The sequence below is a fragment of the Cyprinodon tularosa genome, unplaced genomic scaffold, assembly GCF_016077235.1.
Source record: "Cyprinodon tularosa strain WSP-4 unplaced genomic scaffold, ASM1607723v1 ctg385, whole genome shotgun sequence".
NCBI classification, from domain to species: Eukaryota; Metazoa; Chordata; class Actinopteri; order Cyprinodontiformes; family Cyprinodontidae; genus Cyprinodon; species Cyprinodon tularosa.
Genome location: NW_024039102.1, coordinates 1,347,156 through 1,418,955, shown reverse-complemented (window position 1 = coordinate 1,418,955; position 71,800 = coordinate 1,347,156). Strand labels below are relative to the sequence as shown.

The 71,800-nt window shown below is 39.5% G+C and overlaps 4 protein-coding genes across 6 annotated transcripts in view; 2 read left to right on the top strand and 2 right to left on the bottom strand.

Moving 5' to 3' along the window:
* The window catches only part of LOC119791224 (ELAV-like protein 1), a 9,018-nt gene extending 5,631 nt beyond the window's left edge, over positions 1-3,387 (bottom strand). Inside the window, exons 1-4 of one of the 2 annotated variants that reach the window (XM_038297207.1) lie at positions 3,216-3,387; positions 2,719-2,782; positions 573-638; positions 283-472 (exon numbers count right to left, since the gene is read on the bottom strand). In XM_038297207.1, the coding sequence (XP_038153135.1) occupies positions 283-472; positions 573-638; positions 2,719-2,754 (292 nt within the window). In that variant the 5' untranslated portion in view covers positions 2,755-2,782; positions 3,216-3,387. The remainder of the gene's footprint in view (positions 1-282; positions 473-572; positions 639-2,718; positions 2,783-3,215) is intronic. The other variant, XM_038297208.1, reaches the window with a different exon arrangement.
* A 4,457-nt stretch (positions 3,388-7,844) lies between these two features.
* On the top strand, positions 7,845-13,662 carry stx6 (syntaxin 6). Its single transcript, XM_038297237.1, has 8 exons — positions 7,845-8,029; positions 10,094-10,263; positions 10,346-10,440; positions 10,531-10,587; positions 10,767-10,889; positions 10,961-11,067; positions 12,078-12,172; positions 12,641-13,662. Exons 1-8 carry the CDS (start codon positions 7,995-7,997, stop codon positions 12,715-12,717), a joined length of 759 nt encoding a protein of 252 aa, XP_038153165.1. The 5' UTR covers positions 7,845-7,994; the 3' UTR covers positions 12,718-13,662.
* Positions 13,663-21,554: 7,892 nt separating this feature from the next.
* Positions 21,555-35,445, bottom strand: LOC119791223. Of its 2 annotated transcripts, none has more exons than XM_038297205.1 (7): positions 35,307-35,445; positions 28,483-29,354; positions 27,022-27,112; positions 25,227-25,416; positions 25,049-25,143; positions 24,791-24,963; positions 21,555-21,985 (listed from the first exon to the last, which is right to left on the bottom strand). In XM_038297205.1, exons 1-7 carry the CDS (start codon positions 35,369-35,371, stop codon positions 21,783-21,785), a joined length of 1,689 nt encoding a protein of 562 aa, XP_038153133.1. In that variant the 5' UTR covers positions 35,372-35,445; the 3' UTR covers positions 21,555-21,782. The 2 variants fall into 2 exon arrangements, with proteins under 2 accessions (XP_038153133.1, XP_038153134.1); XM_038297206.1 differs by having other exon boundaries at positions 21,555-21,979.
* Positions 35,446-36,523: 1,078 nt separating this feature from the next.
* Positions 36,524-61,876, top strand: wdr18 (WD repeat domain 18). The gene is made up of 10 exons (XM_038297300.1): positions 36,524-36,769; positions 38,972-39,082; positions 39,167-39,300; positions 41,017-41,158; positions 46,113-46,256; positions 52,486-52,550; positions 53,089-53,213; positions 58,033-58,196; positions 61,436-61,504; positions 61,645-61,876. The coding sequence occupies exons 1-10, from the start codon at positions 36,560-36,562 to the stop codon at positions 61,771-61,773; spliced, it is 1,293 nt and encodes a 430-aa protein (XP_038153228.1). The 5' UTR covers positions 36,524-36,559; the 3' UTR covers positions 61,774-61,876.
* Positions 61,877-71,800: the final 9,924 nt, after the last annotated feature.

Below are 71,800 nucleotides of genomic sequence, written 5' to 3'. Positions count from 1 at the left end.
GGTACTAAACAGAACCCGGCGTCACACCGAGGAGCCAATTCAGCAGTTTGATTCAGGTGTGGAAGCAGAAACACGTCTTAAAAGTTATAGGACACCTGACCTGGAGAGTTGGAGTTTGACACTCCGACATAAAGCCGGGTTCCTTTATAAAATTAAAAAATCTAAAATTTTGAAATTTATATCTAACATCATTAAGATTATATTAATGAATCAGATGTTTTAATTTGATCGCAATGAAACATTTAAACATTTACCCCAAGAGTACCCCAGCCCTATGAGTACCTGCGTCGCCGTGGTTACCTGCCGATTTGTCGCGGATCAGTTTGGCCGACTCCACCTCTCCCACGCTGCTAAAGAGGCTGCGCAGCTCGTCCTGACTCATGCTCTGCGGCAGGTAGTTCACGATCAGGTTGGTCCGAGAGTCGTCGTCCTCCTCCATCATTGCTTCGGTGAAGCCGTTATCGTACAGCTCCTGATCCCGCCACAGGTGAGAAACAGTCGGGTAACGATAACGAACAGCCGATAAAAAAGGCAGTCTAAGAACAAAGCATCCGATCAAAAAGCAGCATTACCTTTGCAGCTGCTCCTTTGGAGGAAGCGTCTCTGCCTTCACCCTGCGTCGGCTGGACCTCACACACCTGAACACACAAAAACATACACAGGGGTTGGTTTTATCAGGATGAGGAAGTGGTTCATGATGACCCGTACTCAGCTCATTAGTATTGGAGCTACAAACATTGTTAAAGCAAACTTTTACGCATCAAAGGATTATTTAAAATCTAGAAGCGTCTCAATGGAAGTTTAAATCACATGCAGTTCACTAAGGCAGCTGCAGAGGGCAGTATAGCCGGAGTGCACTGATTAGCGATGCAAGCAACTCAACATGTGTGTTAAACCCAATTTACACTACCCTCTGAAAACCGATCCATGCCGAGTTCGGACCGAGCTTAACTGATCTTGGTTACTCAACCGTTTACACACACCACATTACCAAGGCTCATCGCCTCCTAGTGACGATCTACGGTACTACACTTCTAGAGCAAATCAACATGGCTGCGCCTCTGACATTCAGGAAGTTTGGTTATATGTATGATATTTCGTTGTTTGCGGAGAGTCAGGTGCAGAAGGCAGCCTTTGGTGAATTTCCTTGACAGTCGGCTTTTGGGAAGTGGATACGACAAACGATAGTCTAATCAGGGCTTACAGACGCAGAAAAAGACGACAGACGTTTAGGTTCATCACATTGCTATGCAGAGTCATTCATGGAAATTGTATGGCGAGGTAAAAAAGCTAGTATTTTTATGAATGTTTGAAATTTCAATATTATGGATCAACCTTTCCCATTCTTTAATACTCAGCCTCCTGGCCACTTAAAGTCCCAATAAGTATTAAAACATTAAGACTTATACTTAGAAAGGTGTCAAAGTTTTTATTAATAAAATTATTTAAACATTGAGATCATAAAAAAGAATGTCTAGACGGGTCGACGGTTAAAATAACCGTCAGCCCTTACTTGTATATTGGTGACACATATATATTTCAGGCTGAATAATGCACTGATGCGTTTCCTAAAAATATTTTGCTTATTAAACTGAACCAGACTTGTTGGCCTTCAAGAACAACGCGGTCAAAGGAGCTGAGATACGGTGGCGGACAGGTGCAAACGCGCATCTAATGATGAAATGAGTTGCAAAAAACATGTGTGATGCAAACACCAAAACACACAATCGCAAAACAACAAATATAAAATAAAAACTGCAAAAAAAAAAAAAAAAAAAAAAAAAAACCTGCAACCACCGAAAGAAAATGACGAGACAGTAAAGAAAAAAAACCCCCAGCAAACTTGCTCCACAAAAGGCAAGTGCTCCAGACCACTAGAGGGAGTCGGAAAAAAGAACAAACCATATCAAACCAGAGTCCTGATATTACTATTCAAAACTATGCTTTTATTCAGTAATACCGTCAGTCCAAATGTTTGAAAAGGGAAGATAATAAACCTCTCCTTCCTTCGTCTACTTTATTTTTCCTGCACTAAAGCTTGAATTTCTATTTGCATGGTGAGTTGGGTCAGATATGGCAGGTATTTTTTTCTCCCTCTACCGGTCTGAAACAATTCAGTAGAGCTTATGGCTTCTTTTTTTTTTTTTTTAAACCATTTGCAGATTTTATTTCTGTGATTACAGCATTTTGTTTGTGATTAAAGGTTCTGTTTTTTAGCGAAAGTATGTTTTTTTTTGTTTGTTTGTTTTTTTGCATTTTTAGGTGTTTTTTCAATTCATTTAACATTAACCTGCAGGTTTGCATCTCATTTCTGCAACATGCAGCATTTTTCTTTTGGCGTTTACATCACACATATTTCTGCAGCTTTTTAGTCGTTTACGGTTTGTATATTCATAACAGCAGCAGCAAACTGTGCTTCATAGGGAGTCAATGCATCCCCTGGACATCCTGCATGGAGCTGCTACCAACCAGTGGGAGACTGATGGATATTGACCCAGTCCTTCATCAACAAACATTAAAGGTTTGCTCTTTGCCACTGAGAGATGATGACTTAGTTAATTGTCCATCTTTGCACTAAATAACAATGAGGGCCTAACTTGGGATGGAAAAGCTAGAGAGGATTTTGGTATCTGCACCCCTGGATTTAGAAATACACCTGAAGGAACATTTCCTTTCACCAAGGAAACGTTAAAGAGATACCATCAGCTGAGACCTCACCTTCAGGTACCTGATGTGTCCTCGTCTCACTGCCATGGAAACAGGTCCGGGCGATTAATAGGGTCTGAAAAGGGAAGCTGATTGGTTAGTGACGGGATCAAAGGGTTTCAGAACACTTTGATCTTATGCCATTAATAGACCTCCGCAACAAGAATAAAAAGACGTTTTGTGTTCATTAATTTGACCAATTGATCTAATTAGATTTACCTCATCATTAAGTTACCCACAGTTACCCTCCCCCTCCCTACTGATTTTAAGCGGGCCACCGTCTGACATAAAACGGTGTCATCGGGCTCTAAACAGCATCAGTTCCAGTTAGAAGACAGGTGTTGATACAATCCCCGCGCTACTGATCGTGATTTCCGAACCAAACCAAAACGGACCGGGACGAATCTGGCGCAAGCAGGTTATAGGACTCCAATGGAGCATGCGGAGCTAGCATGCTGCTAACATGCTAACGGCGGGAGCTAACGGCTAATATGATTGACAGATCTCACCTGAATAGGAGGCACAGGTGGAGTAGAAAATGTCCACAGCAGTGGACTGGTTCGGTTTAGGTACGACCGATAGCTCGGATGGTTTATAAGCGGAGTTTATTGCCTGGAGCTTCACTGGAGACGGTCGTCTCAACACAAAGGACCAAAGTACCGCGAGATTACAGCTTCCTCTCTCGGCGTTTTGGAGGTATCACGGACAAACTGTTGCCCCCTGCTGGATTGACAGGGAATCTATAGTTATTGTGAATAAACAGAAATTACAGTTTTTTTCGACACTGCCTTGCAAAATATTAAAAAAAAAACAGGTTTTAAATGTTCAGTTTCATATGAAGGAAATTGTAAATTATCTTAATATTCCTAAAGCGTAACTCTTACTGAAGAAATCTCCTTTCTTAAATGAGTCCTCATTTACAAAGTATAAGCACAATAAAACTTGTAGTACAATATCTTAAACCAACATTGGCATGTCCATAAACTTTCCTTGGAAGGTGCCCTGATCATTGTTAAAAAAATTGAACCCGATGCACAGAATAAAGAGCAATATTTGGACTTTATATCCAGTTTAAAATAAAATAATGCATGTCTTTCCAAAGACATGGATTTAAATTTTTATTTCTGAGCAGACATCTCAGTTTCTCTGATTTTATGCAAAGTTAGAAGCGGTATGAGTAGCAATCAAAGAACCGAGAGGAGATGGCAGCAAACATGTCAATTTCACCTTTTAGGTTGTAGATATTTACATGATGTACGGAAAAAGTCCCCTCCTTTACATCCTTAAAGTAGGCTATAGTGTAAATTAATGTACTTAATCTTCTGTGTATGTATGTATATATATTTTACATGGATAGTCCCAAGTCTTTAAAAATGTTTATCATTAAGAGTTTATCATTTTACAGTCTGCAATACTTTTACAAATCTTACATAATGTTTGTACCTTTTTGTAATTATAATTCAATATTTTTTATTTTATGAAAACTAGAAATTAATATTCCAAACTACATTTTAATTTTCTTCTCCAAGACTGTTCAATTGGTAAATCAATTAAAATGATAAAATAAATATTTTTTCATTAAATCTTTAAAGCTTTTCAGCAAAAAGTGACCCAATTTTATAGATTTTTAAATGTCAACACATAATCTGTTCTGCACTACTTGAAATTCTGAAAGTAAATTTATTTATTAAAAAGTTTTTGATGGGGAAGGCATAAAAAAAATACAGCAATTTTCTCGTTCTGTCACACAATACGCAGTCTTGTGTGACTGCGTATTGTTCACCAGTTTAAATAAAATGAAAACAGTTTGGATAATCTACAAGGAATTACATTTATGAGTCAATATTTTGCTAATGATACTAACAACTTCTGCAAAAAATCGAAAAATGCTTAAATTCTGGTTTGATATGAAATATTACTTAATATGGAAAAAACTAAATTTGTGGAATTTTGAAACAAAAAGCAAAAATGATACTGATATAAATACTAGCATTTGTGATGTTGAAAGCAAAAGAGTTTGGGAGAAAATATTCCTGGAAGTAGTAAATGAGCATAAACTCTTGGAAACAGGATACAGAATATTTAAAAGGGAAAAAACTAAAGTCATTAGTAATTTAAGATAAAACAAAGGACATGCAAAATTTTAATGGTTTACATTTACCGTAATACCCTTATTTAATATACTGTGTAGAACTATTGGGAACAACCTACAAAAGAAAAGAGCCATACTTATTATAAATAAATCAGGATTTGGTAACCACACTTTTCCACTATTATAAATTCAAATATATTGGAATTTGAAGATCTTGTAAATGATAAAATACCGAAATTGATGTACAAAACAAAACAAAAAAATGACTAGATGGCTGTATCCAGAAGTTCTTTTCTATTCCAGAAATTTAATATAATGTTAGAGATAAATATAAATTCACCTTGAAAAAAGTCACAAAGGAAATCAAAGTGATTCTGTTTCTGCTGCTGGAGTTAGAGTGTAGAATGCTGCTAATTCAGTTAAATTATTTGTAAACCGAAGCTTAGCTTAATTTTTTTGTAAGAAGGCAGACATAAGTTTATGCTTCAGCCTAAGCTTTTCAGCCGCAATATTGTTTATTTAAATACAATGTTTTATTGGAAGTCATGGTTGCTCAGTGGTGCAGTGGGTTGTGCTGCTGCCTTGCAGCAAGAAGATTCAGGTTTGATTCCTTCTCTTTCTGCATGGAGTTTGCATGTTCTCCCTGAGCATGTGTGGGTTCTCTCCGGGTACTCCGGCTTCCTCCCACAGTCCAAAAACATGACTGTTAAGTTAATTTGGTGTGAGTGTGTGTGAATTATTTTTTCTCTCTCTGCCGCCTCTCACTTGTAGAGAGTTGGAGATAGGCACCAGCAACCCTTGCAACCCCAGTAGGGATAAGCAAGACAGAAGATGGATGGATGGATGGATTTTTTTTTTGTCTGAATAAATAAATTGAAAGAATTAAGGCCTGTATTAAAAATTAAAAAAGCATTTATATAATAAAGTCATATTTTCAAGTTTTACATGATTTAACATGAACATTTTTACATTTTACATCTTTAGTTGTCTTGGACAGAAAAAAAAATGTAGTTTAGATTATTTATTCTATATTTTATTTTTAAGTCAAAAATGCAGCTTTATTCTGAAAAGAAGCAGCATTTCCAGTGATCAGTTTTGCTTAGATAATTGTGAGAAATGTGCTTTCATTGAAAGCTTCCTTTCTCTGTTTTGTTCACTAAAATATATTTTTAATGCCATACCACATTAAAAGTGTTGTTTATACAACGCAGTCTCCCTGGTTATTGATCTATATTTGATCCCCTCATGGTGTTTGGAGCTGTGACTCTCACTTGATCTGTTCTGTTTGTTTCCAACTGGCTTTACAGAGGTGGATAGAAACTAGTTGCATTTACTTGAATAACTTTCTGAAAAACATCTACCATCAGGAGTAGTTTTACCACATTCGACTTTTTACTCTTACCTACTTTTTTTCTGGCTACTCTACCCATAATTAGTTACTTCACTCATTCAACAACAAGCTTGTTAAAAGATGCACCAAAGACACAAACACTGAGCTGGATTAGAAAAAAAAGGTTTAATTTAAACAATTAAACCTTTTTTTTCTAATCCAGCTCCATTTTTAAAAGTCAGTTTCCATCTTCTGATTTTGTCATATTATTTTTTTTATGAAACCAGATGTTATGCTCATGAGTAGAAAATAAATACTTGAGTTCAATTAAGAACAAAACCAACCACTGCGTCCATCTCAAATGATCAGTGAATTAAAACTGAGATCAGTGAGAGCTAAAATATCTTGTTCTTTATTAATTTAAAGGAGAAGTTCGGTTTTTTACACTTTAAGCCCATTTTCTGTAGTGTCCAGGATGAAATCGAATGATCGACACCAAAAGTTTGACAATTGCTCCTGTCTCTGCTTTTTGGCTCATTTAGAATCACCCCCTGGCTGCTTTAGAATGGCTTCCATAGTGCATGTCCGATAATGTCCTTAAAACAACCTTAAACGTTCTTTTTTTTAAATATGCTACTCACCGGGTCGTCAGCGCTGTTCAATGACGTTCCAAAAAAAGTTTCGTAAAGAAAAAACGTTCCTGTAGTGTTTTATTTAGCATTTTGTAAATCCCATTGAGTTCTGTAGGAATAGTCAATATTCCCCTGCCACCGGAAACGGAAATGGGGCCTGTTTACACAGTTGTACTCTTTTCGCTTCACTCTGTGTACTCCGACGTTGAGAATCAAGAATCCACCTTTCGTATTCCATTTTCAGAGTTTTTTAAAGTGTTTAACAGAGACGTTAGCACCTCGACGTCGGAGTACACAGAGTGAAGCGAAAAGACTACAACTGTGTAAACAGGCCCCATTTCCGTTTCCGGTGGCAGCGGAATATTGACTATTCCTACAGAACTCAATGGGATTTACAAAATGCTAAATAAAACACTACAGGAACGTTTTTTCTTTACGAAACTTTTTTTGGAACGTCATTGAACAGCGCTGACGACACGGTGAGTAGCATATTTAAAAAAAAGAATGTTTAAGGTTGTTTTAAGGACATTATCGGACATGCTCTATGCAAGCCATTCTAAAGCAGCTAGGGGGTGATTCTAAATGAGCCAAAAAGCAGAGACAGGACCAATTGTCAAACTTTTGGTGTCGATCATTCGATTTCATCCTGGACACTACAGAAAATGGGCTTAAAGTGTAAAAAACCGAACTTCTCCTTTAATTTAAAGTGTTTTAAATTCTTTTTATTTGGTCTGATTTCAAGTCCAGATGAATCCTGATATTATTTTCTCTGTTTATTGAACTGAAAACCTGGAGTTCTAACAGGAAGGAATATAAAAATGTATAGAAATCTGGGTAACAGCTTTAAAATATCTAATCTAGAGCCGTTGTTGGACCACAGATGTAGGGACTGATTTCTGACTTCAGCTTTTAATACATTATTCCTGTGTTTCTGAGAGATTTAAGTTTCTTAACTCTCACATTTCTGAATCTGTACTAAATAAATCATTTTCACGAAAACGTATTTTTGTTCTTTCAGGTGTGTATCGTCTCCGCTCCTCCAGCAGGGGGCGACTGCTGCTTCAGCTGTTCAGGAGGTGACGTCATTTGCTTGGTTTCCGCTGCTACATGAAAACAAAGCGCAGTTAGCTTCGGAGGATCCGGGGAAGAGGACTGGGCTGGAATCAGAACCCAAACCGAATCAGTGGATCCGGACCTGAAGTTCCAAGGGATGGACTAAACCAGAACCGCCATCATGTCCATGGAGGACCCGTTCTTCGTCGTTAAAGGGTCAGAACCTTCACAGCTGGTAGATAGTTTCAGACCGAACCCGAACCTCGACAGTAGAGACCAGTCTGACCAGTTAACTGTTCACCAGTTTAACCAGTGGAACCAGTTAACTGTTCACCTGTTTAACCAGTAGAACCAGTTAAATGTTCACCAGTTTAACCAGTGAGACCAGTCTGAGCTGGTAACTGTTCACCAGTTTAACCAGTGAGACCAGTCTGAGCTGGTAACTGTTCACCAGTTTAACCAGTGGAACCAGTTAACTGTTCACCAGTTTAACCAGTGAGACCAGTCTGAGCTGTTAACTGTTCACCAGTGCAACCAATGAGACCATTTTACTGTTCACCAGTTAGACCAGCGAGATCAGTCTGACCAGTTAACTTTACTGGTTTAACCAATCAGGACTCAGATGATCAGTGGCTCTTTACCAAGGCACGTGATAAATAGATAGAAGATTATTAATTATTTATTTTATTAATTTAAACCTAAGCAGGTTAAATTGTTATTTTCGTTTACTAACCCAAATTCAGTGAACCCGAGGAACTTAATACCGTCTAATGGTTCTAGGTTCTTTCATCGTCAGAATAGAACTGTCTAATGGGTCCTCTGTTCTGACCTCCTCAGTTTAGAAGTGTCTTATGGGTTTTAGGTTCTGACATCCTCAGAATAGAACTGTCTAAGGGGTTCTAGGTTCTGACATCCTCAGATTAGAACTGTCTAAGGGGTTCTAGGTTCTGACATGCTCAGAATAGAACTGTCTAAGGGGTTCTAGGTTCTGACATGCTCAGATTAGAACTGTCTAATGGGTTTTAGGTTCTGACATGCTCAGATTAGAACTGTCTAATGGGTTCTAGGTTCTGACATGCTCAGAATAGAACTGTCTAATGGGTCCTCTGTTCTGACCTCCTCAGATTAGAAGTGTCTTATGGGTTTTAGGTTCTGACATCCTCAGAATAGAACTGTCTAATTGGTTCTAGGTTCTGACATCCTCAGATTAGAACTGTCTAAGGGGTTCTAGATTCTGACATCCTCAGATTAGAACTGTCTAAGGGGTTCTAGGTTCTGACATGCTCAGAATAGAACTGTCTAATTGGTTCTAGGTTCTGACATGCTCAGAATAGAACTGTCTAATTGGTTCTAGGTTCTGACATCCTCAGATTAGAACTGTCTAAGGGGTTCTAGGTTCTGACATCCTCAGATTAGAACTGTCTAAGGGGTTCTAGGTTCTGACATGCTCAGATTAGAACTGTCTAATGGGTTCTAGGTTCTGACATGCTCAGAATAGAACTGTCTAATGGGTCCTCTGTTCTGACCTCCTCAGATTAGAAGTGTCTTATGGGTTTTAGGTTCTGACATCCTCAGAATAGAACTGTCTAATTGGTTCTAGGTTCTGACATCCTCAGATTAGAACTGTCTAAGGGGTTCTAGATTCTGACATCCTCAGATTAGAACTGTCTAAGGGGTTCTAGGTTCTGACATGCTCAGAATAGAACTGTCTAATTGGTTCTAGGTTCTGACATGCTCAGAATAGAACTGTCTAATTGGTTCTAGGTTCTGACATCCTCAGATTAGAACTGTCTAAGGGGTTCTAGGTTCTGACATGCTCAGAATAGAACTGTCTAATGGGTCCTAGGTTCTGACATGCTCAGAATAGAACTGTCTAATGGGTCATAAGTTCTGACATCCTCAGATTAGAACTGTGTTATGGGTCCTAGGTTCTGACATCCTCAGATTAGAAGTATAATGGTTCTAGGTTCTTTCATCGTCAGATTAGAACTGTCCAATGGGTCCTAGGTTCTGACATCCTCAGATTAAAACTGTCTAATGGGTCCTAGGTTCTTTCATCCTCAGATTAGAACTGTCTAATGGGTCCAATGTTCTGACATCCTCAGATTAGGCTTACTGTTGTGAAGTCAAATTAAAACAGCCAGAAGAACACAGGACTGTAACCCGTTCAAACTTCCTTCCCGGTTCGTTTGGATCGGGTTTAGTTCTGGTTCTGATCTACCCTCATTCTGTCCTGGTTTCTGTGTGATCCATCTCTCAGTTTCTGGTTTGTGTTTTCAGGGAGGTGGAGAAGGCGGTGCATGCCGCCCAGAGCCTCCATCACCGCTGGAGCGAGCTCCTGCAGGAAGGGGGCGGAGCCTCTAAGGAGGAGGTGGACTGGACGACCAATGAGCTACGGAACAGCCTCCGCTCCATTGAGTGGGACCTGGAGGACCTAGACGAGACCATCAGTATCCTTCAGCTCAGGTCCGACGGTTCTGCTCATGTTCTGTTTGTCTCGGTATAAATTTGTTTCCCTGACGGTCCATGAAGGCATCGTGGAGTCCAACCCGAAGAAGTTCAACCTGGATGCTGCCGAGCTGACAAAGAGAAAGGCCTTCATCATCTCCACTCGTCGCACCGTGAAGGTAAATGCCGCCTAACTGGTCAGAGCAGCAGAGGGTTCCAGAACTTTGAGTTTCTTTCTGGCTGCTGATCCGATCCTCTGTGTTTTACAGGAGATGAAGGAACAGATGTCAAGTCCTGCCGCTGGTTCCGACAGACACACCAAGCCGGTACTTGCTCACATCCTTCCACCTGATATCACACACATTGGCCAATCAGCTGCTTTGGGTCCATCACTCAGAACAAGGAGCTCTCTGATTGGTTGATTCAATTCCTGATGATGATGAGGTGATGTGAGGGTCGGTTCTAAAGTGGCTCTGATTCTAGAATTCTTTGTTTGGATTTTTAGGTTCTGCTGGGTGAAACTCGGGGTCCCATCTGGCAGCCCGGTTCTGATAAATACACTCCGCTGGACCGCCAGCTGCAGAACGCCAACTCTCAGTTCATTGGCGAGCAGCAGATGCAGCAGCAGGTACCGAAACGTCTGAACAGAGGCAGAACCGGACAGATGGGATGGATCTGATTGGCTTCTGTTTGTTTCAGCTGATCGCAGAGAAACAGGATGAACAGCTGGAGCTGGTGTCCGGAACCATCGGCGTTCTGAAGAACATGTCGGAGCGGATCGGCATGGAGCTGGACGAACAGGCCGTGTACGGAGAGAACTTTGATTATTATTATTATAGCAAAACAAGAAGGCCTTCTGGAAAGGAAAAAAAATCTTACTCACAAACCTAAGCGAAACTTTGCTGTTTTCATAGATTTCTTTTTTTTTTTAAGGTATTTCTTTTAGATTTTTTTTCCATGTTATATTTTTTAAAGTCTATTTTTTTATATATTTTAAAAAATATATATTCTTTTAATTTGTATTTTTTCAGCTTTATCTTTCTAAGGTTGAGCTTTACAAATTGCTTTCTTTTTAAAACGGTTCTACTGATCACATGTTTTTGACTTCAAGCCCAGTGCAAACGCTCCCAGACTGATTGGAACACATATTCAAAATATGAACTGTAAAACTGAACCTGAAAAAGAGAAATAAAAAAAAAAATTAAAAATAGAATTTGAATAAATAGAATTAAAACATTTATAATCTCTAAAAATAAAAATTTAGAAAAAAAACCCAGCAAAGTTCCTCTTAAAACCTTTTTTTTATTATGAAAGTCATAGTGGTGGTGGGGGCGTCTCCTTTGGACCTTAGCTTAGTTTTGAAACTTTATGTTTTTGGGTCTAAATTAATTTCTTCAGAAATTCCTGTTGCTAATCTCAGCATCTAGGCTAGGTTCTAGGATAGGTTCTCTGGTTCTGGATCTTGACCAAAGGTCTAATGATCCGGTGGAACCGTCCATCTGTCAGGCCCAAAGTCACACAGAGCAGAATCAAACCTAAGAACGTTCCAGGTGATTTACGGTTTCCTCCTGCTGCCTCCTACCTGGACTTCCAAACCCAGTTATGAAACTAAACAGGCAGAACCACTGGTTACCGTCGGAACCAGGCAGCGGTTTTCTGCTTCAAAACTAGAACCAAGTTATTGAGGTTCTGGTTTTGAACTCATTTACATAGCAGTAAAGGCTCAGTATCGTCTCATTATCAATGGGTCCTGCAGTTCTCAGCCTGTTTGATGTTTTATTACGAGTATAGTTGTCAAGTGTTGTTTCTCCTGCAGGATGCTGGATGACTTTGGACATGAGATGGACCACACTCAGTCCCGCCTGGACAACGTGATGAAGAAACTGGCTAAAGTCTCACATATGACCAGCGGTAATCTGCCCGGCAACACATTGCTCATCCAGAAACAGAGTTTATTCTATTTGAGCTCTGATTGAATGAAATTCAGGGACTCTGGGTTCTGATTGGACCTCTTCCTGTGCCAATCTTCAGCGGCTAAGAATGATCTGATATTTCAGCTGCTTGTAAAAAAGATTGTTATGCAGATCATTTGTATTTATATTGGTAATAACATCAAAACAGCTTTACTCTGTATTTATATGCAGGCTCTCTGTTGCCGATATCAGTCGAGTCATGTTAGCATCAGGTTCTAGACTTTAGTCACCTTCATTCTCTGCTTTTCTTTAACTGGTAGACATGTTTGAACAGCAGAGCTTTAGCTGGGATCACTCATTTTAAATACGAATAAAGTTTAGTGACTCTGATCTCTGATTGGAACAGCATCGTTCCAGCTGTGGTTGGTTTATCTATTTAATCAGTGATCAATCGGTTTCTCCGCAGATCGCCGTCAGTGGTGTGCGATTGGTGTGCTGCTCCTGATCCTGCTGGTTGTCATCATCCTCTTCTTCATCCTCTGACTGAAGCACCGCATCGACCCAAACGTCTCATCTCAGTGTTCTGGACCTCATATGGACTGTAGTGTTCTGAACATGACCCGTCTGATCTCAACTCTTCCTGCTGCGATTTGCTCTTTTGTTTTTTGTTGTTTGGATGTTTTTATTTAATACTCTGAAAGTAACTAAAATAACTCTAAAAGTAACCAATGTAACCAGTTTAACCATTATAACAGGTCATTATGGTCCTGATGAGTTCAGTAGCAGAAAATAGATCAGCTGTCTTCAGTGTGAAACGGCTGACCTGTTTGGGCTTCTTTCTCTTCAGAACCTGCTTCCTGCTCTAATCTGATTGGTCCAATAGTTCCTGACTGTGGCCCTCAGGGGCCACCGTCTTGCAGCCTGTAGACCCGATCTGTTCTGAGCCCAAACGTCTGTTTCATTTCCTGCTGGGTCACCAGTTTAAACTGGTAAAGCTCAGGTTACACTAATGTTTTAGCTCTAACTGGTTAATAAGGTGAAACTGGTTTAGAAAAACACTAAATTATGTTTTAATGTTTTTGTTGACTGAAAACCTTTTCTGTTTTATTTTATTTTCTGTTTATTTGAACATTGTTAACCTGTGACCTCATACATGATTTCAGTTATTTAGGGTTGCTCAAACACACTTCATGCTGCTCCTTCACAATAAAAGCCACTCCCACAGTTAAGACTGCGTTTGTGTCATGACTCTGATTACCCACATGTCTCCAGGATAAATGTGAACTAATTATAGAGCCACTTCAGCTCAGACTCCACTCAACTGAAGATTTTAAAGGACCATCTGACATCGGACCATCAAGGGACCATCTGACTCTTATTGTGAAGGAGTAACAGAAGTGTGAGCAGTTGAATGATGTGATTTTTCCAAGTAATGAAACATTTCATTTCTGACTGTTCATCTTAATTAAAGGTTCCTGTTGTCTCTGAGGAAAATTGAGTTTTATTTGAGCAGCAGTTTAGTTTTTGTTAAGTTCTGATCAGTTCAGCCTGAGCATGCTCATTTTGGAAAATCAGAGAGTGCTGAGGCAGGATTACTGGGTTAGAGAGACAATTTCAGGTTTAACCCTGACTTTCCAATGCTGGATTCATTCTAAGCGATGCTAGTCACCATGGTAACCTACTCTGAACAACCTCCTCCAGGTCAAGCTAGCTTTCATGGTTGATCTGAATCGTAGAAAACCCTCAACCCAACAGCCAATCAGCTGTTTGGGAAACAATGATGTGCAATTTGATTTTTAGACATGATTTAACTAACACAGCAAAAGAAGAACTCGAAATATTTCGTAAACAAAATATATTCTTGAAAAAAAGTGCTTTTTTTTCCTATTTTTCCTTATGACATGCCAACCTTTTAACTGTTTTGTATTTATTTTCTCCTGTATAATGTCCTTACACACCCTAGCATTTATTGGTTTCTTGTATAATTGATATATGAAGGTAAGTAAAAAATAAAATAAATCAGAGCATTGGGAGAACATCCTTTTGATCAGGCATCCCCAACCTCGGTCCTCGAGGCCCACTGTCCTGCAGGTTTTAGAGGTTTCCCTGCTTTAGCACAGCTGATTATAACGATTGCAGTAGACCAAAAGCCTGTTAATCAGCTTTCAATTTAAATCAGCTGTGCTGGAGCAAGGAAACCTTTAAAACCTGCATGACAGCAAGGATCGAGGTTGGGGATGCCTGCTGTAGATCACTATGATAATATGAGTGATGCAGGTTTTCTCAGGCTGGCTGGCATATATGCCTAAACCTAGAACTGTGTGCTGGCCATGTGACCTGCAGGAGTGTGGCCCTCACTGTGTCACAGACTGTACGTATGGCCGACAGAAATGACCCAACTAGCTTTATGTACACCGTCGGTGCAGCTGATTAATGAAGTCATCAACTCTCCTGGCCACTCAGTTTAGAAGACTGATTTTATGCCATCGCAGGTGAGTCGATACCTGGATTTCTTTGAAATGTCATATTCATTGCATTATGAAATTCAGGCTGTTTTTCATCATTCTGCTTCATTCTATCTCTATTCTTCCATTGTTCAGAATCTGTTAGTTTTATCTCCACCGTTATGCTCTCTCTGCTTTTTTCTCATAGTAGCTTCATCTGGTTTGTTCCTGTTTGGCTGTGACACCATCCTGGATATCATTCTTAAATATCAGCTGTGCTGCTCCCATCAATACCTTTGTTTATAGATGTTCGAGATTGGCCTGTTTTTCAGTGTAGTCCTGTTTCTGGCTGTGAAAGGCTGGATGTGCTCTCTTCATCCTCTGATACAGGAGCTGGCTCGGAGCTCTTCTGCCTGGCTGTGTGTTTCCTGGACAGGGTCCGCCTGTGGAGCTGGTTTATAGTTGCCTTTTGTATCTCTGCTTCTTTTTCTATTTCTGCTCCCTGAACCCCAGTCAACCTCTGCAGATGGCCGCTCACACTGAGCCTGGTTTTGCTGGATGTTTCTTCTTGTTAAAAGGGAGTTTTTCCTCTCCACTGTTGCTACAAGCATGTTTAGTGTGAGGGGATTGCTTTTGAGTCAATTAGTCGATGCAATCAACTGGTTTTCCTTAGACAGAAAACTTTGAATCAATTTGACTGTATGATCTGGTAGAATTGTGAGGTGCCTTGAGGTGACATGTCTTTTGAATTGTCGCTATTTAAAAAAACTGAACTGAAAGTGAATTGTTAAATATACAGATGAGGGAATTTATGGTAAACCACCAGGTACAAAAAACTAAGAAGTCTGTAATATTTTTGTGAAATGAAGCATTGATCATGATAAGCAAAGAGTGAGACTGAATCAGAAATTCTATTAAGTTTAATCTCTGTAGGAAAGACATTGAAGTATTTCAGTCCATTTAGAGCAGCATTTGAGTACTTTCTCAATTGAAAAGGCAGCACAGATGTTTACCATTTGTCCTGCTGAGTTCTGACACAGCTTTCCCTTAGACTGATCACGTCTTGTATAAACATTATGCAATCGTGGAATTGATGCAATTTAATTCAATTCAGTTTATTTATATATCACCAATTCACATCACTTGTCATCTCAAGATACTTTACTAAGACATTTCGGCCAGATCATACAGTCAGATTGATTCAACATTTTCTATCTAAGAAAACCAGTTGATTGCATTGACTCTTCAGCAATCCCTCACACTAAGCATGCTTGTAGCGACTGTGGAGAGGGAAAAACTCCTTTTTAACAAGAAGAAACCTCTAGCAGAACCAGGCTCATCTACCGAGGCCGACTGGTGTTCAAGGAGTCAGAATGCAACTGTCAAACAGCTCCACAGGCACCCCCGTCCAGGAAACACACAGCCAGGCAGAAAAGCTCAGAGACAGCTCCTATATCAGAGGATGAAGAGAGCACATCCAGCCTGTCACAGTCAGAGAAACAGAACTACACCTAAAAAACAGGCCAAGCTCCACATGTCCCATCTCTGGGCATTTATTTCTTTATAGCAATTTTCAAAGTGCGACTGCCAGGAAAAATTGGAGCAAAAAAAGTAAAAATTTTTTCCCACATTCAAATGTTTATAATTTTCTTTTTTTACTCTCCATTCTGTCCATTTAACCACTTGATTGATTTGTTATTAATATGGACTCACCTGTCAGCATGTTACTGTGTTTAGCTGTTTGTATTAAGAGGACTGAGAGAATTATAGTAATTTTGCTAAGTTGCATCCTCGTGAGACGCATTTCTTAAATCAGTCATAATTCTGTGAGTGGCTTTTTGATTACTAGGAAAAGCAAGAGGATAAACCACCTCTACTAGGCAGGAGTTTCTGTCAGCTCTTTGTTCAGAGTCGCTCTAAGCTACTGATTTCCTGTGGAGATAAAACTCCTAGGCAGGAATGTTTAGGCTACAACAGAAACTCTCTAAGTCTATCACGCTCTGATCTTTAAGGGATGTTTTTTTTTTTTTTTTTTTTTTCTTAGAGGGAGGGATATGATTTTCTTCTTTAAAACAGGCTGTGCTGCGAGAAATTTCCTAAATAACACAATGGGATCAGTGATCTGAACTGAATCATCACAATGATGACATGTGTTCCCAGGGTGTTCTACCCAAAAACAGATAAACAGACATCTGCTTAAAAACAACAACAAATCCACAGAACTGATCCGGGTTACAACTTCAGTAACTCTAAGATGTTTAAAGCCGCTCTATATAAGGGAAGATATGTAGAGTTTAGTATTTACAGGGAGGATGAGGTTCTGCACGTGGCTCTAAGAAATGCATCCAAATTCATTCCGGTTTGTGTTTCTCTGGGATTTTTTGGTGTTTTGTTAGGATGCTAGATTCTCCATTAATTTGTTCCTTAATTAAACCAATTTATAGGAAGCTGTTAAAACATACGCTGACTTGCAGAAGGACTCTTATCTTGATAATAAAGTAACAGTGTCCTTCAAAATAAAAGCATTGCATTTATATAGCCTGGTTGGTCAAAGTCAGCAAGCAGTATGTGGTCAGAAGGTTCTGTAAAGACCAGAACTTTTATAGTTTTTTTTTATGGTAAGAGCATTTACTTTTTTCCCTCTTGGTTTAATCAAGCCTTTTAAATCAAATAAGTTGAATCAGCTGAGCTGTAACTTGTTACATCTAATTAGTTACATTTATCTGAGAAACTTGAAAAAATAAAAAATCAGTATTTTTAGTACATTGTACCTTTTACTTGAGTAAAAATATGTAAAATATCACTGCTCTTATTTAAAAAAAAAAAAATTCTGCTCAGTTCTTTTGAAGAAAATAAGCTTCTTTTGAACAAAAGTGCACCAGAGAAACACACCTATTTGTTTTTCCTCTCTTTTTGGTTCAATGGTTTTTTTTTTTTTTTTTTCATCTGTTGAGGCAGTAAACAGCAACTTTACCCTATTCTAACATACTGTAACCATTGATTTTGTGTATTATCAATAGTTACATGACATTGTTTGAGTTTCATAACTCTAATTATGCATTTTTCCTTTCAGTTGCTGTTTGTTTTATATTTATTTTTTATGTCAGTTTCTAAACACCAAAATCAAAATATTTTGTTAATATTAAATTATATATTAAATAAGTTGTTATGGTCAGTAGATCAGTTACTCGGTACTGGAGTAGCTCTTTTACCAAATACTTTTTAACGGTCACTTGAGTCACATCTGGGATGGCTGCTTCTTACTTTTATTTGAGTAAAAGTATGTAGTAGTGCTAGCCTTAGTTTGGTACAATTTTTGGGTACTCTACCCGCCTTCGCCTGGATCAGAACTGAACCATGATCTGAATCTTTGACCCCTTTCAGTTTATTCTTTAGAGATCAGATCTCCTCTTCTGCCTACATTGTTTTGCAGCAGCTGCTTCTGTCTCCTCAAAGTTAGATGGTTGAAGGCAGTGGCGGCTGGTGAAAAATATTTTTGGTGGGGCTGATATAGCCTAGTGTATGTCTCCAACTAATCCGGAATAAGAATTCAAATAAACAATTGGACAATACATACAATTTAACAGTAATGATTTAATTTACTATATAATAACAGTAACAGTGATGATTTGGGTCACTGTGACGGGGTTCTTTGGCCTCCAAGAATCCAGGCTCAGTCGGGTTACCGGTGTTGGTGATTTATTGTGCTCAAAAACTCAAAACAGGGTGCAAAAGAAACTAAACATGTACAAGATACTCTGGGCCTCAGCCTCCCTCCAGTTACCAGCAATGTGACAAAGAAACAGAAAACAGAAATGGCCGCTCTTCTTCCCACAGCCCTCATTAAATAGTTTAAGCCCCTCACCTCAGGCTCTTTTATTTCTGATTTCTTCTCATTAATCAGTTTTGTCCATATATTACCTCCACAAACAATTGATGTACAAAAACAAATAATTTTTACAACTTAATTTTTTTACACAGATTCATTGACTTATTCAATTACACCAAACAGGGTTTGAACCCAGCAAAGACGCCGCCAGACTGAAGATGACAAGTCCCCATAGCATAAACACGTACACGCCCACACACCCACACACACACACACGGCTAACCCCACTGAAATATTAAAGGCACACTATGCAACATTTTTCAGTTAATTAATGTGTTCCATTTCGTTTTGGATGATTAAATGAGTCATTTCAGGTTGAACAAAGGTATTCTCGGCCGCCCTGGTGGTCTGTGTGGGAAATACTGCACTTGCAATTGCAGGAGCACCGACCCGCACCCACAGGCTCAGAAGTCTCGTGAGAGTCAGTCTTGCTTTACGGCGAGAACTGCTACACGCCCCCAGTTAAAAGCATTCTCGTTGCTAGCACAGTGGCGATCTTTGTGCAGTTATGCTACGTTCACGCGGCAAAAGCAGCAAAATCGCGTCTGCTGCTTCCTTTTTGCTGCTTGTACCAGTTAGTTCTGACGCGCGGCTGAAGCAGCTTTGCTGCTCTGGCTGTGCGGTGCAAAAGTGGGTCTGATGCGCGTTGGGCAGAGCTTCATTATCCTTTCTCTGCCTTGCAGCTATATTTGCTGTGATCAGTGGGAATAAAGTAGTTTTAATATGTGTTTAAGTGAGAAAATACACCTGAAAATGTAATCAGTGCCGTCAGTTCATTCAGATTATTATCCTGCCTTCAATATTTTTTCTGTCGGAGCCGCTCAGACCCCCACATACCAGCGGTGCGCCGACAGAAGGAATTCCTTCATCAGCAGCCTCTGGCCGGGTCACCTCCTCGCGGTTCACCGCGGCAGCTGGTAGGTGTTTTTCATCTAAATAATCCAAACTGCATATTCTGCTGGCAGATTTCTGCATTTTAAGTTAATTTAGGCGTCAATAAACTGTTTAAGAGGAGAGATCATAGCCTCTGATCATCAGCGCTGTGTCTCTTTCCCTGGTCAGATGATTAAACGCGCCCGACGCACTGCTTCAGCTGCTCAGACGCACTGGGCCTGCTGCTCAAAACGCGCCGCGGGACCTTTTGCTGGGCCTTGACGTGCGTCAACCATTGACTTTAAATGTAAACTCGCTGCTTCTGTCGCGCCAGCTGCGGTGTGAACGCAGCATTAGTCATTCGTTGCGTTCGCCTGTCTGCTAAGCTCAAAACAACCGCGCCTGGCTTGACGGAGAAACCAGGAGAACAGCTGTGCATATTTACGACAGTGCACTTTTACTTTCGCCCTCTGGGGGGAGCCTCGCTGGAAAATCAACACCGGTTGCATAGTGTACCTTTAAGTGTGCACCCTCAATATGCCAGCAGGTAACCAGGACAGCTTGTGCGTTTTAAGTTAATGGAGCTACTTGGCTCAGCGCGAGCGGATTGGTCCTCACAAACACAGTATAACAGGAATGTGTGTGTGGCGCGCAAAGTTAGAGGATGTGGATTCGTCACAGTCACAATAACCATGGCATGAAATTTTCCTACCCTACAACAGGGATGTTCTTCTGGCAAACGGGTAGATAAATAAGGATCTCAACGAATTTGGTGGAAGCTGCATCTTGCTCGTTACATTCGCCATCATCCCTCTAATTGTCTGCACCTGCGCTTGGGTTCAGAAGCCTGTTAAAGTGCAGTATTTTCAGCGCCCCAAGACCATAAAGTTCTGAGACGCTGATTGGCCATTAAATTCACCTAGCAATAGTACATGATTGACAGATTCTCTGCAAATGTGGGTCTGTCTGATCAGCGCCCCCAGAACAGAGACGGTAGGAGTCTGTCTGTGGAAATCCACAAATTAATGACAGTAGATAGGGAAATGTAGTTTATATAATTTGTTTTGCTTATATGTAAACACTCTAGAGAGTAAAACTGACATTTATGAGTTAATTTCTAAAAATATATTTTACGTTTCTCTCTTCTTATCAGGGAGGGCGGTGCCCCAGCGCCCCCTATGGGCCGGCCGCCACTGGTTGAAGGTCCAGCAATGGTTCTGTGTCCCCACCACGGCTCCTGCTTGGTGGTTAAACAGAACCCAGTCCCCCTCTTTGGGTTTTACAGTCAGACGAGATCTCATAGAGCTCCATCTGCTGACCATGATGCTCCTCGTTCCGGTGGCTTCTCTGAAAGGATTTAATTGTCACCATAGGAAATGTTCAGCCAAATCATGATATGAGATGACAATATAAATCAAGCTATTCCATCCTAGTTTCTAGAACCGAATGGTTCCAGATGAAACCTAGATTCTACTCCAGATGGTATCTTACATCAAAACACATTCGGACTCCATCACACAGTTGGCTAAAGCTGAAATCTAAAGTCTGAACCAATTGCAGTATCTGATTTTGCTGCAAGAGGAAGATGAAGGTGGTTGAGGTTCTGCATTGTTCTAAAACTTTGGAAACTTGGAAGGAAAACCCTTAAAGGAGTTTAGAGGACTCATAACTTTTTCATGTTAGAACATGTGTGGTGGTGTTGCGCTCCAGTTAAAACTCGCTGAACTGTGTAAGTAGTTTCGTTTTTTGGTGTGGGCTTTTTGTCCAAACCAGAAAAAGCTTCTCCTTCTGTATCAATGTCATTCCTGGTATGGTGCTAACATTAGCCCACCTTGCTATCAACACTCCCATTTCTCTTCAACCAATCAGGGTCTCACCTGGAGGCAGTCGGTAGGTGTTTTACCAGACAGTTAAACGAGCCAAAGCAAACTGCTAATGTTGCTAATGCTACATCCACATGAACATGCATACTCACCTTAATGAGAAAAAAATGTTTTTAAAAGGGAAACAAATTAGCTCTAAGCTGTTATTTTCTTTAAAATGATTTTTAAAAAATTTATTTAAGCGAAATTTAGAAATATTTTGGCTGTAAAATACCAGTTCTAACACCCTTAAAAAATGGTTTGTATGATTTCAAGGTTGACCTGAATACAAACATTAAAAACAGGCATGAGTCACACATATAAAAAGGTTTATTTCATGTAATGAATCTGTCTCTGCATTTGGAAACGGTTCTGGTTGGGCAGTGGTCCAACCAGAACCTGTCCTCCTTTTGTGCAGAGCCACCAGTGATCAGGAGGACAAGTGACTCTCAATCATTTGTTGCCTTAGCAAGACATTTAAAAGCTCCGCCCCCTTCTCAAAATGTGATCAGTTGGGCTTTAGAATAGCGTCATTCTCTACTAGAGTGCAGAGGCGGTCTTCTGTCTCAGGATCCGTACGGTGGAGGTGGGGTTCTGGAGCAGCACCTGGTTCACCTGATCCAAACTGAGAGAGGCAACTTTCTCTCTGTTCACCTCCAAGATCTCGTCTCCCACAGATAAGAGGCCTGCATACAGCTTCTGACTGCAGCGGTCCACCAAGTCCTCCACGTACACACCTAGAACCAGACAGAGATAGATTGAACACAAACACTTTCTTCATTCAGAGCCTACAGCTCATCATTAATGTCTGACAGATGAACACATGGGGTGGAGATCTTCAACAGCCACTTATTCTACCAACAAATAGAGCTGCAGGACTGATAATGGAGGAAGTGAGATAAACCAAATTAACGTAGTAAAAGTCATGCTGTGGTGATGTTTGACATTTTCTGCTGAAACAACATATAGCTGCCCTGTAGCGGCCGATGGCCTTAACTGTTAGGGATGGGTCTTAATCTAATCAGCAGGGGTGGATTTAGGACATTTGGGGCCATAGGCAAAGACATGCAGGGGCCCTTTGAATTGAGAAGACGGCACATAAAACAGACCCATTAAACTGATACAGAAATTTTAATAGAATAGACATACATTAAATGTTCTACGTTTTGTCCCTCTCTTCTTGTTGTTTTCCTCTCAATGTGTTGCACTCAGCTGACTTTTCATGCTGTCTCAAAAGGAATGAAAGATTTTTTTCCAAGCACTAAGCTTGCTTAGCAGATCACTTAGCAGATCGCTCCTTCCTGTGTTTCCAAAAACGCAACAAAAAAAGTTAATAAAACATTCCTTCTTTTCACTGTAAATAAGCCATGATCTGCTGGCCCTAGGTAACTGCCTAGTATTGCCTAATGGTAAATCAACCCTTGCTAATCAGTTACATTCTCTTTGTTTTTTACAAATAAAAAAAACAGGTATTTGTATGTTTCAAAATCACATTGTCGTCTATAGACTTTAAAGAAAACTGTTCATTATTCAGACAGGTTCCAGATTGGCTACATCCGCTCCTATTGCTCCCAGTAATAAACAAAACAACCCAATTTGGCTCATTATTTATCATTTAAAAGTTTCCATCTCCCAGCAGATGGAGGGGTGGTGGATTGAGGTTTGCAAAAGACGCTTTCATATTTTTTTCCACCTCTTTTGAGACAGAGTTGAGATGTGAAAGACTCACAGTTGTCCTGTGGACAGATTGACCCACTAGAGCTGTGGCTCTATGCACCCCCCCCAGAGTCACCATGCTCCTCCTGGATGCTTCTTTAAGAAACGCGCTCCTTGCCTTGGCTCTAGGTGGACTTGAAGTTGCATGTTTGTGCAGCAAAAAATTTTGTTTTATGCTCTTTTTAAAATAGTTAATAAGAGAAGGTCGACCCGCTCAAACCAGATAAAAACGTTGTGAAAAATGTGTGCTACATAAATGCAGCAAAACTTTTCATTTGTGCCACACTTGGTTTGAAGTTTTTTTAACACAAGTTAAGTGGAGGAATGGTTTGAAATTTTGTCAATAACATGAAAAGCACTAAAATCGGAAAAATTGACAGCTGTTTTGTCTATTTGAAAAAGGTGGAAGGCTGGTTGACCTTTGGTGACCTCTGGAAATTTTCAATATCTTTAAAAGGGCAGCAGCCTAAACAAACGATTTTGTGGCACAAATGTTTGACACCAGTTTGAACAGATTTGAAGATGTTGAGAAGCTATATGTCTTGGTAGGGCTGCAGGTGATTCTCCTTTGTCCTTGTTTAGATGATGGGTTGATCAGAGCTCTGGGAGACGTTCAGGGAAGTAACCCTCCTTTAATCTGAACCAGAACTTCCTCTCTGAACGTCTCCTGAGTTCTTTAGTCTTCATGATGCTGGATGTTCTCTGGAGTAAAGGTTACCAAAATTTAAGCTTCTGACCTACAAATGGTACCAGAGTGGACTTACGACCCAAACTACAGTGAGTGTAAAAATGCACTGCAAATTTTTCAGATATTTCAGAAAACAATGATGGACAAATTCGTTTTGGTCTTTTTACTATAACTCGTTGAAGTTAAAGGAGAAGTTCGGTTTTTTACACTTTAAGCCCATTTTCTGTAGTGTACAGGATGAAATCGAATGATCGACACCAAAAGTTTGACAATTGCTCCTGTCTCTGCTTTTTGGCTCATTTAGAATCCACCCCTGGCTGCTTCATAATGGCTGCCATAGTGCATGTCGGATAATGTCCTTAAAACAACCTTAAACGTTCTTTTTTTAAAATATGCTACTCACCGTGTCGTCAGCGCTGTTCAATGACGTTCCAAAAAAAGTTTCGTGAAGAAAAACCGTTCCTGTCTTGTTTTATTTAGCATTTTGTAAATCCCATTGAGTTCTGTTGGAATAGTCAATATTCCGCTGCCACCGGAAACGGAAATGGAGCCTGTTTACACAGTTGTAGTCTTTTCGCTTCACTCTGTGTACTCCGACGTCGAGGTGCTAACGTCTCTGTTAAACACTTTAAAAAACTCTGAAAATGGAATACGAAAGGTGGATTCTTGATTCTCGACGTCGGAGTACACAGAGCGAAGCGAAAAGACTACAACTGTGTAAACAGGCCCCATTTCCGTTTCCGGTGGCAGGGGAATATTGACTATTCCAACAGAACTCAATGGGATTTACAAAATGCTAAATAAAACACTACAGGAACGTTTTTTCTTTACGAAACTTTTTTTGGAACGTCATTGAACAGCGCTGACGACTCGGTGAGTAGCATATTTAAAAAAAAGAACGTTTAAGGTTGTTTTAAGGACATTATCGGACATGCACTATGGCAGCCATTATGAAGCAGCCAGGGGGTGATTCTAAATGAGCCAAAAAGCAGAGATAGGAGCAATTGTCAAACTTTTGGTGTCGATCATTCGATTTCATCCTGGACACTACAGAAAATGGGCTTAAAGTGTAAAAAACCGAACTTCTCCTTTAAAATGGAACAATATTAGAAAAAGTTTTAGAGGAGTGAATACTCTTAATTACCAGAGTCTGTTCGTTGTTTTCCTCGGCCGATGATGAACCCAAGCTTCTGATCTGCTGGTCGGCTGAGTTCTAACAGAATCGTTCCATCAGAACAGACCTGAAGAACCCGACCAACAGATCTCCCTGAGCAGGGCTGACTTATGTCCTCTGAGCTCAGACACCGAGGCAGAAATCTGAGGGACAGACAGAGGTGGAAACTGAGATCTGATTGGGTTAGGAGGTTTCTGTGGTCTTCTGATTGAAAAACAGATGACCTACTGCTCATCAGCAGGTCTATGTTCTGCACAGCGGTTCTTGTTCTTCTCAGAACTAAAACTCTGCATTGATGAGGACTTCTTTAACCCCAGCGCCCCCTGAAGGAAAAACAAGACCATCACAGCTCAGAAAGAAAAATATTTCACACTTAAAACTTGAGATCCACAGCTTCAGGTCTTACCAGAGACTGAGCAGATGGAGATTTCTTCAACAGGCTGCAAGACCTGCTGCCATCATTAGGGGCATGGTCCAGAGTGGGGGGGTGGGGCTTTGTGGATAACCGGTCCAGGCTGCCGGTTCGAGGCCTGCTTAGTTTGACTGTAGAGAAAAGGCGGCGCAGTGAGAGACGAGACGGTCCATCTCTGCTGAACCTAAAGAAAGCAGTCAGAAAAACAAGATGATTTTGGGTCATTTCTAAAATCTGCAGAAAACTCTGATCCAGGAAAAGAACAGGACTTCACCACCCTCACAGCGCTGCAAAGCAGCCTTTTGTTTCCTGGGAATGCAGGAAAATAATCCTCCCACATCACCCCCAGTCCTGCAGGCTCTGAATTTGGCCTCTGGTTGGTCTGACTAAGGGTCACCACAACCCTGAAATGCTATGAGGATTTGAAGCAGCCCAACTGCCTTATATGTACTGGCTACATATTCTGTTTGGGTTCTTGGTCTCGCTGGTTTTGGGTGTAGAAGGGGAACCTAATAAAACTGTATCCTAAAGAGAATTGTTTAGTGTTGATTACTGTTTCTCTTGCATTGTAATTAGAAACACTGGAGAAAAACTCTTGAAACCGGAGAGAAGAGAATCCCCTGTGCTGCATTTCTTCTGTAGCTTGACACATGGTCTCATTCAGGTCAGCAGATTTCTGTCTGTTCTTCTGAGCAGGTCCCTGTCATTTTCCCTACACAGTAACAACATTCTACGTCAAAATTATTTGCAACATGTTTTCTCATCTAAGGCTGGAGGTCTGCAGCCCTTCATGAAAAGTAGGAATCCAGTTGTACTTTTTCTGATTATTTAAATTTTCATATGATTATCTAGGGATGCACCGATATAAAATTCTGTGCCAATGTTGATATCTGATGTTAAAATTGCTGCTTTTTCTGTCCTTTGTCCATGTGCATTCATTGCTCCTCTGACACAACTAAACACCCACAATCCCGAGCTGCATCACGATCACGGTCACAGGACCAAACAACGTCAAATAGCCCCTCATGAAACAAAAACAGCATCTTTATAGAAATACAGTTGGTAATTTGAGCTCCATTTTACTTATTGGACCAACACTTTATGTTAGGGAGCGACCAAAATGGACTGATATTGATATTAATTTTGATATTTTATGCATCCCTACTAATAGCATTTTTAAAAAATCATTCAAGGACACTTTGCACTTTTAGCAGCATAACAACAAATCTACAAGATAGAAGCAACAAATGCAGCACAGACTGAAATTTAAGGAAGACGTGATTAAGCACTGGAACAAGTGGAGTTTAGGTCTGGACTATATATCCTATAACCAGTACCCTATGATTTACTGCAACATTTATTCCCTTTGGGATTAATAAAGTATTTTTGAATTGTTCATCATGGTCTGTAGGACATCATGAAACTGATTTCAGCACTAACAATCAAACTCACCTTGAAACGCCATCTTTCCTACAGAGGAGATAATTGGTTGGTGGTTTATTGGCTTTGCATTTTAACCATTCAGATATTGAGATATATTTAAAAAGATATAGTGGCATTTTGAATCTGTTCATGATATACAGGACAAAATGAGTAGTTAAAAGAGTGAAATATATGTTTTCTTTTATTAATAATAATATTAATAATAATCCAACTCTATATTTAAAAACATAATAGAGAGTTTTATTATCATGTCAGTAGGATATGATTCTTATAACAGTCGGGATTTCAGCTGTGATGGAGCTTGGATCAGGCGGTAATGATGTCATCAGTCCGGGTTTAAACTCACCTTTCAGGAGGTGTGATGGTACCCTGGAGTTCCTCTCTGATTGGATGACTGACGTGTCTCTCAGTTCTGGTGGGAGGGGCTCTGTCTTCAGCTGTGGACCAGAAACACCATGTTTGATTTTTTTTTTTTTTTTTTTTTCATTATTGAAAAGGATCTATAATACATATGTGTTCTTATTATTCGCTTCCTGTTTTATTCAGATTATTTTTTTTTATTTAAAAGGGAAAATGTTTTTTTAAATAGGAAATGTTAGAACATTACACCGTACATTTATTGCTGTAATATCAGGCTGAAAAATGAAGAAGTACATATAAAATTATTGAATATTTAGCAAATAGCAAACTTCAAAAATAAGCCACAAGAAGAAAAAGAAAAAAAAGAAGAAAGAAGGAAAAAAATCAAACCAGCGAATTAATCAGTCAACCAGTGAATTGTAAAATCCTTTACTTTCAAATGTTTGAACATTGTATACTCATTGATATTGTAAAATAAATGTCTTCTTGTTTGTATTCTGGGTTTATGTAATTTTATCTATCTCTCTGTCATGATGTAAGAAAAGTGAAAAATAACAACTGCTTATTATGCCAGATGATTAAATGTAAAATGGGGTAATAATGCCTAATAAATAATTCTATTTCTTTCTGTTTGTTTTTAGAAATGGTATTCTTGATCTTTCTGTAAAACTGTAAAAGTGCAGAAAGCCTGTGTTCCTTTAAATCAAGACTAAAAACACATTTGTTCGACTTCGACTGTTCTAGTAAAATAGTTCAACTGAAACATCATTAGTTCAACTTTTTTATTTTCTTTAGTCCAACTGTTTTTAATGTTCTTTTTTGTTTTTGCATTATTTATATATTTTTTTCTTACTTGCTTTGATTCTTTTTTATTTATTTATTTCCTATATTTTAATCATGTAAAGCACTTTGCATTGTCTTTGTACTGAATTGTGCTACACAAATACATTTGCCTTGCCTTGCCTTACCTTCTGGGGGGGGGTCATTAAAAAGGGCATCAACTGGATGGGTCCTTAAGGCTTTTTCTTTTTCAGATAGTGATTGTAAAACAACTCTTCTGAAGTGACTGAGCTGTATTTATGTATGTTTGCATCCAAAATAAAGTCTATCCATTCAGAGATCCATTAGACGTTTTATAGCTTTTGTGGAGAAAGTTTAGCTTGTCACACCACAAATAATAAAGATGCCCATCAGTCGGGTGTTTTTCCCCAGCAGTTATCAAACTGCTGTTGGGAAAAAAAAGCAAGTTGGACGACCCGCTGCTCTCTTGCTCAAGCCTGTAGGGGAGAGTGTCCAGGTGACATACTATGGCTAACAGTTGGAATAATAATCTATTAATGAACAGCTTTACTTGTTTCTGAGTGCTGAAGTCTGCAGATGATCTGTTGTATGATGGATTTAAAGGTGCCTACAGGGATGCAGTTAAAGGATTAGGAGGATGTATCACCTGAGGAAGAGCATCTTCTCCTTTCCTTCAGCTCTGACCGGGTCTGAGGTTCTCTGTGAGGCTCAGCAGCTGAGTGGTTCCTCTGTTTCTCCTCGTTCTGGTTGCGATTCTCTCCTGTTGCTGTGTTATTGAGATTTCCATTCCCTGACATCATCAGGGGCCTGACAGTGAGTGGGGTTAAAGTAGACAAACATGAAAGGGGATGATGGGGGACAGTAGATGACTGGGGAGGTGTCCCCACTGTGACAGGGGCATATGGGTTTACTGGTATTTCCAGAGTAAGTGGGGCCTGTGAATCGATAACCTGGTTGCTGTTTTTTTGCATCATGTTGGCTCTCCCTCTCCCGTGCTTGCTGACATCTCCACCCACTCCATCACCTGAGGGAGCAGGTGTGACACAGCCGATATAGGAGTCTTTGAGCAGCTCTGTCCGCATGTGGAGGTGGGGCCTGGCAAGGCCACTCCCTCTTCTCTCATTTAAAGGTGGATGCTGAAGGAGGCGCTGGTCCAAGTGGGCTGTATTTCCCAACTTAACCCCACCTGATTCAAAGGGCCTCACCACCCTCATCATTGTTTTTCCTCTCTGTTGCTGACCAGCATCGGCTTCCATCCCTTTGTGTCCTAAACGGGCATTAATGCACTGGTTTATGTCCAGTTTAGACATGAGGACACCAGTCCCCGGCTGCCCAAACGTCCTTTGAAGCTGTCGCTCTCGGTAACGAGACTCTGCCTCAATCTCTGTCTCATCCTCAAACCGTAAGCGGCGAGTTGGTGATGCAGATGGCCGCCACCTAGCAGACAGGTCGCTCAGGTGTCCTGGCAGTGAGGCCCTTCCCTCCAACGTCCCCGGTTCTCTGAGACTGACCCCCGACCTGCAAACAGACAGCAGTAAGACAGCTGAAGTGGGACCACTTTATCAAGGCCAAACACGTAACAACAAATAAACATTTACAAATAAAGTGAGACTCAGGTCACCATGGAAATAGAGGTGAAGGGAAATCCATCCATCCATTTTCTTTACACGCTTAATCCCAAGCAGGGTCGCGAGGGGTGCTGGTGCCTATCTCCAGCTGCCAATAAGCAAGAGGCAGGGTACACCCTGGACAGGTTGCTAGTCCATCGCAGGACAACACAGAGACAAACAACCATTCATGCACACACTCACACCTAAGGACAATTTAGAGAAGCCAATTAACCTAACAGTCATGTCTTTGGACTGTGGGAGGAAGCCTGAGTACCCAGAGAGAACCCATGCATGCTCAGGGAGAACATGCAAACTGCATGAAGAAAGACCCAGGCCGGGAATCAAACCCAGAACCTTCTTGCTGTAAGGCAGCAGTGCTACCCACTGCGCCACTGAGCAGCCCTGAAGGGGAAATGTTTCTGCAAAACTAACAATTAGTTAAGCTTTATGGTGAAACATGCTTTGTTTCAGAGAATTATATTATCCTGAAACAAAATCCAAAATGAAACAGTTCACACAACGAGTGACAATCCTGCAGCTTGAATCATCAGATGGCTGCAGAGCAGACTACTCTGCTCTGCTATCCACTCTGTCTGGCTGAGAAGAACCATCACAGGAACAGAGGCGCCTGAAACAAGCTCGGACTCTATGGAGGACGATGACTAAGTGGACTCCGATTCAGGAAAATCAGATTGTGGAAGCTGTAAGCATTTTAAAACTAAATCAGAATCAAAAAGAGGAGCCCGAAATCAACTGTTCAAATCACTTCACAAGGGCCACCCCAACCTAAACAGGGAACACATGCTGTGCTTAGGACCTCATCTTCCAATGGGGGCCACATTTAGCTCACAGAGGTGTTAGAAGGAAGACACCACCTGAAATCTGACTGCATAATATTTGCCTGCACTCCACATCTGATCAATCAATCAATCAATCAATCAATCAATCAATCAATCAATCAATCAATCAATCAATCAATCAATCAATCAATCCATCAATCCATCAATCTCTTTATTCTCAACTACAATTTACATTGTAATTGAGATTTCAGTTTCAGTATAAGCCGTTCATCACATACATTGGGATGGGGGGTCTTACAGGGGGAACAATTTACTGAGGTCAAGCATGCCGCAGAACGCTGCCAAGGGCCCCACCGTGAGGCGGTTCCCTATAGCACTGCCTTTATCTCTGTGGAAAGATAGGAGCCACATTGGGGAGGGAGAGAAAAAAAAGACTATTTCACACTTAATCCTTGACAGGATACAGTTTGAGATAAAAAAAATATTCTTGCAGCACTACAGAAGATGAGCTATCAAGATGTTGCAAAAGCAACATCATAAATGGCTATTTCCAGTCTCTGTCTTTTATTGTAGAAGTTCCTTTTCTCTAGAGGCCCTGATTAACATCTGTGACATGGCTTATGCCTTCACCTCTGCTGAAAAACAGTAGGGGAAAAAGTTGGTGGTCGCATATGAGCTATAGAATTTAGGTAATGAATTTATGGTTAGGTATATATAGGTATATAGGTATAAGTCCTAGATAAATAAGAATCCTAGATAAATATCAATTCAATTCAGTTTATTTATAGTGCCCAATTCACAACACATGTCATCTCAAGGCAATTCAACCAGATCATACAGTCAAATTGATACAAGGTTTTCTAGCTAAGGAAAACCAGTTGATTGCATCGACTCAAAGGCAATCCCTCACACTAAGCATGCTTTTAGTGACAGTGGAGAGGAAAAGCTCCTTTTTAACATGAGGAAACCTCCGGCAGAACCAGGCTCAGTGTGAGCGGCCATCTGCCAAGACTGACTGGTATAAAAAGGCGCCGTCCACACTGCAAAATTTTTTTTTATCTAAATAAGTCATTTCTTCCTAAACTAAGTGCATTTTTTCTTGAATTAAGGATTTAAGTGAGACACTTTGCCAATGGAACAAGACAATTTACACTTAAAATAAGAAAAAACAACTGCATTGTCTTATTTCAAGTGCGTTTTATCGAGATACCTTATTTTTAAGAGTGAAAATACTAATTCCATTGGCAAATCATCTTATTTACCTGCTTAAATTAAGGGTAAATACCCTTAATTTAAGGGTAAATACCCTTAATTTAAGACATTTTTACTCATTTTGAGATCATTTTTGCAGTGCAGGAAACACACAGCCAGGCAGAGGAGCTCCAAGCCAACTCCCATGTCAGAGGATGAAGAGAGCCCATCCGGCCAGTCACAATCAGAGAAACAGGACTACACTAAAAAACACTTTTTCTCTTACGACCAGAATGATAACATCTATTGGTAATTGAATTCACAACAGTCATCTTCTTAAGAGAGAAACACTGTTTTAAATGAGTGTAAATAATGCATTTGTTTACAGAGGAAACTAAAATTTTATATCATTCTATCTGATCCTGAATTATGTTTTCTTAGAACTGTGGTTTGTGTAAAATAATAATACTACAACAATTATGATAAAAAATAAAATATAATAATGGATATAAATATGAGTAGTTTTTGTGAATATTAGTACTAGAAAGAGTAGTAATAAAAGCAACAGTATTTGTAATAAAGTCTTTAATAATGGATGTTCAAATAGTTTTTAATCATGATTGCTCTTATTTTTATTATTATTAGCAGTTTTAATAATTGCATTACCGGTTATGAATATTTTTGAGGCTAATATTTTGATTTATTTGATAGCGTACTTTACCTTTAAGACCTAAACATATCTTTATCTGCTTGTAAGGATTTCTTGTCCGGATTTCTTACCATACTAATGCTGAAATTTGTCAGTACCAGAGCCATCAAAATGCATCTTTACACATACAGCTGCTACAAGAGCACAACAGTTATCAACATTTGGTGTCATTAATAAAGGTAAATTAGATGCCATTTTGCTATACAGTCATTTTGTAAACATCATACATTTGGGATGGGGAGAGGTGGAGGGTGTAGGGCTGGGGCCTCCAACTAACATTTTGCTTAGGGCCCTAATTTGGTCTGGAATGGTACCGCACTTCACAATGTGAATCAGGGTGGTGGATAAAACATTATTTTGGTAAAATAACATTCCAAAGAACATTTTGCCTGATCAGAATTTTTTACCTGAAAAATTGCTTTGAAACCTCAAAGAAGTCATAACTTGATATTTTTCACATGCAATCCTTCTGAATTTGTTTTGATATTCATGTTTAATCATTTTAGGTTGCAATAAAATTAAATAGAGCTCATTCAGATCCCTTTTCATATTCCCTTTTTTCTTGCAAGGGTGTACATGTTAATTTGCTCTCGTTTGTAACACATTGTGGGGCCCATTTTCAGGGAAAATGGCACGTTGTGGGAACTCACTGCTCCTTGCGGGGGCTTGATGCCTGGGCCCCACACAGGGAATTGTTGTTTTTTGGTTAGGGGCCATGTTTAGCACTAAGGTTTGAATTGAGTTTAGGCTGGGGTTAGGGTTACGTATCAATCCGTAATGGTTAGGGTTAGGGTAAGGGTCACGGTAATGCTGTAGAAATTAATCGAAGTCAATCGAAAGACCCTGCAAAGGTAGTGAGACAAGTTTGGGGTGTGTGTGTGTTCAGGTGGATGGAGCATTAGCGACATTAGCAATTAGCTATGGTTCATTTACCCTAGATTTCTGGTCTCATACAGAACGGCTAAAGTGTTATAGAAGAAGTGCTTAGAGACTGCCTGCAGTGAGTTCCTGATTGATCTTTTTTCCCAAACGAAGGCTTGATGCCATTTTTGGCTGGTATACAGTATGGTTAGTTTTAGAATGACATAGGACCCTTCTGGACTTTCCTGGTTTGATCACAGAGCCCACATACAGCCCCTTTCACACTGTCATGTCTGGTAGGTTCTAACTGAGGCCCAACACTTAATCACATGTTTTAATGTTAAAAAAGTCAGATTTCCAGATGATTCCTTGAAAATGTGACCCCGGTGTCTCACATACTGTGGCAAGCAGAAATATACAACTCTTCCTCTATAGGTTAAAATTTTCTATACTCCATTTGTCCAAGGGGTGTGAATGCATCCAGTGTAGTGAGGACTGCTAAGACTCCTACATTCAGGAAACCGAATAACAGTTACATAAATGCATGGCACAGCACAGGAGAGCCAGGAGGTAGCTCTGGGAAGGACACACTAGTACATCAGCACCTCAAGAACAAAGGAGAGACATTTGACGAATATAATGTTCAGATCTTGGACAGAGAGGACATATGGGTTGGAGTGAGGGGTGAAGGACTGAACAGAGAGGGGAATTGGGGCTTCAGTGTTCAAGCATATACAACCCTGCATTTGAAATCAATGCAATGAAAGAAATCATATAAAAAAAAAGGCTCCAACTACCAAGGAGAATGAAAAGTCAATTATTTAAATCTGATTTGGAATCAATTAGGATAATGGATTCCTGTGCTTAAAAACATCAGCATTCCACCAACAGTTTGCTTTAGTGTGAGCTGCTTGAGAAAGAATCACTGTCCTATGTTAGGATAATTATCATTGATGATGTGCGAGTTTATTACACCTTGGTATTGGCTCCCTGTTGCATGTCAGAACTGATGTTTTCCACAATACCGGAGAGATAGAGCTTCAAGGTGCATACACAGAGCCTATCTTTAATACCTACCTTGAGACGCGCTCCTTGCACAGAGAGGTCTCTGCGTCAAGCATTCTGCCTGTTCTGGCGCATTTCTTTTCTTCTCATAAGCTTCATAGACACTTCCTCTCTTACGACCCTCAGCCATTTTCAAAGAACCGTGGTGAGAAAGGTGAGCTTCAATCACTGCCTAAAACCGTAGCTCATCAGAGATATACCAAAGCGGGGACGAGCACGTATGACAGCCTTAGGTAAACATCTCACCAGAATGATAAGAACCCCTTATTTAGATGATCCACCCCAGAAATAAAAAATCGTCCTCTATATCTTTAATTTTGATAGCTGGTAAAACTATCACAGTATATAGTGATATTGCAAAACCATGATACTATCATATCTCGACCCAAGTATCGTGAAACGTATCGTATTGCAACACCCATGCCAATACTTACCCCTAAGCAGTGGCTAGGAACGGCATGGACTCCCTGTAATAACAAATTTGCTAATAGGAAGTATCCTTTTTCTCGGTGCTTGCTCCTTTCTTGTTACTAGTACTATTCAGATAGCATTTATTATGGTGACGGCTGACACAGTTAACTGTAGCTTAAGTGCCCTTACCGATCTAAGGTATTTGGATAGAAATAGAAAAGCCAGGGTGTGCTGGGATTTACCCCACAATTTACTATGGATTGCAATGCACCCAGCTTTATCAAACAGGGCCCTGAATACGCATCAACATTTTCCCAAGAAAACTGAGCAGTTGCCTTTGTTATTGCAGTTATCAATCCTGATCCTCCAGTACGACTGCTCTGCATGTTTTAGAAATATCTCTGTTGCAGCACACCTGCTTCAAATGGTTGCATGAGCTCCTCAGAAGCTATGGAGCACTACAGATGACTGCTGATCATTCCTTCATATGTCAGCTGTGTGGCAGCAGGAATAGACCTAAAACTTGTGAGAGAATGGAACTTGAGGACAAGGATGGAGAACCACTTGCCTAGATGACTGAGAATATGCACAGAAATATTATTATAAAGTTGTTTGATTGTTTTACTCCTGTTCTCTTTCCTATTGTTATTTTGTGCAGCTCATGGCGCATTTAGATGATTCAGAGAAAATGTGGTAGCTTATGATTAAGAAATCAAGTACTTCCGAAAGCTGTCAGACCACCAGCTTGCACTGTCAGAAAACTTAGAAACCAGCACATCACTCTCTAAACTACTTGTAGCTCCTGTTTGTGTTTTTTACTCACGATGATTTGGTGTCGGGGGTCAGCAGGCTGTGGTCTCCTCTCAATGGAATACAGAAACGCTTCATACGCACGTCTTCCTCAAATTGATGCTGCTATGATAACTGGACAGAGACTCAGCACCCAACACACACTCAAACTTACACACTGATGGTGGGGGGATGGGATAGGATGACATCAGCAGCCCTGATTGGTTCAAATGACAGGAAGTGGGATTAAACAGAGCACCTCGTCAGGATTAATTAATCTGCTGAGACCACAGAATGTTTACCTCAGCATGTGTGCGTCTCTGTCTCTCTGTGTGTGTGTCTCATTTAGAGCACCGATACATACTGAATTAGTGACCAGGACATATAAGTTCATTTATCTGTATCAAAAAATATTGGACTCCTTTGAAGAGCTAAAGTTTAAATCTTTGCTGCAGTGAAAGACCACCTGTCCCTTTTTTAAGCATTTATTTTTATCAATCACTATCTGCAGTGTTTCTAATTGACCTACAGAGCTTTTTATAATACCCATACCTTGAACTTTTCATATATCTTTGCTCTTTGTATCCTTCTTGGGAGCTTTTATGTCAGTATGACAGCCCAAAACCATGGCCACACCTCAAACTGGATCATGTACCACTAGATTATGCACTTACATTTATTTATTCCTTCATCCACATGGGTTAATCTTAATTTTTGATAAGTTTATTGATTAATTTAAATACAACTGTTCTATTTGTAAGCTAACATTGGGTTAATTTCTTATCCACTTAATTATCTTGTTTTTAGTTTGGGATCATTATTAAATGTTTTTTTTATTTTTTCCTGTCTTTCTTTGTTCCCATAGAATCTTGCCCTGACCAAGATGGCAGCCACGGCTCGGAGCCCCTGAACTGAGCTAACAGTGAATCTGGAACATTTTTATTAATATTTTTAAGGACAAAACTAGAGCGTGTTAAGAATGTGCAGTTGTGCTGGGTACATGGTGCTGTCAGGTGTTTTTTTTATGTGATAAATAACTTAGACTTTTTTTTAGACTTAAGCACTAATTTATACATGTAATTAGGTTATAAATATGGTTAATTATACACAATGTTTTTATGTGTTCACTTTGAAATTTTACTGCATTGTCTGATGTTGATTTTTTTTTCTTGAAGTCATTCATGATTGTTTCCTACATATCCCACAATGCACCGGGCTAGCGGTTAAAAGTACCAGGCAGCTGAAGTGGGCGGAGCTTAACCCTTCTCTTGTACTGTTATAGCCAACATGGCGGCGCCGTTGGAGGTGGTGCTCAGCAGTGATTCGGGCTCTCAGCTCTGGAACTGCACCGTGTTCGACCTTCACAGCGGCTCCAGCCTGCTGTCCTACCGGGGAGGGAACTCCACAGCTCGGACCCTCACCGTCCTGCGTGGGGAGTTCCTGCTCAGCGCCCAACTGGGGAAGAACTTCATCAACGTGTGGGAGATCCAGAGGAAGGTGAGAAACCCCGGCCGTACTGAGCCGAACAGTCCAAGTGAACGGTACCGAACCAGCACACCGAGTACTGGCCCTCACAAAGCACCAAAAGCTAGAATCCTGACAGAATCAGGGATTTCTGATCCCATTCCCTCATTAGGCAGTTTAAACATCCCGCCTGTTTCCAAAGAGGAATGGAGTCAGAAAATAGAAATCAGACCAGATTCTGACCCTGGAGGTTCTGGTAGCTGTTTGGGTCAGAAACTGCAAAGTGAGTTTTCTCACGATTAAAGCCTAACTCACCCCCAAATATTAGATAAACAGCATACACCAGCTCTATGGTGTTTTAATGTTGACTCTAATTTATTAGAGTTAAGCACGTTGGTGTTGCAAGATAATGTTGCAAGTGTGATGGAGAGTTCCACAGTCTGATGGCAGCGGGGAAAAGCTGGTGCACAACCTGCTGGATCTGCAGTGGATGCCGTGAAGCCTCTTTGCAGAGGGCAGCAGGGAGAACAGTCCACTACAGCCACTGGTAAAACTATAACTATGATAAAGATATGGTTCTGTGCTGTATGCATTGCATTTACACAGCAGTGAACATATATTAACACAGATGGGTGGTACCTGGATGACTGCCTTGATGCTGAACACATAATGGAATACTGCTACTGATGGGTAGAGTAGGAAAGTTAACTATCTACAATGCTGAAGTTGCTGAATGCTGAAAAATATGATCCATCCATCCATCTATCTATCCATCCATCCATCACAATGTAATTTTAAATGGGAAAGTTGGACATGCCTTCATTGGTGGAAGAGGACACACTCTTGTACCATAACTCTTGGTAACAATTCAATTTAATCACGAAATTTTAATTCTGTTTATTTTTATTGCACCAGTTCACATCACACATCATCTCAAGGCACTTTACAGTTCACCAGATCATACAGTCAAATTAATTCAAAGTTTTATATCTTAAGAAAAGCCAGTTGATTGCATCAACTCAATAACTGGAAGGCAATCCCTCACACTATGAATGCTTGTAGTGACAGTGGAGAGGAAAAACTTCCTTTTAACTGGCAGAAACCTCCAGCAGAACCAGGCTCAGTGTCAGCTGCCATCTGTCGAGGCCGCCTCGTGTTCAAGGAGACAGAAGCAGACATACAAAAGGCAACTGTAAAAGACGGCCCCGTCCAGGAAACACACAGCCAGGCGGATGAGCTTAGAGTCAGCTCCCATGTCAGAGGATGAAGAGAGCACATCAAGCCAGTCACAGTCAGAGAAACAGGACTACACTGAAAAACTGGCCGGTCTCTAACATCTATAATCAAAGGTGTTGATAGTAGCAGCACAGCTGATATTTCTCTCCTGGATGGCGTCACAGCCAAACAGGAACAGACCAGATTAGGCTACTATGTGAAAAAGCATTATGTTGGAGATTGAACTAACAGATTCTGCAGAGTGCGAGAATAGAGATAGAATGATGAAATGGGGGACTCTATGCCTTCCAGAAGTTTAAGCCTATAGCAGCATAACTATAGAGATAGCATTGGATAACCTGAGCCACTCTAACTATAAGCTTTATCAAAAAGGAAAGTTTTAAGCCTAACCTTAAAAGCAGACAGGGTGTCTGCCTTTTAGACTAAAACTGGTAGTTGGTTCCACAGGAGAGGAGCCTGATGACTAAAAAGATCTACCTCCAATTCTATAACTTATCTAGATATGAGTTGACAATAATTACAACAATTGATTCATTCCAATTAATCTGATTAATAATTGTAGTTCTATTTTTACATGGTTTAACACAAACCTCTAAAATCAGTTTTAACCTCCTGTTAAGTATTTTTCCTTCATGTCCAACCTTGTTTTTTTTTAAAGTTGTCAATTGATAACAGTAATGACTGTTGGATATTAAGACTGAATTTATTTATTTAGCCTCAATATGCTTTGCTAACTTTTTTTCATCCATAACTAGGAAGAAAGGGTACTCTTTCAGGTTGCTTCTACCCCTAAAGGGACAAAAGCTGACATAAGTGCACAAAACCAGAGTACTAAATGTGCTGAAAAAGTGTGGAAAGTTTTTCATATCTGTGTGTTTTAAATAAAACTGCTCCTTTGAGTATTTATTTATTATAAAGATGTAAATACAGGTAATTCTAGTTGAAGCAAATTCCTCTCAGGTCATTCAGTCAGATGCTCTGACCCCTCTGTGTTTGCAGGACCATCTGCAGCAGAAGATCGTCTGTCCAGGTGTGGTCACTTGTCTCACCGCTTCACCCGATGGGGCCTTCCTCGCTGCCGGAGTGGCCGAGGCCATCTACCTGTGGGAGGTGATTCTACTGGTTTCCATAGAAACCCTTGGCTTCTGTTTAAAGCTGAGCGTGTTTATGATCTCTGTGCTCTGATTGGTCCAGGTTTGCACAGGTAAGCTGCTGGTGGTGCTCAGTCGACACTATCAGGACGTCACGTGTCTGAAGTTCACAGACGACAGCAGCCATTTTGTTTCTGCGGGCAAAGACAACCTGGCACTGGTGTGGAGTGTGTGCAGGTAGGTCACCTCAGTAACAGACGTGCCTGTGTGATGGGTTACAGGTCCATTCTGAACTGGATCTACAGAGAGTAGGGAAAAGATCCAAAACATCTGATCCAGTATTCTCAAGGTACCAGAAGCTGAAAATATCTGAACCGGAGGAAGGGACATTAAAGGAAATATGAAGCTAAAATGAGAAACAGAAAGGGTAGCAAAGTTCAGAGTAAAACATTATTAGCTTAGGTTGATGCTTTTGTTATGATGTCAGGTTCTGAGGGTCGTCATAGTAACGATGCCCCATCAAATGCAGACCTGCTTATGCTCAAGTTTAAATGTTTTGTATAAAAGACGAAGCAGTGGGTTCAGTAAAATCCCCACTCTCTAACTGGGCCTGGTTCTAAGGCTTTGTTGCCAAAAAAGCTGAGGTCCATTTAGGAAATGACACCTGCAGTGAGCAGCAGCGACCACCAGGTGGAGCTGATAATCTTCCTTCAGTTTGGTTGCTGGTTGTGCTGGTTGATGCACTGGCTCCTAAAGTTTGGATCAGGTGAATCTTGATCGCACAGTGAGACACATCTGTCTTATTTAATAATTCTACATCTTAAAAAATAAATTGAATCAACGATATCCAGATAACAGTATTTTAATTTACTTAACAAGGTAAATCTTCTTACTTCAGCCAAATTACAGGTGAGAACAGAGCACACTGGATGTGAGCGTGAGGCAACGTTCTTTTCCGTCTCTGTTATTATAAATGGCTGTGTGTACACTTTTTGATTATGGGTCGGGTTGCACTTTATTATCTATGGATCCATGTGTTTCCAGTCAGGTTTTAGATGGGGATAAATGTGGGTAAAGGGTCTGAACTCTACGGATGCGGGCGGATACAGTTTTGAAAAATCCAACCTGTGCAGGACCATAAACTGGCCATTGGTACTAGTTGATTATAGGGCTACAAACCCATTAATCAGTCGATTATTTTATTGATCAATTGATTAATAATTGGATAGGTTCCTTTAAGAAGATAATTTACTAAATTAAACCAGGTGAAACTAAAACCTTTCCACTTGAGGAGTTCTGGATGGAGAATAATTACAGACAAAAACATTATTATTTTTTTTCAATCTTAATTACAAACACTATATATTATTTTAAAAGTATCAGCTAAAGGAATGTTTTAGAGTTTCTATACTCCAGTTAACGATTAATGAATTACTAAATTGGTTGATCATTATTTAAAAAAAATCGATTAATTCGATTATTGTTTCATGCCTGGTTGGTTTAGAAACCGATGGTTGGTAAGGTCAGAGACAATCTGTAGGCTCTGTCTCAGGGCAGGGAGAAAGTGAAATCCATTTCCTTATTATCTGTCCAAATTGCATAAGTATGTGAAACATTTTAAGCGTCTACTCTCCCCCAAGAAAATCAGAAATGAAAAGGTTTCTCGGTGAAGTGAAACAGAACTATCAGCCATAATTTAACAGCCTGTCACATAGATAGATAGATAGATAGATAGATAGATAGATAGATAGATAGATAGATAGATAGATAGATAGGCTCATATAGAACATGTATAAAGAGTATTTATGAAACCTTCTTCATGTAGATATAAATATGATTGGAACCAAAATTGTTTGTTTTTGTGCTTTGGCTGAACTGTTATTCCAAATATGTATATAAAACAAGTGATGTCACTAATCAGCAGATCACTGGTCTCTTTCCTGTCTCTCTCAGTGTGGTCCAGTTGGATTTAAGTCACACTCCTGAGCCACGCCACGTCCTGGCCCGTCATTCCCTGCCCATCACAGACCTGCACTGCGGTTACATGGGACCTCAGGCCAGAGTCGCCACATCGTCACTAGATCAGACTGTAAAGGTGAGAGCGTTTAAGGCTGGTTTATACTCAGAAACCAGTTTGTCTGCGTGTGTGTCGCAGTTAACGTAGATATACCCCCGCCCCTTCAGCAGACACTCTGGTGCACCTTTCCAAAATTGTAGGTGACCGCAGACAGGAGGCCTCTGATTGGTCAAATCTACATCCGCTCTACACTATGCATATTCTCTGTTTGGTACCTTATCGGCTTGTTTTCTTTGTGTGGCCGCCATCGAGGAAAAAGACTCATTAAGAAGGACCGGCTAGAAGAGAGAGGTGCGCGAGAAAGCTGGGACCCTTTTTCCACCTGGATCCCTGCTATTTTTCACCCTCATGTCCCTCCATTGTCGCACAAACTTGCTCTCACTTCCTCACCTCCTCGGTCGTATCTAGACCCACTGCTAGTTCGTGATTTTCCACTTTTGAGTTGTGGCGTGGAATAACATAGCGCAGACCACGCTTCAAAATTGAGTATAAATCAAAAATATCTGCGTTAAACCTGTGACAAGCTAACTTCGACACACTGCTGCGGGAGTATAACCAGCCCTTTACCTGGACAGGTGCTGATCTCGCCTGATCTGTCCCATAAGCAATCCACATGCACAACCAGAAATGCATCTGTTTGAATGCCCCTCAGGAACCCGTATAGAAAGAAATGATTTATATCCTTAATTATAAAAGCACACTAAACAACATGGTGCACAATAATGACTTTGCTGATAGAACTGATGTGTTTACATACAGTATCCGTTATATCCGCATGTCTGATGTCATGCTCAGAGCAGCCCAGTGAAATACAATTGCAGCCATTGATCTGGATATTATATGTTTTTATTTATAATTTACATTATTTAAACAAGTGGGATAAAATTTAACAATAAAAAAGAAAAAGGTTAGAATATTATACAAATATAAAAGCAAACATTGCCCATCTGGAAGTTTGGATACTGCTTCTGGGATAGATTGGGTATCAACGAGTCAATGTAGCCCTGGAAGAGCTGCTGTAAATGTTGGGTTGGAGTTTATAGGAATCATACTAGGATTGCATCTGATTTCAATAAGTGTCTACCTGCATACCTGCACACTGAGGTCTCCTGCACTGTCAGAACTGAAAGCTATTAAAACCCTTTCAAAGTAAAAATAAAAGCTAGTATACCGGAATTATTTTACATTCCCTTGTTTATTTTCTGGGTCTTCAATAGAAGAAAAAAATATATATATAAAAAAAAAAAAAAAAATATATATATATATATATATATATATATATATATATATATATATATATATAATTCATAGCTTATGTGTGTTTGCCAGTATTATATTATATATATATTCGTTTTGTATTGTTTGTGGTATTTTCTTACCTTTGCTGTTGGAAAACCAAGATTGAAGGTGTGATTTCAAATTAACTTATTAGCTGTTCTCACTGAGTGTTCTCACAGCGAATTAATGATGAAAAGGGCCAAAAAATTCAGTTATTTTCCAACAACACGGGAGAAAACCATAGACGCAAAACAGATTTTCAAGTAATCTATTTATTGAATTTTCTTGAACACAGCAGATTTCCCAGCATGACGTGCAGCGTTTAATTTTTGGTGAAGTACCAATGGGAGTCAGAATTAAAATGTACGTTTGTAAAAAAACAGATTATGTTGTAATAAGTAAAAGAAAATCACTCAAAATTATGATAAAACAGTTTTCTTGGTCTTTAAATGGGAGAAAAGCAGGAAAAAGGCACATTTAAGTGAGGACTCACCTCACAAATATGTCTTCTTGTAATAAAACCAGGCGGCACATACGTGCTACGGGGTATTCCGAAAGGCTTTGAATAAAACATCCAGAATAAACGTTTAGTCCGGACAATGTAGCAGACCCCATAGTGTAGGTCTGCAATAAAGCAACCTGACGGTACAGGTCTGCAGCCAGACCCCTCTCTCTGATTTACACTGGAATTATATCTGATTTATACTGGGATCACATCTGATTTATACTGGGATTACATCTGATTTATGCTGGGATTACATCTGATTTATGCTGGGATTACATCTGATTTATGCTGGGATTACATCTGATTTATGCTGGGATTACATCTGATTTATATTGGGATTACATCTGATTTATGCTGGGATTACATCTGATTTATGTTGGGATCACATCTGATTTATACTGGGATCACATCTGATTTATGCTGGGATTACATCTGATTTATGCTGGGATTACATCTGATTTATGCTGGGATTACATCTGATTTATGCTGGGATTACATCTGATTTATGTTGGGATCACATCTGATTTATACTGGGATTACATCTGATTTATGCTGGGATTACATCTGATTTATGTTGGGATTACATCTGATTTATGTTGGGATTACATCTGATTTATGCTGGGATTACATCTGATTTATGCTGGGATTACATCTGATTTATGTTGGGATTACATCTGATTTATGTTGGGATCACATCTGATTTATGCTGGGATTACATCTGATTTATGTTGGGATCACATCTGATTTATGCTGGGATTACATCTGATTTATGCTGGGATTACATCTGATTTATGTTGGGATTACATCTGATTTATGTTGGGATTACATCTGATTTATGTTGGGATTATATCTGATTTATGTTTTTTACATCTGATTTATGTTGGGATTACATCTGATTTATACTGGGATTACATCTGATTTATGTGGGATTACATCTGATTTATGCTGGGATTACATCTGATTTATGCTGGGATTACATCTGATTTATGTTGGGATCACATCTGATTTATACTGGGATTACATCTGATTTATGTTGGGATTACATCTGATTTATGTTGGGATTACATCTGATTTATGTTGGGATTACATCTGATTTATGCTGGGATTACATCTGATTTATGTTGGGATCACATCTGATTTATGCTGGGATCACATCTGATTTATGTTGGGATTACATCTGATTTATGTTGGGATTACATCTGATTTATGTTGGGATTACATCTGATTTATGCTGGGATTACATCTGATTTATGTTGGGATTACATCTGATTTATGTTGGGATCACATCTGATTTATGCTGGGATTACATCTGATTTATGCTGGGATTACATCTGATTTATGCTGGGATTTTATACTGGGATTACATCTGATTTATGCTGGGATTTTATACTGGGATTACATCTGATTTATGCTGGGATTTTATACTGGGATTACATCTGATTTATGCTGGGATTACATCTGATTTATGTTGGGATCACATCTGATTTATGCTGGGATCACATCTGATTTATGTTGGGATTACATCTGATTTATGTTGGGATTACATCTGATTTATGTTGGGATTACATCTGATTTATGCTGGGATTACATCTGATTTATGTTGGGATTACATCTGATTTATGTTGGGATCACATCTGATTTATGCTGGGATTACATCTGATTTATGCTGGGATTACATCTGATTTATGCTGGGATTTTATACTGGGATTACATCTGATTTATGCTGGGATTTTATACTGGGATTACATCTGATTTATGCTGGGATTACATCTGATTTATGTTGGGATTACATCTGATTTATGTTGGGATTACATCTGATTTATGTTGGGATTATATCTGATTTATGTTTTTTACATCTGATTTATGTTGGGATTACATCTGATTTATACTGGGATTACATCTGATTTATGTGGGATTACATCTGATTTATGCTGGGATTACATCTGATTTATGTTGGGATTACATCTGATTTATGTTGGGATTACATCTGATTTATGCTGGGATTACATCTGATTTATGTTGGGATTACATCTGATTTATGTTGGGATCACATCTGATTTATGCTGGGATTACATCTGATTTATGCTGGGATTACATCTGATTTATGCTGGGATTTTATACTGGGATCACATCTGATTTATGCTGGGATTACATCTGATTTATGCTGGGATTACATTTGATTTATACTGGGATTACATTTGATTTATACTGGGATCACATCTGATTTATGCTTGGAACATACCAGATCTATATTGGGATTACATAGGGATTATGGGATTAGGGATTATGCTGTTGTTGAGATGGGTTTGCACGATAGCTCTGCAGACCCACAGCCTTTTTTCTACAAGAAGGTTCAGGTATGAGAGGTATGAGGTTCTACTGCTGTTCAAACTGTATTATTCGTGTGTGTGTGTATGTATGTGTGTATGTATGTATGTGTGTATGTGTGTATGTATATGTATGTATGTGTATGTATGTATGTGTATATATATATATATATATATATATATATATATATATATATATATATATATATATATATATATATATATTAGGCTTGTCCCGATACGTGGATCGGATCGGGATGCCGATATTGGCAAAAAAAATGCGTATCGGCAAAGCATGTAAAATGCCGATCCAGACTGCCGATCCAGTTTTAAAAAAAAAATCCGGTCTGTATTTTCCAGTTTCGCCGATTGAAACGATCCATTCCACTATTTTGCGCCAGTGTTCCCCTGTTTTGCATTTTTATTAAAACTTACAGTAATACTTGCACCTTTAACTGTTTACGGTTTTACTGTTCACTGTGCAATTTCAGATTGCTATTCGTAATTTTGTCCAGTTTGTGTTTATCTCTTAATAAACAGGTAAGTTTGTTGTTACCAAGCATTGTGTTTTATTCAATCTCACCTAATTTAGCTGGCTAGATGTTATCAAGAGTACTAAAACCCTTTTCAACATGAGTCTTACAACTAAGGCTAAATATTTTAACTTAAACTTAAATACATGCTCGGATAGGCTGGTATCGGCCAGTATCGGTATCGGATCGGAAGTCCAAAAACAATATCGGTATCGGATCGGAAGTGCAAAAACCTGGATCGGGACATCTCTAATATATATAAATATAATCCTAAATTACAAAGAACAGGATGGATTATGAGATTGATTCTTTGAAACACATCTGTCCAGGTGTGGGAGCTCTCCTCAGGTGAGCTGCTGCTGTCCGTCCTCTTTGATGTGGAGATCATGTCAGTGACCTTTGACCCCTCCGAGTACTTCCTGTTCTGTGGAGGACGTGATGGGAACATTTTTCAGGTGTCCCTCTGCAGCCAGGTGAGTGAAGCTGAAGGTTCCTTCTTTGTGTATTTAAGCTGCTTTTTGTTTGTCTGACCCGTTCCGAAAGGAAAAGAGCAGCACGCTGACGGCGGCACATGCTGATAAACTCAGCCTTATCTGGTATTCTTTTCAGGATAATTTTAAAAGGCTATGGTTGTGTCACAAATAAGAAATTTGACTTTTGTTTCCACCGATCAGATCCGAAAATCAACACCAACTGAAATATTCATGAAAATATTTCAAGATCCTTCAGAAAGATAAATGTTCCTGGAATCAGCGAGAGCTAATGATGTCACTCATCCCACTACAACCATTTTGCACCTTTTCCACTGATTCCAACTAAAAATTAGTCACTTTGACTTGTCAATTTGCTTCTTTGACTCTTTATAATATCTTCCTCTATTATTTTATGCTGGGCTTATTTGTGTATACAAGCTCAATTTTAGTAAGCTAGCAGTTGGTAGCATTAGCTTACCTATGCATGTGCTCTAGCTTAGTTCCTGGTATTGATTCAGATAGTTCAAATCAATTTGATTTAGATTAGCTAGGCCCCGTTTGATTCTGGTTTCAGTTTGATTTACTGTTCGTTTCAGTTAAAGAAATCTCGCAGTACCAACTACCATAGGAGGTTTTAGGCAACTTTACCAAGTGGGGCCAGTGTTTTTCATAGGGGCAGTGAACAAAAAAACAAAAAAAAAAAAAAAAAAAAACACAAGGCAATAGTGCATCATTTAGGATATCAAATGAACCACAAAGCTAAAGTTTCAGACTACGGAATTCATAGAAGAAAACTATGATCCTGTCTTAATCCCTTAGTTTTTTTAAATGATTGTTAAAATTTAAAATTAAAAGCTTTAATTGTTCTAGCAGAATCAGTCTGTTATGGTCTCTCTCTCTGATAGCACCTATCTTCATAAGACAGGGTCTTCAAAGTTTTCCAGGCTAAGGACCCAAACTGGCGAGGTGGAGCTGGGACCCCATAACTATATATTGTATTAAATTGTGTTATATCAAACTGGTCCTATATTAACTCTATTACATATAATGTAAAAAAAAAAAAAAAAAAGTAATTTCCACCTGGGATTATTAAAGTATTTCTGATTCTGATTCCTGGTTGATGGGACAGGTGTTGTAAATTAAACGGTTGAAAGAGCTCCTGTGTGCATTGATGACTGAAAGACATCATCTGCCTCCATTTGGCTGTTTACTACAGAGTGTTGAATTCATGGTAATGTGGATTTGAAGACATTTCATTTTGTGAAAAAAAAAAAAAAACTATTGGGGGAATATAAAAAACAAAACAAACAAAAAAGTCTGATCAACCAAAAGTTTTGTGACCCTTATGCAGTACCTCTGTTGACCCCCTAGGGGTCACCGACCCCCTTGAAGACCTGTGTCATAAGTAATAGATTCAATGTTATTTTTTTTAGTATAGCGGCCCAAACCAGTCCTACTGGCCCTGCTGACCCATGTCTCAGCAGAACTACCAACCTTATTTTGAGTGTCAGGTCATCTGGTTTACATGCGGGGTGTATCTGAGACGGCATTGAGGAGCGATGAGAGGTCGCTCATTTTGAACGTTCAGCGACTAGAGCAGCAGACAGTGGAGTAGGGTTATCTGAACCCCTGCAGCCGCATGCTGAGGGTCAGCCAATCAAATAAGCTGAACCAGGAGCTGATTTCTTCCTCTAAGCTGTGGCAAATACATCAGAATATCTGCACTGACTCAAAATGTCAAAACCTGCTGGAGAAAAATGCCAAATGTTCTATTTTGCTACTTGCAGTTTTTTTACCCCAAACCTAAAAATCATTTAATATTCACTTTCAGCAGCTGGGGATCCCAGACAGTCTCACCAGCTTCAGATAGCTTTTACTGGGGAGTCCCAGTAGCGTGACGAGAAGACAAGAGCAGAATTCATTATTTTGATGAACTGACTGAACATGATGATGTTTTGGGACGGCCTTTCTCGCTTAAAAAGCAAAGGGAGCCAAGCTGCTCTTCAGATTGCAGCTCAACGCCTGCAGCAGCGAGCCTCCAACGCTTCTGATGCTTTTTTGGACACTCCAAACTTGTTTGGTGTGACCGCATCACAATGTCACAATTAATAGAAACTAAATCTAACTTGATGCTTTAGTAAAAACTTGAATCTTTACATTAAGAATTGAACCTAGAGCAGTTACATCCATCATTTACGTTATGTTCATTACGACTTGGCCAACAGGCAGGCTGGGTAAAGAAAGTGGAGACAAACACTCTATTAACTCAAGACGTCACTTAAAATCCTTTGACAGTTTTGCAAAGCTTGACGGAAAATCAACTCAAATGAGATTTTTAAAACCCAGCACCCCTCCAGCAAAATATCCTTCCTTTTGACCCCGCATAGCCTCTCTCTCTATCTCTAATCTCTGTCTCTCTCTCATGCGCGCTCTCTCCTGTACAATTCATCTAACTGCTCACAGCCATCTTGGATTCTCTTCTGTTACTCTGACAGCAGCCATAAAGGAACAAGGCTGTCGGTTGTTGTTCTGCAGACTACATCACGCCTGACCATAGGGCCGCCTTGCTATCAAAGACTCTGCCCCCATTGTGATGCGCTCCATTGTAATGAAAAATGAATCAGACCGAATTGATCTCTGTCCTGACCCATTAGATACTAATGGAAAACAGGCACCTTAGGTGAAAGACCAAGGTTAGTGTAGAACCTCCTATTGACCCAGGAGTGTTTTGAATGTGGTCTGATTTGGACTTTTGTTTTTCATGTGTTGGCCTCAAGGACAAAGGTTTATGTACATTAAAATTAATCAGATTTACAACTTAAAGCAGAACTCTGATTCCAAAGAGATGCTAATGAGCGCAGTGTGCAGTCTGCACTGCATTTCTGAAAAAAACAGGGTTTTTGTTTTTAAGTTTTTAAGCTTTGATTAGGTGGTTTTTCATTTGCATTGAAATTATATTTGGTAAAACTGCAATGGAAACCCTTTTTATTTTCATATAGCACAAGTCACGCGATCACCAACTGGACCTCACTGCCTTATAAAAAGACGAAGACCAGATGTAGTTTGAAGACGACTGCTGGAATATGGATAGATATCGTGTTTGCATCCGCCATCCCATGTTGTTTTCTGAGTTATTGTGTGAACAAACGTATTCACTTGTTGTTTTAATTGCATTTTTTATTCAATGGAAATACTGCAAATGAGGAAATTTGCATTGTTTGGAATTAGCAGAATATCGACATAGTTTAACGCACGTTTGTATGGGAAACGCAGCCAGATAGTTGATAGTGAGATTAATTAATCAGCAAATGTCGAAGGTTCTGATCAAGGGCTGCCAGGGAATCTCCCCACAGGGAAACCCTCCTAAATGATGTGAGGACAATATTAGCGCTGATATTATCCTATTTTCTTCCTCATCCTGTGACCTTCAGCATTTTGATCAAAGTCATCAGTGGGAGCCTGCTGCCCTCAGTCCATCCAGCTAGATAAATATTACATTAGCATAAAAGGCGCAGGCTTATAACCCTTGGATTATATTGGCCAACAATTATTGCTCTCCAAATATTCCTTTGAACATGAATAATGGACACAATGATATTACCATGACAAATATGCAAGCTTTGCTTCTGACTCTGCAGCAGGAACTTGAGCTGGGATTTGCTTCCAGAACGATCCACACCAATAGCAGAATTCCCAGCAGGAATCGGTAAAACCACAAACCAGCAGACCACAACTGTAAATTTCACCGCATTTAGGTTACATTTACATGAAACAATATGAGGTATCCAACAGGGAAAAAAAAATCAGTGTAAAGATGAAACAGTGTAAACCTGAAAAAATAAAAGACTGACAGGTCTGGGCTATATGGACTTAAAATATTCTTAGAAATTGTTGTTACTATATTGATAACGATAAAAGTGATGATGAAAACACTTTCTTACTACTTTAGAATCTTTCTAAGGTGGCTGTGACTGTTAGCGTGAGCAGTCGTAGCCCCATAATCACAGATATCACTCCTAATAAAAATTACACATTTAAAATGGGTTCTTTAGAGCATTAGCTACATAAAGAAGTCTGATTTATATCATGTAAACATCCAACAGTAATGACATTTAGTCATTCTGTAAATTTTTCTGTAAAAAAAAAATAAAAATATTCAAACAAACCATTTGATAATTCACTCTTTTTGGGGAAGTTTTTAAAACTTTTTTTTATTTATCTTTTAGACAATAAATAAAAATTCTTATCATGACTAAATTTATAATGATAAGCTGTATGGACACTGGATACTCTATCCTGCCCTCCAGATGTAGCACTCTGTCTGCAGACGTGGCAGCATGTGTTCACCTTTCTGGAAAAACTCAGACTGAAATGAAACAGATGAAGTCTGAAGAGATTGGGGTTCACATTTTTATTGACTTGCACAGGACAATCAGCAGTGCTCGGAAATCAGACGATTTTTATCATGATAGGCGACCGGCCGGACATTATGAAGACGACCGATTTTAAGTGCCAATCATTGTGTTGTTGATGGGTTTCTTTCTAAGCAGACATGTGTATTCGTCCCACACTTTGTCCAAGTTTGTTTTGGTCAGAATTGGTCAAATGGGGTGATGAATCACCCGCACAGCAGAGGTAAGGGAGAATAGTATTCTGATCTCAGGTAGGTACAGGGGAGGCCTGAGAGAGCACTATAACCAGAGGCCAGCCTGGAGCTAAGGAACCAGAGAGGTAGATCTCTGGGCAGACGGCACATTGGAGTGAGGAGATACAACAGCTTAAGGGAAGAGCGCTGCAGAAGTCTGGATAAGTTACTGGGGCGAACTAGGCTAACTGAAGAGGTTGAAAGGAGCATAGTTAAAGATTGGATAAGAACGCTGATGGTGGGGGAGAGGATACTGCTGATTGGGAGTAGGACATCAGTACTTTAAAGTAGCCTGCGGGCAAACAGTGTGGCGGAGTGAGGGGAGAAGGCGACTTTTGGTCGGTGTCTAAGCATGACGTATGATGATGAAACAGTCATTCTAGGGTTAAATTAAAACATCATTTTTAAAAGCCACCCACAAACCTAAGAGCATTCCTGCTTCATCCTTGAACATTATTACCTCCATCTTCCATTTTGATTAAAAGAGGCTCTTCTCTGGTGTCTCTCACTCTAAAACAGGGATCAATTCATGATACTTTCTCATTACCTACATTTTTTAATACTTGATATTACAATGTCAATGTGCATGAGACAGGAGCGTTCATTAGATAGTAATCTGTAATCGGCCGATACGTATTTTTGTGATCGGTGCTCTGCTCTCAAAATTCTTACTTAGACCATATCTAATTTTAATCGCACCTTCTAGTGTTTTAATGCAAATAAGAAGCTAAACGGGGCCGTTCTGCGGACGATACACTTATTAAAATTCAGTGAATGAAGCCTAACTACAGAAGAATTTTGTAAACTTTCAGTCAAACCAGCAGTGGTGTTGAAATGTGCGGGCCAGAATCCTGGTTGTCAGTCAAAGAGCTCCTAACCTCATAATAATGAGCACACAGGCCTAAATTTGAAACGCGTTAGTGAGAACCCAGCCTACCCGTTCGTGAATCTGTTTGCCCTTAGTTTGGCGCCCCCTGCTGGTCTGTGAAAACCCACTGCTGTCAATGGGGCGCCCCCTGCCAGTCAGACTGTTCAGACCCAAAAAGCTCCTAATAGAAATCCTCTTATTCTATTTCTAGCCGCCCCTTGTGTCTGGGTTGAGGTGGCGCCCCCTGCTGTCTTTAATTACTCAGTCTGAGGTTAATTGCTTCAGCCTGAAAGCTGCTAGATCTGATATTTCCACAGCAAGATGAGGAATGGAGGGGACAGTTCTGAACTTTCGGAGCTCCTGTACTCATCCATTATTTCTGAAAGCTTCCTCTGCTCCCCTAATGTGCTCATGAATTAATTTAAAATATAATCTGGCATCGACACTGTAACAAAACAGCATTGCTGCAGAGAGGCGGGCAGTGTCAGACAAATGGAGCCAGATATTAACATTAGAAAACACCCGAGTAGAAAACCTGCTGGTTGGGTTTGACTGCAGGCGCAGAACACAGTGAAAGCTGCTTGTTCTGTATGATGGGAGAATCTGCACACATGAAGAAGCTGCAGTTACTGAGGTTCTGTCGTTACTGTAGACCTTTTCTTACTGATGATGGAAAACCTTTTTTTTTTTTTTTTTTTTTTTTTGTCTGCCTGCAGAGTCTGAACCGGGAAAAATCCTTCCAGTCCGACAGCGAGGGAAGCCAGGTGTTCCAGGGTCACAGGTGAGACACATGGATGCATTTATGCTCTGTTGCCGTGGATACAGACAGGGTGTCTGCGTGACTCAATGTAGCTCAAGCGATGGTTCTGCTGAGGTGTTCATGGTGACCTCATATGTCATCTCAAGGCCATTTGCTGTTCAACAGATCATCCAGTCAAATTGATTAAAAGTTTTCTATCCAAGTTTATTGTATCGACTCATTGACTCGAATGCAATCCCTCACATTAAGCATACTTGTAGTGACAGTGGAGAGGAAAAACTCCCTTTGAACAGTATGAAACCTCCAGCAGAACCAGGCTCGGTGTGAGCGGCCATCTGCAGAGGCCGACTGTGGTTCAAGGAGACAGAAGCAGAGATACAGAGATTTTGGGTTCTGGTGTCACCTATCTTCTTGTGAACAATAAGTTCTCTGGACCCACCATCCCATACACCTAGTGAAACACCCCTCCATTATAAAAACAGTCTCGATCATCTCCAGAACCAGCTGTTGATGTTCATCCAGGTGGACTGATGTATTGCTATGACCTGGTTCTCCGTAGGAACCTGGTCACGTGTCTCTCCGTCTCAATGGATGGGACTCTACTCCTCTCCGGGTCACACGACGAGACGGTTCGTCTCTGGGACATCCAGAGCCGACAGAGCGTCCGCTGTCTCCAACATAAAGGTAAGACCCCCCCCCTGTGATGTCAAGTTTAGTTCTCCTTTGTTTACCTGGACCCAGCAGCCATTTGTAGAGAGACTGGTTCAGGGTCATGACCTTTAGCTGAGGCCTGAAGGGATTTTCCTCTGATTGTTGGCTTCATCTTCAGAGGATTTCCTCTGGTCTATAAGTCCAGAACTCAGGCTGAGGTTTTAAGTTCACGCAAAAAGTGAAAGATAAGCCCTTTTTTCTTGAGATAGCTTTAGTTTGCCTCAGTTTGAGCAATTAAAAGATTGTACCAATGGTGCAAGGGGATCAACATTAAAAGCAAGACATGTATTGTTATTCGCTCGGTTCACCCCCAGCTCAGCTAGCTTTCAGGATTTTTTTTTTATCTACATTGGAGTAATGTGCACTGAACTGATCAAGAGGATATTGCAGGTCCAGCGGGTCGACCTTTTCATACTGAAATAAATGAAGAGCAAGGCTCTGATTGACTCATGGGTCAGGAAATTCTAATCTTCCCTCCTTATTCTCCCATTTCCGACGTCCTCCAGCAGAGCAGCATCCATCGTGCAGCCTTACAGCAGTATTCAAATGTTTACGGAAAACACTGCAAATTTCTCACCCCTGTTTAAATGTATTTAGTCAGAGGAATCTGATGGTGAAAAAACATTTAAATGTTGCCCAGACGCTTTAAGGATTTGAGCTGCTTGACAGGTCCTCGTGTATAGTTATTGTTCACCAATGCAGCACGAATTACATGGAGATATTAGATGTTTATAAAGACTTCATACTATATAATCTGCCCCCTTTTTTTATTTTATGGGAAAAAAAAAATCAAGATTTTATAAAAGTAAATACAGACTAAATTCACAAAAAACACTCAATGACTAAATGTCACTTTACAATAATAATATGTCATGGTAAAAAGTTGCAAACTGATTATTCAATCATATGTGGAGGAAGACTTAAAAGGCTGCCATATTGTATAGAAACAATCTAGTTGACTCCTCGGTGAATAGGTTACCCTTTCCAAATGTATGCAGCTATTCACTTTAATTGGGACTGAACATCAGAAGCTGCCCTTTTCTGACCCTAGACCTGAACAGGTCCCGGATGGAGGGAAGGTCAGAGCTGTTAGAGATGAAGCATCCAAGGAAATGAGAAGCAGAAGTGCATGAAGCACTTGTTGCTCTGTGGAGGTTTGGATCTGAATGGACTTCTGTTCACACCTTCTGAGTCTTTCAAACGATGCATCTGATCACCATAAAATTGGCTGATCTTTTAGTAGCAGAAGAACTAAAGCCAACTTAAGTGATTATTTTATATTCAAACTCTAAAAATGTTGTGAACGGACTGGAAATCCTGGAATCCGATACCTTCATGTCACCCACATCTACTAGGGCGCCATTTTTTTATTGCAGTTTGATGGATTTAGTTTGGAGACGACCTTCTTACTTTGAGGCTGATAAACAGCAACATCTCCAAAACTGAAGTCTTTATTTATTTTTTTTCTATCCAATGTTTGTTTCAGTTTCTAATTATCTGACTTGCTCTGGTCCATGATGTCCAAGCTGTCTCACATTTTGGATGCCAAGAGTTAGGAAATGGACATCAAAGGATAAGACTCGTCATCCTGACATAAGCTCCATCAGCAGTTCTTTATTTTTAATTTTTGTATATATTTTCTATGCTGTTCTACAGCTCTTTGGTTGTAAAGTGATTTGTGAAAAAAATCTGATTATTTTTTGTATGATTGTTTGGATCTCCAGCTGCTGGATCCACTCTGACAGCAGAGTGGGAACAGCCAGTTAGCTTTGGAGACTTTAGAAAACATGGCTGACCAGAACCATGTTACAGAACTCCCTCAACCTGTAAGGATGGAGGAGAGTTGGACCGGTTCCTCAGGGTTCTAATCTTTACCACATAGTGAGGATTTCCTGAACAGAACCTTTAAGGTTCTAAAACTGAATCCGATCCAAGCTGTTGGAGTGGACCAGAACTATTTAGGGTACCAGTTACCTGGTGCTTCACCCCAAGGACTGATAACGCTCCACTGGATCCAATCAGGTATTCTGGTCTGGTTTATACCACAGAAAATGGATAAGTCTGATCTGTGCAGTCCACTGGCTGAATTATCTGGACCAGAACCACTTTAGGACCACCAGTAGAATTTCAGTAACAAGGACAGTGATAATGAACCGGCCCCTAAGGCGTTAAGTCTGCTCTGTTGTGGTGGTCAGCCCACAGTGAAGAATTTATGGTTCTGGATGGAGAGAGGCGACCGGGCCAGAGGCTGCTGTTGAACGGGATTCCCAGTGACACAGCACCACCAGTGTATGGTGGTCTGAGCAGCTCAGACAGCAAAATAATATTTGAAGGCAGGATCGTAATCTTGATAAACTGGCTGAACAGATGAAGTTTTCAGGTGGACTTTCTCACTTAAAAACATATGAAAACTACTTTTTACCCACTGATAGCAGCATATGTAGCTGCCATTGTTACAGGCAAAAAAAGGCTAGGGTAGCTCCTCCCAACGCACATCATACCCACTTTTCCAACGCGCAGCTAGAGCTTCTGCAGCATGCAGTCTGGAAGTAGCATTAGGGGGTGGTTTGGGATTGGGCCTAACTGTTGGTCCCATGTTGAGTACTTCACATCCTCCAGAACAAGCAGTTCCCCATTAAACCAGAGGGTGGCAGCAGTGATGCTTTCAAGTGGAACATCCAACAACTAAGGCTACGTTCACACTGCAGCCTGAAGTAACCCAAATCCGATTTTTTTTGCTCATATGTAACCTGGATCTGATCTTTTCATGGCTGTCTGAACAACACGGATCCGATTTTTTTTTTTTTTTTTTTCCAATAGGCCACTTGGCTATGTGGTCCTGGATCCGATACGAATCTGATCTTTTCAGATGCGACCTGTGTCTGAACGATTAGGTCGCATTCATCCGACCTGAACGCCATTAATACCCAACAAAGGTCACTGTTCTGGGTCTTGCTATGAAGAAGCGGCAACAAAAACAACAGCCATGGCAGACGATGATGCGGAGAGCAGTATTTAATTTAACCATCTTGAAAAGACTTAGTTTTTGCGGTTGGGAAAGATCACTAGATGCGCCCCTGCATCACCATCCATGTTTACTTGCGTAGACACAGTACACACTGGCCTGTGACGTCATTGCATCCTCTACTGCGCATGCGGGATGCTTGCGTTGTATGACTGCAGTTCACACAGGAGATCACATAGAAGTCGCATATATTTGGAAATGTGAACGGCAACGCAAAAAAATCGTTTTCACAAAAGAATCGGAATTGAGCATCAAGGCCTGCAGTGTGAACGTAGCCTAATTTGACATTGTATTATATACGTCAACAAAATAAACAACCCTTTCAATTCAAAAAGCCTCTTTTCTCCTAAATTATTGCATAAACAAATAGTGTTTTTAATCCATAATTTCAGTCATTCAACAATCTGATAGGATTAAAGTGATAATAATAATAATCCTTTTTTTAGAAATCTCAGATATTTTATCTAAATTCTTTTAAAAACTACGTTTACAAGTGTGAACTGAACAGTACAGGAAAATTAATTGCAGCCCAATTCCTCCTGAATAGGCTAATAACATGCATACAACATTGTCTGTAAGAGTTTTACTTTGCTGTAAACAGAAGATTACGTTTTGTTTCTAATATTTGCATAAAGCATTGTCTTTCACAGGTTAACATTTGCTATTCAACATTTAGAGCATTTAAAACATATAAACCACTAAGGCTACTTTTTCTCCTTAAGCCATTTACCAAGAGAAACGATCCATGTTCCAACTTGCTTATTGGGGAGTTGTTTAGATTTCCGATGTAAAGTTGTCTCTAAAGTTTATAACCTGTTTTAATATAGGCTGGCTGAAGAATTGATGCCTCTCTGTAGATGCTTTGGTTAACATCTGGGCTGCTAACACAAAAGTGGCACTTAAGTGGTTTTTAATACTTCCAGTGGACGAATGCTGGGGTTACTGCTTGTGGGTCAGATTTAAAGGTGTACAAAACGGTAAATACAAAGGTTCCTAATTGGGAATATAAGAGTAATTTATCAAAATTAAAGATGTAAATATGATGTCTATCTAATTAGCAAGGGCTTCATGGAAATCAGTGATTTATTTGGAAAGGTGGATTTCTTGCTCGTTCATTATCCTGTTCGGATTAGTGGTGATTGACACTGAGCTGCTTCTAGCATCTGTTAGTTTTCGTCCACTCCTATGAAAGTCCTTTGGCTCCGCCACAGGAGAGGACGCAGTGGACAAACTGGACGCTAAGGGACTGAGTCAACTTCAAGCATGGATTTAAGATTAAAAGCTGTTTGGGTCTCGGTTGAGGTTTTTTAGAGGTAAATGTTTCTGTTTTTTTGAAACAAACTAGAAAGATGTATTGTTTTAGAAAACGTGTGATTGTAGTTTTTGGCATATATTAAGTTATTTAAAAAGCATTCTTTTATATGTGATATACTAATAAAACCAGTAACATACAATGAGAATATTAAGTATAAGCTCATCATTAATATTGCCCAGTATTTACTGAGAGATTCTCCTTTGGTTGATTCTTGCTTTTATTTTTATTACTGTCATTTTCAGGCCTCTTGGATGATTATTTTTAAGCTGGTTATAAGAAGCTAAACTTATCAATATCATCTATAACTTCAATAAAACCAATGGACTGATCGATAAACCAACCAATGCCCTGATCAGTAACCTATTTACAACTTTGTACGAAGCAAAATGCCAATGAATGAACAAATCCAAGAACGATTCCAACTGTGACATCACTTCCTGTCATGTGTTCAGGTCCCGTGACAAACGCGATCATCATGTCTGTGTCAGCGAACATGTTCCTGCCCGACAGTCGGCCTGCCGTGCCGCTGCCACGCTTCAGTCGACACCTCCTCACCGCCGAGGGGAACGACGGTGAAGCAGGGGAGGTTTGTGTTCGCCCCGCCCTTCACATACAGGTGAGCGTGCAGTTGGATTATCTTCTGTTTAATTGTAGTTTAATGATTTTATTCTGGATTTCATATAAACCAAAATTAAAGTTTTAGTTCATTTTGATTTGAGTTAGATTTATTTTACAGTTTATTCTAAGTTTTTTGTTATTATCATGTTTTCATTTTGACAGCAGGTTTATGTGCTTCACATTTGGAAGGTGAAGCTGATCTTTAGTTTGGTTAAGTTAATTCGTTTGGATGAATATTTTATGTCTTTGTACATTTTTTAAAAGTAGCAATAACCTGGAATTATACATATACAATCCTTCTGAAATTGTCTTTAAATTCATTGAATGATTTTTTTTTAGGAAGAAAAAAAATTAACGAGCATTCAGACCTTTTTTATACACCTTTTTTTTTTTCTTGACAGGTATCAGAATTTGACCTGTGTGTATGAGCCTTCTTGTGGATGTAGCGTTAGCAACATTAGCAGTTAGCCATGGTTTGTTTACTGTAGTTTCCTATGCGATAAAAGTTACACAAGCAGCAACACGTGTTGACAGCGTGCAGGTGAGAGCCTGATTGGTGGAATAGAGACAGGAGTGGAGATAGCAAGGGGCGCTAATGTTAGCACTCTGCACTATTGATGTCAGTCAAGGAGGAGGACCAAAATGGTGCCTTGTGGCGAGGGCCCTCTGGTGGATTGGCCATAAAGAGCAACATGCAAAAAGCGAAACAAGCCACTACAGATTTTCGCACAGGTTTTAATCGCAGAGGAGACGATGTGGCTCTTTACAAGGAACTCCATGAGGAACACTGTGTTGGTTCAAAGTCTATCACATTCCAAAACACTGAGGGAGGCTGTTTAACTTACAGCAACAGTGCAGTACTGCCAGCTGCTTTTAGGGTTTATTGTTTATTTATTTAGATCCCCATTAGCTACTGAGTCAAAGCAGTAGCTGTTCTTCCTGGGGTCTCAAATCTGAGTAACAATGAAACCAAATACAGAAGTACACACACACAACAATACAACTTCATAAACATATATATCTTACACATAACATAGTATTAGCTATTATATGTACAAAACATGACCAATTTCTGGGTATTATGTAAATTACAAAACATTTCAGTCACTAGTGCTCATTATGAATTACTTAATTCCATAAACGTTACAGTCACTCCAAAGTTAATAAATATAGTCTAAGCCTTTTGGAAAAGCTACCATTGTACATCTCTGAAATCAAGAATAAATGTACATGATTTATGAGACCTAATTTTATCTTTAATTGTCTTAAAAGATAAATCATTGTTTGACTTAAAAGTCGTATCTTTTTGTAAATTCTTAACTTTCTTTGTAAAGTAGTCTCCTAGATAATTCGCTGTATCAGCAGGTTTAGTCATAAAAATGTCCCCAGCATCTAAAAATGTTGGTACAGATTCAGCTCTTCGTCCTGTTAATTGGTTTAATATATTCCATAATTTATTCCGGTCTGAGTTTACTTCCTCTAATTTGTATTTGTAATACAGCCTCTTTTTTGTTATGTTTAATTTTGTAACATAATTTCTTAATTGGTTGTACCTTTCCCATAATGCATTATCCTCTCCTGAGTGTGCCTCTGACTTTAATTGATGTTTTTAAGTTTAAGGGTGGGCTACACCTGGAAGTTACAGCAACATGTAAAGCATTTCTTCAGAGAATCCTCCTCCAGATCAAACTTCTGAGGGAAACTGTCTAGTTTAGGAATAAAATGGAGATGAAAAGCCATTTCATCTCCATTTTGAAAAAAACAAACAGGAAGATGACATAAGATAAAAAGATATACCGGTAACAGAATGACAATGTTGAGATAATCCTAATCAGGAACAAATATGTTTTTGGATTTCTGAGATCTAAACTCAGAGGAAGAGAAACCTCTTTAAAATACATGCAGACACATCGTGTACCTGCCTGAGGTACCAGGATTCTGGACATGGTTGCATCTCAGCAGTCAGCCTGCTGGACCTCTGTACGTTTCACTCAAGTCTTGTTTTAGAGAGAAAGATTTCAGATCAAGGAAACTGAGCAGAAAAACAAACCTGAGATGAAACATGCACTAATTTCCCTTATAAACGTCTTTAAAACTAGCCCCAAAGGTCAGTTTACTGTCGATAACTGCATTCATCTGCAGATATTTATATGTGTCACGCGTCCACTGTCTGACCCTTTAAAAAGGTACCTCCCCTCCCTGAGGGAGTTTTCTGACATCGATTAGCAAGGCCTTGTTCTTTGTTTTATTTATGTGAAAAAAAAATCGATTCATCACACCACTGAGCAAAGTTGTCAACCACGGGGCTGATTCATCTACGTACTCTCTGATAAATCTGTCCTGCTGCAGCCATGCATGTTTCTGTGGAGGATAGAAAAAAGAGGTGACACAACCATCCCTGCAGGAAGCCGTTCAGTCTGAGGTCCACCTCACAACATTAAAACCTGACCTGAGAGACCATCTAGTAAACTGGGTCGGCCTTTCTGTCTCAGCACTTGACTGGTTTAAATCCTGCCATATTTGCTTTATTGTTTACATCACAGATCACAAAAATCACATGTGGCGTTCTCCAAGGGTCCGTCTTGGGGCCATTAACTCAGATTGTATTCAGTCCAATTTTCTTTTCTTTCTAAATCATGTTATTCATTTTATAATCATCTTATTTGGAATTATTCATTCACTAGAATTCATGTTTGACCTTTTGTCTAGCTTGTTTTTTTCATGTGTGTTGAACTGTCTCTTTACTAAAATCTGCTATATAAATAAACTCACGTTATCGATTCAAATATAAAGCTGAATGGTGTTTAAAGCAGATGAAAAACTGATCATTAAAAGCCACCCATGAGTTTCCTTGTCCTCTGCATGTTTAAAAAGCAGGTTCATAAGTTTAACTTTAGAGTCAAAGCTCCATTAGCGTTATAGATCTATGCCTCACGCTGTTGCTAGGTGACAGAAGTAACAGCGAGGTAAGGGCTGGGTGGGCTGATCAGGACTAGACTGTCCCAATTCCCAGCTGATGGTTTCCAGCCTTCATAGTTCCTGCAGTCATTTAGCCCCACAGTTTGGACACGTCCTAATGCCTATTTTTTGTTTGTGTGTTGGTGTCTAACCCAGATTTAAATTTACTTCTCTTTGCCTTAAAACTGCATTCTGTAGATTTTCTAAGCCAAATTTTTACCTCACAGGTTTCTTGGCTGTGTTTTGGTGCTTATATTTTTACCGACTTCCTGTTTTCAGGAGGAAGAGGAATCCTACCTGCAGAAAGCCAACAGGTTGTACTCCCTTATGTGCGCCGTGAACGACAAGGTGAGCGGGGTTTACGCTTCAGGAGTTTAGTGTTCCGGTTCTGATCTGTTAAAGCTCTGTTTCTGTTCCACTTATGATGAATTAAAAACGGCATAGATGATTGTATATCAGGTTCTGAGCCGCTCTCTGATTTGTTGCAGACGGTGGTCGGTGACGGTGAAAACACGAAGGCTCGGGTTGCAGAGCTGGAAGAAGAAGTTCAGAATCTGAAAAAGGTCAACAAGGATCTGTTTGAGTTTTCTTCTCAGCTGCTCACCAAGCCCACATAACCACAAAGACTGACAGAGAACCACACGGACCCACAGAGAACCACAGAAAACCACACAGACACACACTGGCAAACGCATCTTTTGTTACAAAATAAAAAATGTTAAAAAAAAAAAAAAAAAAAAAAAAGCTGTCTGACTTTTTCCTTCAGACTAACTTTCTTAGTGCTTCCTCCCCACCTAACCAACATTAAACTAGAAACTAAGCTGTTCTGGATTTACAGGTTAGAACCCTTCATCTATGGTTCATTCCAGGTAATAAAAACTTGATTTCAGTTATAATTCTCTGGCTTAAACTAAGCACTAAATACCAATCAGACCGACGGTTTGGTGCCAGCCTGGTCTTAGGCTAGTTTCTTTTTTACCATCTTTGACCACTTTTAGACGGGTTGCCTGGTTTTGGTTTTTTAACACAGTGGAATCAAATAAGTGGCTGATTATCGGGCCTTTGGCAAACCTGATGGCATGCTGAGGAGGTAAGAGTCACTTGAATTAGCTGTGTTGGAGCAGGGATGCACAAAAACCCGTAGGAGTGTGGAGGTTGAGGAACAGGGTTGGAGACCCATGATCTAGATCAGGGACGTCAAACTGGTTTCAGAAAGGGCCGTATGGCTGCTGGTTTTCTTTACAACCAAGCAATAGCACACCAGACTCCATTCACCTCATCAAGTCATCATGTTAAGACTGGACTCAGTTAATGAGAGGACTGGAGTTTAAGGGACCTTTAACATCAGTTTAAACAAATTAACCTATAATAGGTATAGGTCATATGCACTGACAATCGTGATGACGATAAAATTGAGGATTAAAATTATTAAATAAAAAAACTTCTTTGCAATCTCTTAGGTAATTGTTTGGCTGTTGCTGCTTACCACAGCAATCATAGGCCCAACATTACAAATTATACTCTTGAAGAATATATGTTTAAATTTGGCTTCTTCAGAACGATAGTTACATAAAAATATATGATTATGTCAGTAAAAAACACATTCTGAAAAATAGGAAAAAAATGGCACAAAAAAAATTCTGACAAATCACCAAGTTTCTGAAAATTTTATAATTAATCGTTTGGATGATAATTGACTAGAAACCTACCATGATAATAATAAAATAAATGCCCACCCCTACTATGTTGGATATAAGTTGTTATAAAGAATTCTACAATATATTGAATATATTTAAAAATTTTCTGTAAAAAAAAATACCATAGACGTCCTCTTCAGGCAGTTTAATTCAACATAAAATTGGTTTTAAACTCAAATCTAATGTTTTGGCGATAATGTTATTGTGAATTCTCCTGAAACCAAGAAGGAACCTGGAGAAGAACATAAGCAGCAGCTCCTTCACTGCCTCTAAGATGACTGAATAAGCTTCTCACTAAATAAAATAAAAAAAAAAAGCAACATGAGTTTTTATCAAATGTCTCTGTTTACCTTCTCATTATAAAGATTATTTGAAGTAACAGTCAATTATCTCAAAGCCCTTTAGCTCTTTACTTATGAGGGTCGATAAACACAGTTCCACACTGTGAACTAGAACAAGTCAGCAGAGTTACTTTCTAAAGAAATGCTCTGATTAGTTCATTAGAACGGTTCTCTTCGGTGACGTCAATTTCACCGATCATTATGCTGCTGTGTTGTGGTTCATTAACTGAATTAACAGTTGTTATTCCTCAGAGTAGTTGCAGCACACTATTAGGCAAAGCATCAAGTGCCACTGCATATTCCCTGGGGGTAAGAGGAAGTTTAAACTTGGATGGAAATATATTGTATGTCAGGAGATTTCCATTGACATTTAGAAGCTGAACCACTAATAAATTACCATTTTCCACACGGTTTTTAATGTAAATTGACCTTTTCTTATAAATGATATTTTCATTGTTTCATATTTAATATGAAGTTGGGGGGGGGGAAATGATGTTTGTATGCAAGTTTCCATGCCAAGGGGGCTTGTTGAGAAAAAGCAGGCAATTTTTGCAATTTTTAATTACATTTTAGCAAGAAGTCCACTCATTAATTTGAAGATATGTTTGGTAAAAGGGTTCCAGATTGTTGCATTTTCTTTTAATAAGTTTGTTAAATGTCTCATTTTAAAGGAAACATTTAAGCATTGGATTTTATGTTTTTATATAAAACCAAAAAGTATTTTATCAGCTTTTTTAGATTCACCTTTAGTGTTTCTAATGATAAAGATGCTAATACCTGGAAACTCCCTTAGCATAATATTCTACCATTTAGTGACAGCTGCATTAGCCTTTCTGTTCAACTGTGGGACCAAAATTAAATGAGTTACATAAAGTATTTTCCAAATTATTCCATAACATGTAATATTATGTTTCACTGGTATTACTTGATGCAAATTGGATTCTTTAAGGAGAAACAAAACAGATTTATTCAAGTTGATCTTTAATCCCGACTTCAAGCAACTGCCTTACTCGCCTCATGCACATTAGATATGAAAAACACAAAGTCATCAGCCAACAATTTTAATTAATTCTCCATTGCAAAGTACCATGAAAAGGTCCCTTTTTCATATGTGGTGCCATAATTTGTGTTACCAGAAGAAAAAGAAATGGGCTTAATGGGCGGGCTTGTCTAATCCTGCGTCTGATTTGTCTAATCTTTCAAATCAGATTGTTGTTCTCTAATAATATCTAGTTTTAGCCTTTTGGCAAAATAATCTCAGCATCATTATTCATAAGACTAGTTTGTGTCCAATGTTACAAATTTAATTTATCTTTTGTAGGTTTTGGAATCAATGTAATTAAGCTTTGACGACGAGGTGGAATTTGTTCTCCACTGTTGCCTCTTTAAACAGTTTGATTATTAATAATTGATATAATTTACAGATTATTCTGTCATTTCCAGGGCAGTTCTTATTTCTAACACAGCCAATGGATTAACAGCTTAAATACAGATTCCCTCGTCACCGGTTTTTATGAAGTTCTCATAAATGCAATTAGCTTCCTCTTGTTTTCTTCAGCTTTCCTTCTTAATGGGGGAGCGGCAGTCTAGTGGTTAGGGCATAGAGCTTGGAATACTGAGGTTCTGAGATCAAGCCCCACTCCCACAGACTGTCACTCTGGGTCTCTGAGCAAGACCCTTAACCCCCTTTTTCTCCCCAGGCGCCCCACAATGGCAGCCCACTGCCATCCCTCTCTGGGTTAAATGCAGGGGTTAATTTCTCCAACATGAGTTCAATAAAGTTCAATTATTTTTATTGTTTGCACTAAGAAATGTTTCCATGTCATTTTCATCCTCTGGGTCTCATTTTATAGTTTTTGGTAAAAATGTGTTGCTTTTATTGTAATGTTGGTTGTTCTTTCAGCTCCTGTTCAGTTAATTTTTTTTTTCTAAGATAGCATCATTATATTGGTAACTATTTTGGTTTCACTCTTTATTTTTTAGGACCAGTCTTTTTTTCCATTCTTAAAACATATTTCTAACATCAAATTTTAACAATTTCCAACATTTTCCAAACTGATTAAACAGAATTGCCTGCATCCAATACTTGATGAGTCTCAATTTTTCAGTTTTAAAATCTTTGTCAAATAGTGTTATTTATTTTCCAGTAATTCTTATCCTGCATTTGTCTGCCTAACTTAATATCAATCTTAATAATGGCAGCTTTGCGGTCTATCAGAATGGTTCCTTCAGCTGAGGTGTCAACACCCTTATCTTAACTATCCGAAGAGCTGAGCCACAAATCAATGCAAGACTGTTGAGTTCTGTCTCATTGCTCCATGTTTTTATCCAAGCTTCTACTGCTGCAAATATCCATTATTCTCATTCTGTTATAAATAGGATTTAATTCAGCTGGAGGTGGATTTCTGGGTGGAAGTCTAAGTTATCCTCCATCATTGTATTAAAATCACCACATAAGATTTTAGCTGCAGGGAATTAGATTAGCATTTCTGTAATTCTTGCTTCCAGATTAAAAAATGAAATGATTGTTTTGCTGTTTATTGTTAAATCCATATGCGTTATTAACTAGAAACTCGATGACATGCATAAGCAAACAACCATTAACATCTGCCATAGAATAGCCACTCAGGCTTATTTTCTATTTGCTAAAAGAAACTAGAGCTGTACCCCACTGATTCTTCAATAATGATTCTGAATCGTGTTTTCTGAATTAAATAAAAATCAGCACCCTTGTTTTTACAGTACAAAAATAAAGCTTTTAACTTTAGATTATTTCTAATACCCCTGGCTTGACCAGAAAGAATCAAAGTGGATATTTGTAAAAATAGAGCACACATGTCCCAAAAGAAGAAAAACAGTAAATGCCTTCGACTGATCATTGCGTCCTGGTTACTCTGCCACAGGGATATGTGTCTGATAGGCGTACATGACATGATATAGAGATTTCTTGGTCTGCAGCTGTCATGTCCTCTTTAAAGTTCTGGACAAAAACCTTCTGGTCACGGGCCATGGTGGTGGATTCAATCTTTCTACACATTGGTGAAGGTTGCCAATCCTGTACAAGACATCTATTGCTGCCATCCCCATCCTGGCATTCCATATCTGGTAGTGCAGCCTTACAGATGTCCTGAATTTCCTTTTAAATATTTCCCTCTTTGCTGCTTCCCGGAATGCCATGTATTTGGAGGTCGAGTTATCTGCATTAATGGTCTGCCTTAATGACTTTGTTCTTGAGATCGTTCACTTTTCCCCAACAGTTCACACTGTTTCTGAAGTGCAATGCTTTGATTTTTAGCACCATAACTTCTTGACGGTAGAATTCTGGTGATTTCTTCAATCCCTCCATTTGTAGAGTGTTGTCAGTTGTGTCAGTTTGATCTGCTCTCTCATTGATGTTCTGAGTGACTGCGAAGGTGATGGTGTTCTCAACAAATCGGCTTATATTGCGCGTCACTCCTTGCTTTCTTGTTTTACTGGTTTGCTAGGTGAAGAAAAGGAACCCCTGTCCAGCATCCATGTCCTCCAGTTGAGTCGTCTTTGTTTTTCCAGTTAGCCATCCCCAATCCTCCTGCAATTCAGAGGTTGAAGTGTGGTTGAAATATTTACTTAGTACCCTATCTTGCTAATTTATTTACTTTTGAATACTTGTTGACAATGATTTTCTATTTAAAAAGCTGTTCATCTATTTTCGGCTCTGTCTTAAAGTTCGTCTCATCTCACCATCTTGGTTCGGCGCCTGAAAATAACTTTTTAGCAAAGTGCTTTACTGCCAACCCACTGTTAAGGAGTGTAACAGCTTCATATGTAACTACAGATGTGTAGTAGTAGATTTGTCATACTTAAAGATCTGCCGTTTGTAGTTTTACAGAGTTTTAACTTGTATTGGTAGCTTCTAAACTTACTATATATTCTCACAGATGAAACATCTAATATCACATATATGTATGAGTTGATAACAATGAACAAATGAGTATCATTTCTAGACATTTACTGACTCAGACTTTCAAATTTAGACACCAGCTCATACTTTTTTAATGATAGTTATGTTAGCTCATAAGGTGGGATAGGTTGTGCTTTATTTGGCTTTTTCAGATTGCGGAATGATCTGTTTTCAGATTAATCGTATCTAAAGGTGGGTTTGGAATCAAAGGGAACTATTCCTACATCATCACGTGTCCTTGAGCTTAACCAAGGCCCTCAGGGCAGCTGGGTGCCAGTTTATAGATAGAATAGTCCTAGATCCCTGCCCATGGGTCACTGTCAGTGTTTCTAAGAGACTTTCCCAGTCAGTGACACACCAACTCATAATCTGACACTCCTAACTGGCAGCTCCATAGTCAGAAACGTGGAATTAGAGACACCAGGGGACCAGGTGACATAAAATCCCATCTGAAACTGCTGCCAAAGGATGAGATAAATACAGTACGACTGTTATTGACTCTAGTGGTTAAGATCCACTGTTACGGCAGTCAGAGTTTCACTAAAATCAGTCTTTCTTTGGTGTGTACCGGTAATTTTGCCAAAACAATGTTGGACGTAATTTACTCTGCCACTCTTTCCTGATCTGATCAATTCTGACATGGTATCATCTGGTTGTCCTGAAAACCATGTTTGCTATAATGATAATCCTGTTTGACTTGTTTTAAATGAATAAAGACTGCCGCCCTTCAAAGGACTGGGGAGTCCTTTAATCAGAGCTGGAAAAGCTTCAAGGTGTTTCTGCTTCCTTAAGCTGAAAATGTTCAATCAACCCTGGACCAGATAAACGCTCTGTGATTTTACTGTAATACAAAATTACTTAATATTTCTGTGTCTCCACTGACTCGGCTCTTTAAGTGAGACATGAACTCTTTCATAATTGCTATAGGATAATCATCTTGTTCTTCTTATCTCTTTAAAACGTAATATTTAAAGCTTCTTTTACCAAGACAGACAGCAGCTCAGAAAACGACCGCAGTTATAACAGAAAAATGAACAAGTTTACGCATGAATGTGAAATTAATAATAATTTAAAAAAAAAACCCTACAACAGTTGCTACTCCAGACTGGACTTAAGTCCAGATTGTTAACCGTTTCCAGATTCTGGGTCTGTTCCTTTTTATTCCTCTTATAAACCTTGGCCATGGCCACCCTAGTGGGTAATTCCCTGTTCCTCTGTTGATATGTTTCAGTTTCATTTCCGTTCAATAAAATTTATATAGTGCCAATTCACAACAAATGTCATGTGAAGGAAGGTAACAGAGACCATAGAGTTGTTAAAAGTTTCTAAGGAAAACCAGCTGACTGCATCCAGCCATTGACTTGCAGGACACGCTCCTCATGAACAAGCATGTGACAACATTAGATGTTCACTTTTTGTTGTTGATTCTGCAGCAATCCCTTACACTGAACATGCATGCAGTGACAGCGGAGAGGAAAAACTCCCTTTTAACAGGAACAAACCTCCAGCAGAACAAGGTTCAGGGTGAGGGGCCATCTGCCAAGGCCAACTAGGGTTCGCCATCTTCAAAAAAGTAGATCCCATCTAAAACAGGATGACAGCAGTGGTACTCTCAATGAACGTCCTAACTAATTAGGTATTTGTAATTATCATTGGTTGGTTGGTGTTTGTGGTGTTGCTGTGTTCTTTTGGGGGGATAAAGGGATGTTTTTTTTTTTTGTCTTTGCAGCCATTTAGGAGTCTTCTGTGTATTTAGAGATAAAGAACCACTGCTTAATCTATTATATGTCTTAATTATGTAGAACCATACATGATTCATTCAGACAGCATAGTTTTATAAATAACTGTGTTGATTTATTAAAGGCTTCGTGATAAATCTATTTTGATTGGGGATTTCTTTGGAAAATCCAGATGTTTCATTTTCCTGTGTGATTAATGTAGTTTGACTCCGAGCTGGTTCTCTTCCACCCGTCAGAGCACATTGGTCCCTGTCTGGACGACTCTATGAAAACTGTCTGGCTCAGGCACTGCTTGTAGACATCTCACCAATCTGAACTCTTCTTAGAATCGTGAAAAAACTTCCAGTTAAATGTAACTCATCATGAATGGGTCAACATTAGCCTGGTTAAGAAAATGTGTTTTTTCCAGAGCATTTCAATAGATACAAAAAAATGATCATCTTTAAATCAATAAGGAACCAGACAAGAACTGGTATTGGACCTTATCTCTCTCCGTATGGAACCTCTCTTCAAAGTGCGTCAGTGAGCTGTTCCCACTGCCAGTAAAGCTAATTGTTCCCGGTTTAAACAGGTTTTTAGGCTAGTATGAAAGGGTATTGATCTGTTTGGCAAAAATGGCTCTACTTTAAGAACTGCAATCAGTTTCCTACCCTCAGTTTTTAATTGAACGTAGCAATCACCATAATCAAACAGGATGACCTGCATTGGTGAATACTTTTATCCTCCACAGAACAGCCTCAGAAAGGTCAGATCGTCCCATGTTTTTAGGCAGAAATGAAGGAGTACTGATCGCTTCATTAAGATCATCTTAGCCCTAGAACCAAACTCATCTAAAGACCTAAATTTAAAGCATGTGATGACTTTGCTGTATTCATTCCCCTTTTTTCTTTTGCAGAAGTAAACCAGCCATAAGCATTGAAGAATCTGATGATTAAGAATATGAAATGAATTTCATAAATCTGTAATAAGATTATGTCTGTAATGAGTTTTATAATCCTAACTATGAATTTTAGTTATTGTGAACCTAAAGGTAAAATGAGTACATTTAACTCAGCAGTAAAAACATGTAATGTAAACATACGGATTGATTACGATTAGGACTCCACTGAAAGGATGCAGCTTGACATAATGACATGCAGGCAGAAGCCTCAGGCTTAAAAGTTAGTCCAGCACGGACAAACTGTTCAAATCCACGAAAATATCACTGAGGGCAGGGAAACCAAAGAAGGGACTGCAGTGAAATCTGAGTAATCAGCAAACAACAGGGAAACACAAGAGAAGAACTGGGTTGTTTCCTCGGAGCAGACATCAACAATAGAGCAGAAGAAAAGGCCAGGAGGAGGCCTGAAGCCAGAAGAGGATGGAGAATGCTGCACCGCAAAAAGAATCAACCGGTTTGCCCTTTTAGAAAGCTCTGCTTCCAGAAGGGTTTCTCTCTGCAATGAAGGCATCCTGGTGAATTGTGTTGTTACTACTGCGGTAATCTGTACCATAAAGCAGTTTAACAAGCACTTTCTCTAGCACTGCGATTTAAGCATAGATCTACACATAAATAACCATTTGCACAGAATACTTTTAATTATTTGATCAATTAATGAGTATTTTGATAATTAGTCCTTTGTTTGAGGCTCATCCTCATTATGAAGGTTAGGGTTGCCTGTGAGGAGTAGAGTTGTTTCTTAAAACACAAAAGGTCTCTTTACTTTTCTAACTTAAGCAAATTCAATGTTTAAAGTGCGAAGAAGTGCGGTGTCCTCTCCAGGGTGTTTTTACAGAACCATCCCTGGGGGTCCAGACACCTTTCAATGCTTCCAGTAAAGGCCATATGATGAGAGTATTTTTTTTTAACTGTTTTTTTCATGGTAATAACATTTGATAAATGAATATATATATATAAATATCTAATAATTGTAGATGGTAACATTTGTTTCTATTTGTTCAAGTTTTAGAGTATATATGGATAGGGGAGTTTTGTAGGCTGATTGATTGTAGTTTAGTCCTGTAACAGCTGAGCCTATTCAAAGCTGTTGTTTGTTATTAATAAAAGAGTTGTACTAAATGTGGACAAATAAAAGCCCTGCTGTTTACACAAAACTCTTGTCAAGCCTTCATCTTCCCTGTGAATCCAGCCACAAACAGCCACCCTGTGATCATCGACTTCAGGCAGAGACTGTATACCATCGACAGGGACTTGGGCTCCTTCTGAATCAAGGAAATCGGTAAGGAAACTTAAGCCAAAGTATAAATGTGTCAGCAGTCGCTATGAGGGCTGTCTGAATAGTGCTAGCAATAGGGAAGAAGTTAAGAGCAAGCAGGATTTTTCGTATCACCAATTCATGTAGCATAGAGGCCTCCTGATGTCTGTAGCTGCAACAGGAAGCTATAAGTACTGACAAAGCCAACATACTAATGTTCACAGCTCCATGTTCTGTTTTTTTTTTGTCATGATAGGCTTTAAGGATCTGACCCACATGCAGAAACACACTCAGAAGCAAAGGGAAAAAGTTAACAGGTTTATTGTGGTTTACAAAAACACACACTGAGAGATATACAGCTGGGTTAAACTGTTGGACCTTAGCAGACTGGTGAACTAGAACCGGAAACTCTGAAGGGGAGATCACAATGATCAGTTCAGGGACCGTAAGAAAAATGACTGAGGCTTGTATTTTGCAGGGGAGGCACTCACGTTTTGGGAACTCTTGGTTAATATTTGGATCCAGTTTGTGGGGGTCTTATCCAGAGATGAAAGTACTCGTTGGAGGGCGGACAGGCAGACTAACGTTGGATCCTGAGGAGCAATGGAGCAGACTGTCACCAGGTTTTCCTGAAGAGGACTTGAACGGATTCATGTGGAGGTTTCCCCTTGCTCAATTGTGACTCAGTTTATCCTTCCAGGGAGGTAGAAGGTCCAGGCTTATCCAGTGGAT

Coding starts and splice junctions, on each gene's coding strand:
- stx6 (XM_038297237.1), top strand. CDS start 7,995: ATGTCCATGGAGGACCCGTTCTTCGTCGTTAAAGG. Junction 10,264..10,345: donor GGACCTAGACGAGACCATCA/GTATCCTTCAGC, acceptor CGGTCCATGAAG/GCATCGTGGAGTCCAACCCG. Junction 12,173..12,640: donor AGTCTCACATATGACCAGCG/GTAATCTGCCCG, acceptor GTTTCTCCGCAG/ATCGCCGTCAGTGGTGTGCG.
- LOC119791223 (XM_038297205.1), bottom strand. CDS start 35,371: ATGAAGCGTTTCTGTATTCCATTGAGAGGAGACCACAGCCTGCTGACC. Junction 27,113..28,482: donor GAGAAGATGCTCTTCCTCAG/GTGATACATCCT, acceptor TCTGGTCCACAG/CTGAAGACAGAGCCCCTCCC. Junction 21,986..24,790: donor AAAACAACGAACAGACTCTG/GTAATTAAGAGT, acceptor ATCTCTGTCTGG/TTCTAGGTGTGTACGTGGAG.
- wdr18 (XM_038297300.1), top strand. CDS start 36,560: ATGGCGGCGCCGTTGGAGGTGGTGCTCAGCAGTGATTCGGGCTCTCAG. Junction 39,083..39,166: donor AGGCCATCTACCTGTGGGAG/GTGATTCTACTG, acceptor TGATTGGTCCAG/GTTTGCACAGGTAAGCTGCT. Junction 58,197..61,435: donor GCCCCGCCCTTCACATACAG/GTGAGCGTGCAG, acceptor TCCTGTTTTCAG/GAGGAAGAGGAATCCTACCT.